The 60,948-nt window shown below is 32.1% G+C and overlaps 4 protein-coding genes across 8 annotated transcripts in view; 3 read left to right on the top strand and 1 right to left on the bottom strand.

Moving 5' to 3' along the window:
- Positions 1 to 523: 523 nt before the first annotated feature.
- On the top strand, positions 524 to 18,598 carry LOC113864996 (peptidyl-prolyl cis-trans isomerase CYP59). Its single transcript, XM_027499289.1, has 14 exons — positions 524 to 797; positions 1,467 to 1,571; positions 1,704 to 1,821; positions 3,108 to 3,158; positions 6,915 to 7,006; positions 7,111 to 7,210; positions 9,321 to 9,443; positions 9,523 to 9,600; positions 9,722 to 9,768; positions 9,864 to 9,919; positions 16,573 to 16,613; positions 17,297 to 17,399; positions 17,532 to 17,664; positions 17,752 to 18,598. Exons 1-14 carry the CDS (start codon positions 700 to 702, stop codon positions 18,377 to 18,379), a joined length of 1,773 nt encoding a protein of 590 aa, XP_027355090.1. The 5' UTR covers positions 524 to 699; the 3' UTR covers positions 18,380 to 18,598.
- Positions 18,599 to 27,711: 9,113 nt separating this feature from the next.
- LOC113865216 (tRNA(His) guanylyltransferase 1-like) lies at positions 27,712 to 32,254 on the top strand. Its single transcript, XM_027499625.1, has 3 exons — positions 27,712 to 27,977; positions 28,071 to 28,145; positions 28,254 to 32,254. The coding sequence occupies exon 3, from the start codon at positions 28,451 to 28,453 to the stop codon at positions 30,005 to 30,007; it is 1,557 nt and encodes a 518-aa protein (XP_027355426.1). The 5' UTR covers positions 27,712 to 27,977; positions 28,071 to 28,145; positions 28,254 to 28,450; the 3' UTR covers positions 30,008 to 32,254.
- Positions 32,255 to 37,255: 5,001 nt separating this feature from the next.
- LOC113864488 (peroxisomal 2,4-dienoyl-CoA reductase) lies at positions 37,256 to 41,491 on the top strand. 3 transcript variants are annotated; one of them, XR_003504855.1, is made up of 6 exons: positions 37,331 to 37,603; positions 37,679 to 37,838; positions 38,776 to 38,945; positions 39,019 to 39,241; positions 40,124 to 40,207; positions 41,032 to 41,447. XR_003504855.1 is itself a non-coding variant. In XM_027498253.1 (5 exons), the coding sequence occupies exons 1-5, from the start codon at positions 37,412 to 37,414 to the stop codon at positions 41,184 to 41,186; spliced, it is 900 nt and encodes a 299-aa protein (XP_027354054.1). In that variant the 5' UTR covers positions 37,256 to 37,411; the 3' UTR covers positions 41,187 to 41,491. The 3 variants fall into 3 exon arrangements, 2 of the variants coding, with proteins under 2 accessions (XP_027354054.1, XP_027354053.1); XM_027498253.1 differs by lacking the exon at positions 40,124 to 40,207 and having other exon boundaries at positions 37,256 to 37,603; positions 41,032 to 41,491; XM_027498252.1 differs by having other exon boundaries at positions 37,322 to 37,603; positions 39,657 to 41,472.
- Positions 41,492 to 44,869: 3,378 nt separating this feature from the next.
- The window catches only part of LOC113864487 (ATP-dependent zinc metalloprotease FTSH 12, chloroplastic), a 25,764-nt gene continuing 9,685 nt past the window's right edge, over positions 44,870 to 60,948 (bottom strand). For 2 of the 3 annotated variants that reach the window (XM_027498250.1, XM_027498251.1), the window contains exons 9-19: positions 59,877 to 59,989; positions 58,684 to 58,900; positions 51,489 to 51,560; positions 50,869 to 50,988; positions 50,673 to 50,789; positions 50,404 to 50,580; positions 48,062 to 48,181; positions 47,895 to 47,969; positions 47,136 to 47,243; positions 46,523 to 46,603; positions 44,931 to 45,477 (exon numbers count right to left, since the gene is read on the bottom strand). In XM_027498250.1, coding sequence (XP_027354051.1) covers positions 45,400 to 45,477; positions 46,523 to 46,603; positions 47,136 to 47,243; positions 47,895 to 47,969; positions 48,062 to 48,181; positions 50,404 to 50,580; positions 50,673 to 50,789; positions 50,869 to 50,988; positions 51,489 to 51,560; positions 58,684 to 58,900; positions 59,877 to 59,989 — 1,278 coding nt within the window. In that variant the 3' untranslated portion in view covers positions 44,931 to 45,399. Of the gene's footprint in view, positions 45,478 to 46,522; positions 46,604 to 47,135; positions 47,244 to 47,894; positions 47,970 to 48,061; positions 48,182 to 50,403; positions 50,581 to 50,672; positions 50,790 to 50,868; positions 50,989 to 51,488; positions 51,561 to 58,683; positions 58,901 to 59,876; positions 59,990 to 60,948 lie in introns of all 3 variants that reach the window. The other variant, XM_027498249.1, reaches the window with a different exon arrangement.

Genomic DNA, 60,948 nt, shown 5'->3' with positions numbered 1-60,948 from the left:
AAGTTTCACTTCTCAATTTCATAACTATTAATATATATATATATATATATATATATATATATATATAAAACTTATTTTAAAATAATTAAATTTTAATAATTAATATATATATATATATATATATATATTAATTTTATTAAATTTTTATCAGCATAATATTAGTTTAAAAGTTAAGTTTTAAAAATATTATCTATTAAAATAATTTTACTATATATAATTATTACTAAATATAAAATTTATACTTTAATAATTAAACAATATATATTTGTTTTAAAATAAAATATTAGTTCATTACACATACTACTAAACTAGTTGTTATCATTTATCTTTAAATATCTCTTAATATTTTTATATTAGATATAAATAATCCAACGATTTTTTTTATCAAAAGTTTAATAAAATATAAATAAAAATTACAAATTTTAAATAAATAGCTATCAAAAAATTATTAAAAAGCGAATGCTTACAATGTAAAAAAAAACCATGTGTATGTATTTATATATATTTTACCAAAAAAATATACATAGTCGGAAATTTGAATGTACATAAACCTCGCTCTTCTGCTGGCTGTCTCTCATCTCCCAACAAGAGCATAAACTGCCTCTTCAGACAACAGAGGAGAGAAAGGGTTCTGGTTTCAGCTGGTTGATTCGGAGCCCGAACTCGTGAGTGCGTTGTTCTTCAGTTGTTCGCAACAAGATGTCGGTGTTGATCGTAACGAGCTTAGGGGACCTTGTCATTGATTTGCACACCGACAAATGCCCTTTGACCTGCAAAAATTTCTTGAAGCTTTGCAAGTTAGTCCCCAATTCCCAAACCCTCTACGATTAACCTCTTTCGTTACAACTTTTCAATTTTGTTATCACTCGGCATTTCACAGTGTTCTTGATACTTCTAAAAGGAAAACGCAATTTAATGTTGTGAATGTTTGTTCATCGTCGTAACTTGTTATCTCTTGCTCTGAACTTGCTTTTTGATTTTGTTCTGTTAATTTTTTAATGCACTGTCATGCTATCTGCATATGTGGATGCTTGTTCAAAATTACAATATACTCTCTGTTGCTCTGAACTTCTTTTGAATAAATAACCCATAGTTTTAATCTAGAGAAATGCAAACTCTCCCTCTGTGTTTTAGTCTAGAGAAATGCTAGGAATAATCCCATAATTTTTTCAATGCACTAGACATTAGGGGTGTGTGTTAAGATGTCCCTCGTTGGCTAGGTCTATGGCCAGTATGCTCTTTATAAAAGCTTGGGCAACCTCCTCCCATGAGCTAGCTTTTGGGGTTGAGTTTTGCCCAAACTCAAATTTCAGAATGATTATTATGTATTGTTTTGCCCAAAAGCTTGGGCAACCTCCTCCCATGGCTAGGTCTATGGGTGTTTTGTTCAAATCATAATATGCCCTTATTTACCAAATCATTATATCTTAACATGTCCCTTTTTTGTTTTGGTATTGTGGAGCCAGGATTAAGTACTATAACGGATGTCTATTTCACACTGTTCAAAAGGATTTTACTGCCCAGACTGGTGATCCAACTGGAACTGGAACTGGTGGTGATTCTGTTTACAAGTATGTAACTGAAACTGCTTGTGCATTTAGTTACTGTCTAACATTCATTGGTTCCACTTTTGTTTAGTCTTTTTAACCATGTAGTTTCTGATGCTGTGTTCTCATTTCTTGCAATGACTTCCTCTTTTTCAGGTTTCTTTATGGTGATCAAGCTCGGTTTTTCAGTGATGAAATTCATATTGATCTGAAGCATTCTATGACTGGAACAGTTGCCATGGCAAGTGCTGGAGAGAATCTGAATGCTTCACAGGTATGACATGTTTTGGGGCAAGTTCATCATTGCTTTCCTGTTATTTCAGAGTAGTTGACAGATTACATGAAATAAGTTTTCAATTACTATTGGCTCGCTATAGTGGAGTAGTGGAGCAGTTTCCAATAGCAGCTATTGAAGCCTCAATGGCAGTTTTTTGTGCACTATACTGGTACCATAATATAAGCTTCAAAATCCCATTTTACCACTGAAAAAATGTTGTTTAGGACTTCTTTTGGTAAAATTGTGATTTCTCACCCATTTTCTAATGCATTTTTTGCTTTAGAAATATATTAGGGTTTGAAACCCTTCTTCATTGACCATTCACACAAGTTATCTCTGTTTTGACCTCTGTTCCTCACACTTTACAGGACTATTTTTTTTTTTGTGTTTTGTTTTTTCTTCTTTCTTTAGAGTTCCCTGTTCACATTCTGCTAATTTTCATATGGTGTGTTATGTTCCTGGCTTAAATAAGGTTTTGGTCTTTAAAATCTTTCTAATTTTTCCTTCTGGTCTCTCCTTTTATATTTTTTTCAATCTACTCCCTTGAAAATTGTTTTTCATTCCCATTTGGTCCCTCTATTAGTAATTTGTTAAGTTGTTTCATTATTTGTTTATATAACATTTAAGTTGGCTCATATAATTTGACTCAAACATAAATAAACGAGATGTGTTATTCATAACATCACATCTTTCATATTTTTTTAATGAAATTTTAAGTTATAAAGTTAGGACTTTTGGAATTGAGATTTGGAAATATGAAGGGCATGAAAGTATAGATGCCACATCAACAATTGCATCAACTCTGTCATATTATATGTCAAGTTGGATGTTACATCACTACATACTAGAAAAAAGTAACAATTAGTAATAGTGACTGTGTGGAAAAGAAAAACAATTTCTGGGAGACTTATTTGTAAAAAATTAATAGTGGAGGATCAAATGGGAAAATTGTTAAGTTTTGGGGAACAACAGGTCCATGATAAATAATAAGTCACAGCTGACACACACTATCACCATCAATCTGTTCTTATTGCTCCTGGATTGATGGTGATTGTGTGTTCTTATTGCTTCTGGATTGATGGTGATAGTTGTGTGTCAACTGTGACTTATTATTTATCATGGAGTTATTTTTTTTTAGTATTATGTGTAGTATAAATTACTTTGTATTATAATATTTAAAATAGTGGCCATCCCACTATCCCACTCTAGTGTTTTTAGAGCTGTTCACTATGCATCACTATCTGGGATTGATAATTATGTTACTATTTTGTTTCTGTTTTCAGTTTTATATCTCTCTGCGTGATGACCTTGATTACCTTGATGGGAAGCACACTGTAAGTATTCTATGCATCCTTGCTTTAATTGTTTCATTGGGTCTGTGTGCATCATTATGTTGATTACACTGATATATTTACTTTTTCTGGATTTGGATATAAATATAATTGACCTTTGCTAATTTCACTTCTTCTGCCCATTATAGATTTAATTTTTTATGTAGTCATTACAAAGGAATAAATTACAGAGCATTCAATTTTAAAATTTAATAATGACAATATTTGAGGAATACTTTTAAGCATTTTGTGTTTTACAAAGTTAACATGCTTATCATTTATAAGAACCTTAGGATCAAGGTAGTTAAATCGGGATTTAAATTGTGAATCGTATGACCTATTTTTTGAATCGTGAATCAAGTTGTATTTTGAATCGTAAGATTCAAGATCAATAATTTAAAACATAAAAAACATAAATATAAGAGCATTGTAACATAAAAAATCTATATATTAATATTTTAAAGTAAATAATATATCACTAACAATGTGATATACACTTGTAAGCAAATTAAGATTCACACTAATGACAACAATGCAAACAGCAAATAGTAAGTAGAAAAGAGAGGAGAAGCCAAATAAAAAAAAAAAAAAAGGAACCATGGCAGAGGGAGAGGGGACCACCAGAAATATTGAATAGGAAGTGGGAAGTTGTGAGAAAAATCACAATAATGAGAAAAATCACAATAATGTGTACGTGGAGGAAAGAGAAAAGGAAAGAGTGGGAATGAGAAAACAGGGTTTTCTTTTAAAATTACATAGTGGGTTTACCAACATAAACAATTTAAGGTAAAAATTGCAATAGGAATAGCATGCACATTGAACTGTGTACGTGGGGAAAAGAGAAAAGGAAAGAGTGGGAATGAGAAAACAGGGTTTTCTTTTAATATTACATAGTGGGTTTACCAACATAAACAATCTAAGGTAAAAATTGACTTTTTTGTAAAAAAAAAGAAGAAGATTTTTTAGGGTTTTTACTGTACCGGGTCACGCTGACCTGACCCACTTTTTGCGTGACCTGGTTTGCAAGATGAATTGTGCGCCACCCACGGAATCACATCTCAGCACCAAATCGATCAATTCATGCGATTTGTAAAATTGATTTTGGATTCAAAACGATACATATCTTGATTTGTATCGTTGCCGCAAGGATTCGTATCGAATTGGTAGATTTGTATCGCATTTTGTGCGATACTAACTACTGTGCTTAGGATAATCATACTACAAAAGCTAACCATTGTAGTTGAAAAGTTCAAGGCCTTATAAACTCATTAAAAGCACATACTTTCGATGTGAATCTCAAGTCCCATTTCTTAGCATGTCAGCAAAGTTAAAAATCTAATAATTGAACCAGCATTCATTCCTAATGTGTTATTGATTATATTCTTTTTGAATGAGATTCTTTATTTTAATGTTTAGTTTCATTACAAAATTAATTTATAATTATATTCACTCTTTTTGTCTTTGTTGATCTTATTATATGAAATTTTAGATGGGTTCTAACAACCTTGAGGAACCAATTTCCTACTACATTCCTTTGAGTTTCTGGGAGAAGGGTGTGTTAGGGCTATGGGTGAGGATATGGGCTCAAATGGGGCCAAACCCACACTATGGAAGGTTTACACTAGAAGAAAGAAGAAATGTATAGGCAAGGAGGGTGACGTGGCAAAAAGAGGCGTAAGTGGTTAACTAAGGAAGGAGTCTGTTATAGTAGCGGGGTGTGTGTGTGAGAGAGGGTATCTTTAGGAAATAAAGAAGTTAGTTATGGAGGGAGGGCACTAGCTCTCTGTAGGAGCCTAGTTTGGACAGTAGTACTCATTCTACTGTTTTTTCCTTATATCAAGTAATATCTGCTTCTTTTCCTCTTTTCTTTTTAAATTCCTTGTTATCTTTACCGGTTTGTATCGGGGTGGAATTACAATTGTACCACCCAGATGATCTTTTACCAAAGGTTTAACTCATTCTGTGTCACTAATTTGCAACTTCTGTATGATATGCCTACAATGACTGTTGGGTTTTTCATTGTAGAGATGCTGTTCCCCTTGAATGTTGCTCTCCATTACGTCAATGGAATATAAACTATAATAGGTTAGAAAAAGAAAAAATAGTTACTAATATAAATTAGTAGGGTTGGGTGTAAGAAATTATCAACAATCACTGTTGAAATTTTGAAAAGTCTAGATGTACATAAACTAATTGTTTAAATGATGTTGACAAGTAGTAGTTCTAGTTTTCTTAAAAATGTGACTTCTAGTGTTGTTCATTAGAGAACATTGGATTAGCACCTATAGTGGATAAGATGGTTGAAAATCGTTTAAAGTAGTTTGGTCATGTGCAGAGAAAACCTTTGGAGGTGCTAGTAAGGATAGTAGATTGCATGACTCTTAATCCAATAAAAAGGAGTTGAGGGAGGCCTAAAAGCAAGGTAGTTAAAATCCCGATTTGAATCATAAAATCTTACGATTTTATGATTTTGGAAGTCTCATCGATTTAAATCGTGGATAAAATCCTGGTTGAGTAAAATCGTTGTAAAATGATTTGAATCGTATAATCCCTCAAATCGTGGGATTTCACAATTTCACTTCGATTTTGAAAATTCTCGCAAAGCCTCTTTTGTTGAACCCTATCATAGTTAATGCCTCTTTCATATACCTCCTTTTTATAGAATCCAATTTGCCTCTAGCTGCTTTGAACCCTAACATTGTTGTCAAAATTCAACAGTTCTCCTAGTCCGTGCAGCCTTGTCTGCAATTAAACTCAGCAGTGTGCTACTGCTCTGAGTTCAAGTCTAATGCTGCTATTCTTGCATCTTTTCTGTTCTGGTCTATTTTTTACTCACGTTAATGCATTACATTCTTATGGAATAAATTATGATTTGTGAGTGTTACTTTGTCTAAGTGCTTTTACTGACTTGAATGTTTTTTTCCTTAATTTATGATATTTTATATGAATAATATAAATTTATATCATATATATGAATTTTATAAAATCTTACGAGTCGATTTACGATTTTATGATTTATGATTTTCACTCTCCTTTACGATTTAAAGTAAAATTCCGATTTTAACTACCTTACCCAAAAGAACCGTTGACGAAGTTATTAAAAGAGACCTTTTGATTAATTCGATTTATGAAAATTTGATTTTTAGTCAAGTTCAATGGCGTTGTGTGATTCATGTAGCTGATCTCAGTTAGTGAGATAAAACTTGATTCTTGTTGTAGTATTGTTCATTACTGTGAAAAGTCCTAATTTAAATAAACAGAAAGACAAAACTGAGTGTCTCAATATATATATTAAATATTGAATACTTTTGAGTTATGAGCATTTATATGTGTGCATTATGTATATTATTTGCATCATATCTGCTATCCTTTCTATAGCAGGGGCTGTCTGTTATTTGCTATACCATTACAGCAGTTTTGGAAGCAGTTGTTGTGCACCATTATTTAGGATTGACTACTATGATCCTTACTGCTTTTTGAAAAGACCTGACAGATTGTTTGTTTTTCTTGAGGCGTCAGTGAGGGACTAATGTGTGAGATGATGAAAAGCATTCTAATTTTGTGCTTTTCCTAGTGAATGATTATTTAAAAAAAGGCATGTTCTAGGCCAACAGAAGTGAAGGAAGAGCAATTGTTGGGGTCTGAGAATGTATTGAGCTTGAGCGATTACTGAATTCTATTGAAGTATTTACTCTCATTTGACACTATTGTTCCATGGAAGTTATTTCTTTGCGTTCTGACATTTGTTCATTATTACAGGTTTTTGGTGAGGTGGCTGAAGGATTTGAGACATTAACTAGAATAAATGAGGCTTATGTGGATGAGAAGGGCAGACCATATAAAAATATCCGGTTTATACTCATTGTTCTCTACTGTAAAATGAGGATTGAAAAATGTCGAATTTGTCTTCTTGAGACAAATGTAATGTGTTGATCTTCTTGAATTACTTGAACAGAATCAAGCACACATATGTCCTAGAGGATCCTTATGATGATCCTCCTCAGCTAGCTGAGTTCATTCCTGAAGCTTCTCCTGAAGGAAAACCTAAAAATGAGGTAATGGTTGATTACAACATTGTATATCATTGCTTGAAACTGTGTCAAATTTTCTCATGGGTTACTTGTTATTATTGCATGGTCTTTTAGTGAAGATGCATGAATATTCTCATTTTATATATTTTAACATGCACCCTTTGGTCTTGAAGTGTGGATAATGTGCAAGAATCTAACACTAGACCACTTTGAGGTTGGTCAAGGTTTATTAGAAGAATTAGCTACTAAGAATCTAACACTAGAGACCACTTTGGTCATATCAAGGGGAGTTCAAATGGAGGGACATTTCATCAATGGCTATTAAAGTCAAATTGAAGGACCATAATAATGGTCTTGACACACCACCTCATTTTAATCCAAAACCATAAGGCATTAGGTGTACAAGCCCTTGCCACTTACATTTTCTTGAACTTGTTTATTTCTATTCAATATGGGACTCTCACTCACACTACTTATAGTGCTGTTGGCTATTCTCTATCATCAACCGGATACACCAACTGATCTTCACGTTGCCTGAGACTTATGATATATGGATCCTTACATTGACCTATCATTACTACTTGCTGCTTTAGAGTTTGTATGATAGTAAAGTACTTGGCATGACATTTGTCCTATGGTGCTGTTTATGGTGTAATTTGTACTTGGTAATTCTTGTAATTTTCAATTAATAGTCATTGTCAATAGATATTTTATAGGATAATATTGTATTTTTGGCCTCACTTTAGCATTCTTTTCATCTTTCTCAGTTTGTTTCCTCCATAGATATGCATAGAAATTGGAGATTTTGTAAGCATAAAGGGTAGGATAAGAAATGATTATATACTAGGAGAGATTGAAGTAACACCGATTGAGGAGATGACAAAAACTCGGTTAAGATGATTTGGATATGTGCAAAGCAGAAAATCATTAAAAGGGATGTCATGGTAAATAGTACATTTGAAAATTTGTTTTTTGACCAAGTCTAATGGTGTCATGTGATTTATGTAGCCAACCTCATCTAGTGAGATAAAACTTTGTGGTTGTTGGTTAGAGGGGTAAGAAAAGAGAAATAGAATAATCGATATAAGAAAATTTAGAGAGTAATATCTGGATAAAAGTTTTTTCATTCCATTCAAATGCAGTGTGTAAAACATCTATATGTAGACTCTTAATAGACTAAATGTGGATTGTTTTCCAGACTAAGGAGTAAATGGGTGCAACTTCATGAACACTAATTCCTGAGAATATTGAATGTATTCTATCGTGATACATAAGCCACACACTATTCTAACAATTTTGCATTGATGTATTTGTTTAATTTCAGTGTTATTATTTCTTAGTTCAGGACAATATCTCATCCTCCCCCAATTTTTTGTGATTCATCTTCCATCGTAAATAAATTTTATTTTTCTATAAAAAAAAGCTTGGCATAAAGACCAAGCTTTATTACCTAATGACTGGATTCTTGTGATTGCAACTTAAAGTTTTTCTACTTGTCACTGTATGGCTATAGATGAGTATATATTGGGTTTTAATTGTTATGCCTTTAGAGCTCATTTGGTAGACATGAGCAGATAGGTAATGATATGATATGAAAGTTCGATAAGAATATGATGATTATTATCTTATGTTTGATGATGCACATTAGGATAATAAAGCAGATAATATATATAATCTTATCCAATGTTTAAAATGAACAAAAAATAATACAAGAAGATATAAATTATATTGAAATGAAAAAATTACCTTTTTTTTCACAATATAATTTTTAAAATGAACTTTTGAATATCTCATAGAAATATATATATACAATTACATTTTATTAAATGAGTAAATATTTTTTGATTAAAAATAACATTCATATAATATTAATTCCTAGCCCTCCACCTTCCTCAAGATAAGAGTTTGAACTATTAGGATAGGATAGGATAACTCAAAAGGATAAATTATCAATTCTATTAATTCAACAAACATTAGGAATATAATAGAATATGATAAGTTATCCCATCATTTTCTCCCAATGGGCCCTTGGTATATTTATCCATTCAAGCATTATAATAAATAATTCAACTTTACAGTTCAGTAATCATACCTTTTCAAACTTCAAAGTCATGACTTAATTCAACTTTACTAGGTTGATGATGAAGTGCGACTTGAAGATGATTGGGTGCCCATGGATGAACAATTAAACCCAGCAGAACTTCAGGAGGTTATTAGAGCAAAGGAAGCACATTCTAGGGCAGTTGTACTTGAGAGTGTAAGTATGATATCTAAAAATTTTAGTACTTCACGTGTAACTGTGATCCCATCCATAATCCTTTTCTCGCTTATTTTAGATTGGGGATATTCCTGATGCTGAGATTAAGCCTCCAGACAATGTATTATTTGTGTGTAAATTAAACCCAGTTACTGAGGTAAGTGATCTTTTTTGCTATGTTGTCAATCTGTGGTTATCATGTCCTCTTTTCCCCCTGATTTCTACCATGGTAGCAATCCGTACTTTTTTAGCTGCTAACCATTTTTCTTAAACTTTAGGACGATGACTTGCATACAATATTTTCACGCTTTGGAACTGTATCATCGTGAGTAATATTACAGTTGACTTGTCAAGACATCAACTCATCTACTATTAGTATTATCATATTGTTCATTTCTTACCCAAAATTTTTAATGATAGGGCTGAAATCATCCGTGATCATAAGACTGGTGACAGTTTATGCTATGCTTTCATAGGTTAGTATGCATCTCTTTTTTGTCATTTATGTTAGATTTGTACAACTTTAATTGTGTTCAAATGGTTCTTATTTTTTCATTGAAAAATCTAGCTTTTATTCCCTCTGATGTCATTCCTGGTTGAAAGTGCTACAATACAATGATCCTGATTTCTTTTTCTATTTCTAAATTGTGGATATACTGAACACATGTAACCACTAATTAGATTTTTGTTTGAGTCAAGTTTCGTTTTGTTTGTATATCTTTTTCCTCATCCCTTTTAGTGTGTATGCATACAGCCATACACACACTAACATACCAGCACAGGCTCACACATGTATTATATACCAAATCTAATTGTGTAACACTTTGGTAGTATGGTGCATTTGGTTGGAGCGTGACCTGTATTGTTAAGGTTGTTCCCATGCTACATGCTCAGCTTGGGATAAGATTAGGTGTTTGGCTTTTACTTGTTATGAAGAATTGCTAGGTTACTCTGCTAATTTTCTTTTTCCTTTCTTTTTGTTCTGCTATATTCTTTTATTATTCCTTGTCCTTCTTTCTCTTTGTAAATTAATTTGTTCTTAATGAATTTCATCTTTTATCAATATATTAATGAAAAACTCTATTTTTTTTTCTCTTTTGTGAAATGATCTCCAGATTACAGATTTCAGTTCCATCATGAATTTAAAAAGTAATAGCATAATTATTGATCATTTATCTTATTAAGACATCTTCGGAGTAGTTCTGAAATATATATCATGATCTTCCAGTCTACTTAAGTCCTATTTAACAAAGATTATTCAATTTCTGTTGGTGTTTGGTTAATATTTGGTATCATAAATTCTGACATTTTGCCCCTTCTACCTAGTTGTTGACATGGGACCTCTGAATAATTTTTTTTCAAGGAAAACTATCATCTGCAAGATTTTTACCTAAATGTATACTCACCTGATATAGTTTCATGCATATTTAGGAAGAAATGGTGGTTATTATTATATTATTCACAATAATTATTCCATGATAAATAATTGTTAATAGAAGTTATTAGAAAATTAAACTTAATTCACTTTCAAAAGCTAACTCATAGGAGGAGGGTTATTCAAACCTTATAAGATGTATTTTAGTCATATTCTTAACCAATGTGAGACATCTTAATACACACACCTTATGCCTAAGAATGCACATGCAGTCTGCGACTAGAAATTTATGGGTGTTCAACGTTCAAACTGGATGGGCTTTGACACCAACACAAAAGACTAGGGGCCTGTTTGGTTTTTGGAAACATTTCTTGTTTTCATTTCCTATTTTCACTTTTAATTACCCATCTGTCACCTTGTTTTTATTTTGTTTCTTGTTTTCTAAGATTTGTACAGGAAACAGTGAAACTAGAAAATGAAAACAAAAATCATTTCCTGAAACCAAACAACTCCTACCTTAACACTCCAAAAATTTAGCTCTACAGGGGAGGGTTGCTTAAGCTTTATAAGAAGTATTTTAACCGTATTACTAGCTAATATGACTACAAGTAGTGTCCTTAAACTCGGCTCAAATCGGTCGGTTGAACTGGTTGGTTTGGAAACTGGTCATGTAAGCGGTACAAGTTCTTAATCGGATCGGCCATGCTATCAAACAAGTAACTTGACCGATTTAAACTGAACCAGTGGGTGATAAATTTTAAACTTTTTTTGTTAGTATAGGTGCATAGTGCCCAACTTCAAGAAATAATTTACTTAAGCTTCAAGGACTGCCTTGTTGACCATGGCATGTAGAAGAACTAACGCATAACCACTGTGATAGGAACTCAATTAACTGAATCAAATTCAAATCCAAATAAAGAGCCAAAACTGAACTCAAAGATCAAGCAACAGTATTTTGCAAATTCACCAGACCAAAAGCTCCGAAACAACCTGCAATCACAGCAAGGTCCCTTACTGTGCCAATAACCCACTAACAGAAAAGTCTGCTCTATCATGCTATTCCCCCACCCTATATACCTCCAAATATTCTAACAAATTCTCCTAACTAACTTTTGCCACGTTGACATTCTCATCCTCCTGTGCCTTTCTTCTAGTATACACCTTCTAGACCTTGGGCCTGGCCAATACACAAACTCATCCATAGACTGATTGGACCTATCAATAGCCAGTGCTGAATCAACAACGTTGTCCTCACTTGCCCATACTCAGAAATCAGGCAATTGACTCTTATGAAGAAATTCATCTTCTCACGTGGCATCCTCTGCTGACATATCTTACCAATGCACCAAGTATTGGAGTTTCTGCTGGCCTTTGTTAGAAATGACTCTACTGGCCAAAATAGAATAAGGCTCAATTGTATCCTCAACCCCAAGGTCATGAAGAAGAGTAGCATCAACCTCTTAATTTCCCACAGCCTTTTTCAATTGTGAAACATGAAAAACAGGATGCACCTTCAAATCCATAGGAAGTTTCAACTGATAAGACACTTCTCCCAAGAGCTCAATGACCTGATAGGGCCCAAAATAGTGAGCAGCCAACTTTTTATGAATGTGTTGAGCAATTGAGTGCTGCCTATGAGGACAGAGCTTCAAGAATACCCACTCTCCAATAGAAAAATTCTGCATTTGCCATTTCTTGTCAGCAAAATGTTTCATTTGCACTTGTGTCACTGCTTGTACTCGTGATCCTCCGTCACCATACCTGACAACAGTAGGAGGCTTATGACCATAGAGCGTTTCAAATGGAGGAGTGATAAGTGGTACCTTAACTCTGCCCAAGACACCCAAAGGGACCAATTTCTGAGTTTCTCACAACCAAAGCAACGAAGATATGATTCCAAACATTGATTTACCACCTTTGGTTGCCCATCCAACTGTGGATGATAAGGAAGAAATCATCCGCAACTTAGTGCCTTGCAGAGAAAATAATTCCTGCCAAAAAACACTGATAAAGATGGGATCATGATCACTCAAAATAGACAAGGGTATGCCATGTAACGGAATCTCCTTTGCAAAAACCTTAGCTATCTTCTTAGCAGTATAAGGATGCATTAACAAGATAGTGTCCATACTTGGACAGTCTATCCACCACAACTAATACTGCATCATAACCTTTGGACTTTGGAAATCCAGTGATAAAATCCATAGAGATATCTTCCCAAACTGAGTGGGAATAGAGAGCGGCTGCAGTAAACCCTTGGGAGAAGAGGCTTCATATTTCTGACATTGACAAGTGTCACAAGAGTGAACAAATTGCTGAATTCATTTCTTCATTCTGATCCAATACAAATTGTTAGCCAGTCTCCTGTATGTTCTTAAGAATCCTGAATGACTAACAGTAGGAGAAGAATGAAATTCATGTAATAGAAGAGGAATATAAATGGAATTTGCAGGTAAAACCAATCTTCCATGATAATAAAACGCCATGTTGCATTGAATAACTTGGTCTAGAATCAGGACAATGCTGAATATCAGAAATAAGTTTTTGTAGGACAGGATCCCTTTGCACGACCTCTTGAATCTCCTTGCTTTGCTCCCAAATAGAGGACACCAACGCATTATATTGTCCCTCATCATGCAGTCGAGACAGGGCATCAGTGGCCTTGTTCTCTCTACCTGGTTGTATACTTCTTCAAAATGAAATCCTAATAATTGATCAGCAGAAACCACATGTTGATGTGCTTGAGACTTCTTTGATCAGTATAAACAACAAAATCCCTCCCCAATAAGAAGTGGCACCAATGTTGAATAGCAAGCACTAATGCAATCAATTCTTTCTCATAAATCAACTTCAAAAGATGACTTGAAGGCAAGGCTTTGCTAATATGTATACGATGTATAATATTTAACTAATGACCTACTGATTGAACCATTAACCAAGTAATTAGACCAAGTCAATAATCGGTCTGAGTTTATAACATTGACTACAGGTACAAAGTTGTTGTCAAGTAGTATAAGAATATCATATTCACAAGGATTGCTCTATTAAATATCAATTAACTGCAACCTTATTATCTAAATGCAACCAATTGACAAACTTAAATAGAAAGAAGGTAGAAAAAGACAAAAAGGATTAAAAACACAATTACTTTAAATTAAAAAATTCAAATTTTAACAAACTTTTAGGGATTAGTTTCACTGCTAATTAAGATTAACAAACTTAACTAAATTAGATCTTTTGTTATGGTCTTGAAGGCGAATAAAGTGATTATTATTTTCTCTTAAAATGCAACAATGTATTTAATTAAATTATAGTAGTCAATAGTGGGCATAGCAGCCGCTATCATAGTGGAACGGAGTGGTGTGGGCGCTTCTATGGATACCCAATAGCATTGAAGTTCAGAGGAGCGGCTGTTGCGCCGTGAATAGCAGTAAAAAATGGCAGAAATTGCGGCTGTCTCGACTGCTATTCTATCCTCTTTGAAACTCTGAACTTGCACTATGTTTTTTAATGTTGTGCAACTTTTAAGGGGGGAAACCTTGAGATTTTGCCCCCTTATTTTCTAATCTTCTCCCTCCCTCTTTTGCGAGCCCTAGCTTCTCATTTCATCTCTCAGCTTTTCCTCTCATTTCATCTATTTTCTCTATGTTTCCATTGCTTCTGGTGGCCTTCATCTTTGGCAAGGCTTTTGACGTGACAGGGATGTTCTCCGGTCATTTTCCTCATCTCCGATGAAGCCTTCAATGTGATCCAGATTGTTTTGAGTCATCTTCTTCAAGTTCAGCAAAGTTTCCGACGTCATCCAAACACTTTCTGGTCATCTTTTACATCTTTGGAGAACTTTTCAGAAAACCTGCACATTTTCCGGTGATTGAACATTTTTTTTTCTATTTTTTGATTTCCTTCTCTGATTTGAGTTTTCATTTTTTGTTTTACTCCAAATATGTATGTTAATTTTATATTTTTCAGCATGTATATGTGTGTATTAAAACTTCAGAATCACAGTCATCCTTCTACTGCTATTCCCACTATAGCATTTTTGAGGTTGGCTGCTCCATGCCACTATCCGAGATTGACTACTATGAATTAGATTAACTCTTACTTTCGTAATTAAATCCAATTGCACCCATTAAGTTCTTTGGCGATACAGTAATTCCTCAAGAAACCTAGCCTACTTTTATAGTCTTGAATCTTAGGTTCAATTTTGGGAGTTCCAATAGTAAGGTTCACCTTTTGGTCCTTTCTTTAACATCTAAATTCATGTAAATAAGGGGCCTAACAAATTTACAAGCATTAAGAATACCAAGAACTGAATCAAGACATCAAAATTAACAATAGATCATTAAGAATTCATTACAATGTCCATCATTCGTAATTTGGGCCACTCCCAAACCCTAGAGTAGGATTACTATTCATTTATCATTGCAAACCAATAGAATAAACCTAGACATGACTAAAGAAAACAAGAACAACAGAAGATGAGAGTAGAAACAAGAAAGCAATCAAATCTCTACCCTTTTAGGTATGTTTCTCTTGCAATCTTGTAGTAATCCTTTCAGAATCCTACCCCAAAAAGCCTTCACTGTCACTTCAATCTTTCTGGGTTGCTCTTTGGATTTTTTTCCAGCTTTTAACTCCAGGAATGTCTGAAATGGAGCCCTTATTTTGCCTCCTAACTTTTCTATTTATACTTCGGCATTAAAAACCCTTTTTATAACACTTTAAAAGCTGATAAAAACATGGAAATCATGTTGCTGTCACCTGATCCTTGGCCATGGGAATTTCCATGGCCTGACTTCTCTAGACCTTATTTCTGATTTTATTTCACGGACTTTGACCATAACTATGGGCAACTTCACTAGCTTCCATGGCCTGACTTCTCTAGACCTTATTTCTGATTTTATTTCATGTACTTTGACCATAACTATGGGCAACTTCACTAGCACCCCCTGACTCTTTTGGAGGTCCAAATTCCTATCTTTTCAACCTCAAATTGCTTCCCAAATCTCTTTAACTCTTCATTTACACATGAAACACAATGCAGTAGTTATCTGAATTAATTAAAGAAAATGAAGGCTAAATCTAAATGAAATGCATGATTAGCAAGCTTTTGGGTATTGATTTATGCTTGAATATTATGTTAAATACACACCTGTTACTAGTTGATGTGAGACATCTGAATACAACTAAAATAAAGGAATAAGTATATATATATATATATATATATATATATATATAGGGAGCATTTCAAGTGAGAGGAGTTTGTTATTATGAGAGGCGAGAGACTTTAATAATGGCCATTGAATCAAAATAAAGAGCTTAGATTTGATGTTGCTACCCCACTATCCACTTTCTTCTCTCTCTTGCCAATGACTATTATTAATGTCTCTCACTTCTCACTTTTAACTTGAAATGTCCCCTATATATATATATATAGTATTCCACTCCATCCAAATGGCCTAAAGAACTACAGAAGCATCCACCATATATCATTCTTCTGAAGCTGTTTCTATTAAATATTAATGCACATTTGTACGATTAAAATTGAGCTTCACACCAATTGAGCAACCATTATCAATATTTCATACTGGTTTCCTTCAAGTAATTATTGTTTTCATTTGGAAGTTGTAACTACTAATATTAGTGACCGTTTGTTTAGTTTATATTATAAAACCTACTCTGCAATTGGAAAATGGATGGTCTCTTTTTTTATCAATGCCATCAACAATATCTAATGTTTACTCATTATGACAGAGTTTGAGGACCAACAAGCATGTGAGCAGGCTTATTTTAAGGTATGCTGGAGGTTTTGAAGCATCTTTTTACTAAATGACTTGTCTTTCTATTTCTGGATAGTAAAGGTTTATGTTTTGCTTCATTCATATTGGATACTTAGTAGTTTTGTGTCTTCTTTTTCTCCATATCCTTGGTTGGCTTAAATATACTATGTTTACACTTGGTGAAGTTGCTGAAGGGTGTCTGTTCCATTAGGGAATCTTTCATTTTATATCCACAAATAATGATAATTTTGTTAATGTTTCGGCTGCTTTCTTACCTATTTTATTTGCTTTTTGGGTTATCCTCTATTTCCATTTGGATTGGGTTTTTAGATGTTCCATGTTGCAGAGTTGTTATTCATGAGTTTAAACAAGCATTTTTAATTATATATATATATATATATAGGAGCAGGATCTTCTCACACTAATATAAGTCTAAAAATTCTTACACTTGATTTGAGCCTTTCATTTAACTTATATCTAACAGATTATAATTTATTATTTTACTGACTAAGTTAAATGAAAGATTCAGATCGAGTGTAAGAGTTTTTAGACTTACACTAGTGTGAAAAGATTCTTCTCTCTCTCTCTCTATATATATATATATATATATATATATATATATATATTTTTTTTTTTTTTTTTTGCTTTGGTATGAAAAGAAAAAAACATTGTTCTCTTTTATTGCCCTTGAACTGCAGATGGATAACGCTTTGATTGATGACCGAAGGATACATGTGGATTTTAGTCAAAGTGTGGCAAAACTTTGGTCACAATACAGGCGGAAAGATCAAAAGGATAAAGGTAAGAGCAAAGATATTAACCAATTGTTTTTATGCTTGATTTATTTTGTGGCATTGTGCTAAATGCCAATGTTTGGTTGAAAAGAATAGCACCTTTCTCTCTCTAATTTAATGCAATAATTTATGACTGCAGGTGGTGGTTGCTTCAAGTGTGGTTCTACAGATCATATTGCCAAGGATTGCACTGCAGATGCTCCAATGAGACAGCAACCTGCAAAATACATCTTGAAGGATGATAACTCCCAACGTGGTGAAGATAATGCGAGGTATGCACTTCTGAATGCATGTGCCTGTCTCTTACTATCTCTCTGATTATGTCTATCCAAACAAGTGACAACAATTTCATGGCGTAGATATGAAATGGTTTATGATGGAGATAACTCAGAAAGTCCAAGGCGAGATGTAATCAACAGAAGGCATGACAAGGATGACCTGGTTGAGAGAAAAGGTAAGAAGGAAAATTTTGAGCATAGGAGTCATAGAGATCGGGAGACGGGAGGCTCAAACAACAGAGATAGGTATGGTGATAGAGGCAAAGGGCATGGGGGAAATGTAGATGACAAAGCACGATCTGGAAGAGGTGCAAGAGATTTGGATTCCCATTCTGACAAGAAAGACAGGGATAGCCATATGGGAAGACATAGAGATGATGATTACAAGTGGAAAGATGAGCGTGACTCAAGAAGCGACCGTGATAGCTACATAGAAAGGCTAGCTAGTCGTGATGATAGGACAAGAACAGATTCTAGCCGTATGGAGAGAAGGAATGACAGAGATTACAGGAAGAGACCTGAAGATAGTGGACGAAGGAAAAGAAGCCCTGATGATGGGGATTACAAATATAGAAGGGATGATGACGATTACAAACGTAGAAGGGAGGATGAGGATTACAGACATAGAAAGAAAGAGCGTGGACATAGAAGACGAGATGTTGAATCTGATGATTATCCTCATAGGAGGCATCATGGTGAGAGGAGATGATTATTGTGTCACTATATCGTAATGGTAAGCACAGAACATTTTGTCAATGCAAGTATAGGCCATTAAAGGACGGCTCTTCTTTGAATGGCTTTCATGGATGCCCTTTTTACTTTTTTTTCTTTTTTTTTTTTCTGGTGGAGCAAGATTATGATATGTTTTGGTTTTTGAAATATTCTATGTTGATTATTAGGCAATGAAGTCAATGATTTTAAATTTTTCTCAAATTACAACTTTTGGTGGAAGGGAGTGTTAAAACATGTTACATCACTTTAGAAAATCTATTATCAACGCTTGGTGCACAACATTACAATTTATTCCAGCGCTTAATTCGACAGGCTTTTTTTAATCAGAGTGTACTACAGTATATTGTGCGCTGAACGTTAAAATAAACAAAAAATGAAAGGAGGAAGATGGTAAAAGTGCAGTGCAGTCAAGACAGGTGTAATGAAGGAAGATCGGGCACTGTTGGTCTTTTTTTTTCCTTCATGGTTGAAATGTACGTAGGGAGTTGAGATGATTATAGTGCAGGCTACGGTGCACTTGTGTACTGATGCACAAGTAAAAGACTTTTTTGCCTAATTATTCAGAATAAATATACATTAATTTAATTATTAATATTGATTTTTTTTTTACACTAAACATATTAATATTGGGTCATAATAATTTATTTAAGAAATGATTGCATTATTAAATTTACAAAATAAATTAATTTTTTAGTTAATTTATCTTATTGTTAAATAATTATCTTCATTAATTTCAAAATTTTAATTCAGATATTCAATACGAAGGTTTTTCATGCGAGTTAAATTAACTTTAAACTTAAACAAATGAAAAAAGAAGAAGCAAGTATTCAGAAAGGGTGAGGACAATTTATAAGCAATTCTAGAGAGGTTATACTTTACGTTGATGATTGCTTAACATAGATTATGATCTTTTAGACTGGAGCCAGCAGTGCTACCCGACCCATTCGAGCCAGCTCATTGTAGGTAAGTTCTTCAAATATGCTTCAATTTATTTGTGCTAATCCTGTTAAGTACTTCCATCTAAACAAAAGATCTGACTTAAGAAGGTGCTTTGGATTTCCAAACGGGTTTGCTAAGGATAAAATAATGTAAGGCCAGCAATGTAAGGACTGAAGGAAATATTTGCAGAAGAAAAGACTAGAAAATCCATGGTCCAAACTCTTCTATTTAAATTGATTTAGACTTCAGAGTAGAGTAAAATTAAAAGGGGTTTGAGTTTACTTGTTTCTCTATTGTTCAAATCTCTAGAAATGTTTAAGGAATGATCTTAAATTCTTGCCGAAACTTTGTGACTCAGGACCAACCTTTTAACATAGTTATAATATTTTTTCCAGTTCAAAATAAGGTTAATTTTTGCACATCTTTCCAACATAAGAGTTAAGCTAGCTAAACAAGAATAAAAATCTAAACCAAAAACAGATAAGTCATCTATAAATATTTTAATTAAATTAAAAAAAATAAAAAAATATATATCATTAAAAGATTACAGGAATGTCACATAATTTAAGAGAGTATTTTTCTATAAGCAAAAATTTCAAATGGAAGTAAAAAAAGTATTTTCTTGATCGATTTACAACAATATAATTATATCTTAAATAATCATATATAAAACAATATTAAAATTATTCGACAAACTATTTTAACATTTTGTCCATAAATGATAAAGGAAAATAATCTTTTTTTATTACTTGATTTAATTTTCTATAATCAATATACTTTTTGACCTTAAAAAGTTTTAATGAGTATTATTTTCTTATTTTTATTTTTTTTAATTATTGTCATACCATCTTTTTTAAGTACTACCTAAATTGAACTTATCCAAACACTACTACAAAATAGATAAATCATACTTTCCTTGAACAATTTGATTACTTATTTTCTTATAACCTCTTTCACATGCTGAGAAACAGAATGATGTATAATACACCTGCACAAAAGAGTGGGAGATGATAACAAACATAACCTAAGTATAATAGCTAGCTAGCAAACATGATCATCTAACAATATAATTCTAGCTATACCATGCTGAGGCATCTAGTCATTGACCATTGCATATACATGAACGGTACAAATATCTATTACACCATACAAAATGTTGAATTCTTTGAAGCCACCCGAGAAAGTATTATTAATTTCCATTGTAAGTAAAGCAATTGGGTAATACCCAGATCACTTTTTCTCTAATAAGCAAAAACCAACTAGTATTGACAAGCAAGAAGCATAATGTGTACAATTCTACCCTATAATCCAAGTATTTATGCTTCATTCTTGCTCTCAGGTTTGATTCTTTTTTGTCTATTCAACTTCTGAGATGAAAACGAACCCTACAAAAACTGCCTCACATTAACTCTTCTTATATTTCACTGAACTAGTAATAGGCCTCATGTCACAAAATCGAGGCAAACTTCAAATTACCAACAAAACAACTACATAATCACAAACCACAGTATCTTTAAAGTACTTCTCTACTAGGATGGAAAGGAATTCATGTCCACCGCCAGTGATCTCAATGGCAACAGCACTAGCCAACTACTTTACAACATGATAACATTAACTAAATAATCATCAAACAACAAAGAAAAACAATTTCTTAGGTTTATTAAAATAAAATTCAAAGAAGAAATCCTTACCTTGTAGAAATCAGAGCGTAAGAAATGGATCCAACTACTGAAGAGCAATATCAAGCCCATTGTTAGCCGCTTAAGAAGTGATTGATTAGGAATCGTAGAAATGTTTATATTATTAAACAACAAACCTAACAAATGATTAGGGATTTAGAATTTGAGTGTTAGGAAAAAAAAAAAAAAGCGAGCCTAAGTATTTGATTGAAGCTAGAAGGTCTGGATTGAGATAAGCCATCTAGTCACATTAGTTGACACAGATGAGAAGAGACTAGTATCAAATTTTGTAAACCAAATCCAGTTAAAAAATAAAGTGGCCTATGTGAATGATTTTATTAAAAATATTAATTTTAAAACATAATCATACTTCCCAAAGTGCCTATAAAAGATCAATTTCACCTTTATAAAACAATGTAAAAAAAAGACAAAAAATATTTCATATTCTTTAATGCTATGTAATACTACAATTATAGTAAAAGAGAATTTTACTTGAATAATTATGAGAATTGTTTTTTGTAATTCTTCATACTATTTTGGATACATGCTTATATTCATTTATAATTATTATATATGAGACAAATAATTTTTTAAGAAAATTTTCTATTTTATTTTCAATTTATCGCACTTTTTCTCATAAATTTGGAATGATTTTGAATAAATTATTCTTCTTATTCTTGTAATTTTGTTCTGAGATGTATAATTCTTGAATTTGGAAAATATTGAATATTGTGAGCTTCAAACTTTGTACAAGATGCTTTGTTATGAGTGCTTTAGATGGAGTAGACATTCCTTGGACCAAATGATCTTTTCAAATGCTTAGTCTAAGGATGCTTCATATGATACAAATAAGTTTCAAATAAGTGTGCAGTATCTGTTCAAACGTCTGCTTAAGCATATATTCAACTTCCAATCTCGCAAACTTAAATAATCTTATTCATTATATATTTCATTGTTTGGTTCATTTACACAATCATAACTTGTAATATAGTTTTATTTATATCTGAATGTGTGGTCATCATTCAAATTTTTGGGTACCAATAGATTTCATACCTTTTTAGTTCTAACAAACCAAACTTACATCAAACACCATAATATCTTCTAAGTTAGCAAAAACCGGAAGATGAAGTGAAGTTAATGAAAATCATTGATACAAACTGGTAGACTATACTTTGATTCAAACTTTCAAACAAACATGTTAAAAGACTGAATAGAAAATTTAAATTAAACTTAGAGAACTAAATTTAATAAAAATAAATTAGAGAATTAAATCAAAATATAAAATAAACTTTGGGAAAGAAAATTAGAATTTAACCTATATTATGAAATCTGAAACGGATCAATGACTACAACTATAGTACTCATTACGGTACAACAAATGCCCTTCACCCAACTTCATGAATGAATGAATGAATGAATAATAATAATAATAATAATAATAATAATAATATTTTTAAATATTAATTATTAGTTAAATAATCATATAAAATATTAATATAATAATACTATGTAAAACATAAATAAAATATAAAATGACCAATTGAAAACTATTAAAATTCATAATAATTTACTCAAATACAGTAAAATACACACAATAAAAAAATTTAAAATTATAAATAATTATAAAAATATATCAGAAAAATATTTAAATTTTAAGCTTAAATGAAATTTTGGTTCCCAAAACATTTATAATTTTTTTTTATTTCCTATTTTTATTTTTTTTTCAATTTAGTCTCTTAAATTATTTTTCATTTTCAGTAAGTCCCTGTATTAATAATTTGTTAATTTTTCATTATTTGTTAAAATAAAATTCAAGTTGTCTGTCTTGTATAATTTTGAGTGAGATGTAACATGAACAAGATGTATCATTAATAACATTACTTTTTAATATTTCTTGAATAAAGTTTTAGTTTACAAAGTTAGGTCTTTTGAAAATTGAGATTAAAAAATATAAAAAGAATGCAAGTGTAGATATCATAGCATTTTAACTCTATGTTAAATTTCATGAATTAAATTTGATGTTACATAAATACTTATTAAAAAAAAGTAATAAAATATTAATAGAGAGATCATATAGAAAAAAAAATGATTTAATGAAATTGTTTATAAATAAAATAAAATTTAGGAGACAAAATTTCATTTATATCTAAATTTTATTATTACTAAAAATTTAAAATTAATAGCCTCAATATATCATTAAAAAAATTTAAAATGATAAATACTATTAGTCCTATCGATTTAAATACATTTTGAGAGAGAAAAAAAATTGTAGATATTGGGAAAAAAAAAAGTTCTAAAAGGTAAAACAGGATTTTTTTTAAAATATTATAATTTAAAAATAAATTACTAAAATAGAGTTTTTTAAAATATTATTCTTTTAAGTAATTTTTACCACATCACTATTAGTGTAAGTATTATAAGAGCTAATATTTATTATTTTAATAATAAAAAATAAGTTTTGGTATATAAAAGTCGACACTTATCGTCTAAAAAAAGACTGATACTTATTTTTATATTATTAAAAAAATAATAAAAATAATTTTAATGTTTCAATTATCATTTGCTGAAAATTGTTTATAAACTTTTTAGTTATGGATTTATGTCTCTCTTCAGCCCCATTTCATGCCTTTCTCAAATTCCAAAAATTATATTCTATCTTTTTTGTTACTATTTTTATCCATTAAAAAGAAAATCAATATATATCTGATGAGTCTACATCGTATATAGAGCGCTCAAGCTTTAAGCTGACACAGTTTTTTTATCCATCGGTCCAATATATATTGGCTCATCTCATGGATGGAGGACGAAGCCAATTGTGTTGTTATTATTTGAGGCCTCTACGCATTCCCTCATCGCATTCTCTTCTCCCCTCCGCATCCTCCCACACAGAAAGAAATAGCACAATACTTTGCCTAACCTATAGTATATTTGATTATCTTTTTAATAATATAAAAATAAGTATCGATCTTTATTTGAACAATACTTATTATTAACTTTTATATATTGATCCTTATTTTTTTATTATTAAAAAATATAAATATTAGCTCTTATAATGTGGACACCTATAGTAACGTGGCAAAAAAATCTTAAACAGGTAAAATATTTTGAAAATTTTTATTTTAATAATTTACTTTTAAATTTATAATATTAAAAAAAATTGGTAGAATATAAGAGTATTTTATAGTAATATTATAAAATAAAAAAAACCCAAATAGAATGGAGCTCATTTTAATTACCTAACTAGACTCAAATTTTAGACAACAATTTTGGCACCCAGAATTCGGTTCTCTAGAAATTGAATTCTGAGTTGCTCTTTTTTTTTTAATTTATTTTATGTTTTTATATAATAAAATAAATATTATAATTTAAATTATATTTATATATTTATATTTTATTAAAATAAATATTTTCTTAGTTATATATAATAAAATAAGTTTTATTATTTGAATTATGTTTATATTTTTATATTATTTAAAAATGAATAATAATAACAATAATATTAATTTTAAATGTTTATTAAAATATATTTGAAATATTTAAGAAAATAAATAATATTTTTAGAAAAAAATAAATAATTTTTTAAAAACTGATTAAAATAATTAAATAATAAGTAAATTATTTTAGATAATTTTGAAAAATTAACTAAAATATTTAAATAATAAATATATTATTTTAGGTAATAATGTTAATGTTTAGATTATTTATACTTAAAGAATAATAAATATATTTTTAAAAATTAAATAAATATATTAAATATTATTCTATTTATTTATTTATTTAAATATGTAATTTTGATTTAATATTTTTAAATATTAGTATGATAAAATGGTATTTTGAATAAAAAAATTTATTTTAATTAAATTAGTTTTTTTTAAATGACATTATTTAATATTATAATTTTTAATACCCTAAACCCTAAAACTTTACTATTATAATTTTGAATAAATTTTATTTGAGAATAAAAATTTATTTTTTAAAAGTAAATAAAATATTAAATTATAAGTTAATTATTTATAGGTGAGACAAATATTTTGAAATTAACATTTTCATATTACTAAGGTAACATTGATGAAGACAAAATGCATTAATAAAGATAATAACAAATTCATATCAACATTAATGATTAACTAGTGACAAGTTACACAACGAGGACGACGTCTGTGACATGGTGAGTTTCGTCGTTGTGGTTGTTGCTCTAAAATTTCAGGATGAACTTGTGGAAGATTTGGATCATCATAAAGGTCTAGTTGTTGGAATGCATTTAATGAATTACTAGGTTCATTAACAAAATCCAGTTGGTAAAGAGACTGCATATAAGTTTGTGTTGAAAATCGAGTTATAAAATCAACTCCAAATAAGTTTGTAAAAAAAAATTCTCTGATGTTATCGCAAACAAATGTCTTGTCTTAATTATGTTTGCTTCTAGCGTAATGTTCGGAGGAATTGATGTAGTCTCGTGATACGACAGTGTAGAAGTCGTACCGATTTCAAATGTGTTGGTGGTCTTTAATTGTTGGTCACTCCTCGTTGGATCTTGTAGTAGTGGTGGCACGGATAAGAAATAGATAGAATTGACATTGTACCATTCCATGTATTCTTGTGTGTGACACAATGGACCTTGCATTAGATGACCCGTTATTGTCAGTTCACGTCTGTTATTCTATATCTCGATCCATTGAGCATGTCTTGTAACCCAATTTTCATCATGTCTTCCTCTCATGTCAATTTTGTGGAGGTCATTCAAATTATTCGGTGGAGAAGGGACTTCTTGGAAGAGACGAAACTGTAATTTGACTCTATTTATTTGGTGTCATTCAAAAATTGCAAAACAAATGATGGCAGTACATGAAGTCCACAGTTAGACATCTCTATATGCTTCCATGGGTATTGATGTTTGCAAGTCTTGATATGGCGCCTATAAAAACTACAAAAATATTTAACTTTGTTACTTAAAATGATGTGTAAAAGATAAGAAAATAAATATGAAGAGTTACCTGATTAACTTGAATGTGATCAAACATTGATCTGTACCCCACAACATTATTGTGAGGTTTATTTTGAAAGTTTAGTACTCTACCTCTGCTCCATCTGCACATGAGAGGGTATATTGGTGGATTACTATAAATTGACGCAATATATGACATGCGATACCATGCCCAGGACATTAATAGTGATGAGCAACCACCCATTGTTTTGCTACCAACTTCTGTGGCTCTACACATTTCTCTGTACAACATAACAAAACAAGCAGAACCACAACTATATCGTATTGTTCTTCTAAGATTAGTTAATAAAACTAAATACATAAGATGTACTTTGTTGCCTGTTTTGTCAAGTATCAAAACACTTCCAATTAAACTTAGTATATAAGCCCTACAATGGGCGTGAACTTCTTTTTCAAATGTTGTTGGACCAATGACTGGTAAACCATCAACTCTTAGCCCAAGTTGAAGTGCAACATCCTCCAAGGTTATGGTACACTCCCCTATTAGAAAATGGAATGTGTGAGTTTCAGGTCTCCACCTCTCGACCAAAGCTGTTATCAATGCATGATCTACCTTAAGATGCCTTAGCTTTACTACTCTAGCAAAACCAAGTTATTCAAGTATAGGAACAATTAGAAGACTGAGTTCTGACATTAAATGACAGAAAGATGAAATCATGTTTTCAGTTTCCTGCAGTTATTAATAAATTAGTAACATTATATATAGAATATTGATTTACATATTCAGTTAATAATGGTAATGTGTAAAACTTATCGTTCTTCCAATGAAGGCAGACCTGTGTTCATTTTACTTTCAGAACAACATTTTTAGTAATGAGAGTAAAAATAAAAAGAAATGAATAACAAAGATGGATACAAGTTTGAATGAAAATATGTGACATTATATGAACATATTTATAGATAAACTTTGGTACGAGAGAGTAACCTTAGAATTTTGAGAAATCACTATCCCTTAGTCTGTGTGACTGAGAAGTCACTATCCCTTGGTCTGCGTGGGAAGTCACTATCCCTTGGTTGCAATAAGTTCTTCATTGACAAAAGTAGGAAAGTAGATACAATGATTAATGTTGGACATATATACTTAGAGGTTGCAACTAAAGCAATTCAAGATGCACAGTCAAAGATAAACATTCGTAGACTCTATCACTTTTGACAGAACAAACACTAGATTATTAAATAATATAATATTAATATCATTTTCAAAAAAGCAAAATTATATTAAATAATATAATAAGAAAAATAAAAATATTATTTATTATTTTAAATATATCAAATAAATTTTAATAAACATTTAAAATTAATATTATTAGTATTTTTATTCATTTTTAAATAATATAAAAATATAAACATAATTTAAATAAAAAAACTTATTTTATTATATATAACTAACAAAATATTTATAGATATTTATTTTAATAAAATATAAATATAATTTAAATAATAATATTTAATTTATTATATAAAAACATAAAATAATAATAGAGAACCGAATTTTGAGTGCCAAAATTATCGTCCAAAATTTGAGTCTAGTTGGATAATTAAAATGACATGAATTTTTTGTTTTTTTAATATTGCTGTAAAAATCTCTTGAACATAACACTTTTTTATTTTTTATAAACACAAATTTGAAACTTCTTAGAGACGCACCACATTGATATTTCAATAAAATTTTCGCTTTTTTTCTACGTCTCTTTTATTTGTTTTTGCTCTGCTTTTTAGGCTTTTCTTGACATTCTTCCTTTACTCGGTTTTGATTTGAGATTCTGAGCCGAAAACAAGTTTTTCTATCTCATCTTCTTTCAGTTTTATTCTTTAGTTATAAACACTGATATCTCAGTGTAACCTAACTTAAGCTTCTTTGTTGGCCTCCTTTCGCCGGTGGTTGTTGCTTGTCGCGTGAGCACAACGCGCTGCCTTGTTCCTCAGTCTCTTGATTTTGGGTTCTCTTTTCAGTGAGGCTCTGATACCCTTTTCTCTTATAAGTGAATGTCTTTGCAAATACGTTGATGTCAATGGGTCATTTTACAGCTTATCATATTTTGCAGTATTTCTTGAATCCCAAAGTTGCAAAGGACCCAATACCACACTAACAAATTGCTGTGCCTCAAATTTTTGAAAAGGTATTGCATTTTTCTTCTTTATTTAAATGTTTATTACTCCCTCCTTTCGTTTGTACAAGAATCAACGTCTCGAATAATACATTATTGTTGTTGTTATTGTTATTACAGGCACAACCGTCACGCGCAGCTCCTGTTACTATAGTTCCAGCGGTTCTGTCTCTTGTAAGTGATATTTGAAGTCAACGGAAGTGTATGATTGAAGTTGTTGTATAAATGAGTTGACGTGTATGAATGAACAAAGACAAAGCCTCCAAGTGTATGATCGTGTTCTTGTGAGAAGAAAGTGCATATATATGTAAAATTTTATGTGCGATATGGCAAACAGCAAATATGAGTATGTCAAGTGTTTTGAACTTGAGGATGAGGTCATGTTTCCCAATATAATCCTTGTTTGGATCGGTGGCTGTAACCTGCACAAACCTTACGATGTAAATGCCTTGAAACTGATGAACTCTTGTGCTGTTGCGGTTCTTGAGGAGTGTGCAGATGTAGTCCTTGCATATGGGTTTGGCAATGAGTATACTTTTGTTTTCAAGAAGACCTCTAAGTTCTATGACAGACGCGCTAGCAAAGTACTTTCCATAGTTACTTCCTTTTTCTCATCTGTCTTTGTGAGAAAGTGGGGTGAATTCTTCCAGGAAAAGGAAATGTTGTATCCTCCGTCCTTCTATGGGCGAGTCACGGCTTGTGCATCCATAGAAGCTCTTCAAGTGTATCTTTTGTGGAGGCAGAATATTTGTCATTTGAATGATCTACATGATCAATGCTTTTGGCGTCTTGTTGAAGATGGAGAGAGTGAGAGGAAAGCATGGGATGAAATCAGGGGTTTTGACAAAGTAAAGCTAAACAATCTTTTGTTTGATCGGTTCAATGTCAATTACAATACGCTGGAGCCGATATTCCGGCAGGGGTCTTGTGTTCTAAAGACAATGGTAGAGGACATTGTGAAATACACAGATAATGGAACTCCAATTAAAAGGCACAGGAGAAAGATAATCGCAGTGCATTCCAAGAAAATTGCAAGTGCAAGGTTTTGGAACGAGCATACTGTTCTTTTGAATGAGCTTGGTGGTTTTGTTGGAGAGGTTAACAATGTGAATCCAGAGTATGTGAAGTCCTTTGAATTTGATAGCAAGTTGCTGCCATCTACATGGATTGTAGTTCGAATAGATGGATGCCACTTCCACAGATTTTCGGAGATACATGAATTTGTGAAACCAAATGATGATAGAGCTCTTAACTTGATGAATTCATGTGCAGTGGCTGTCTTAGAAGAGTTTTGGCAGGATATAGTCTTCGCCTATGGGGTTAGCGATGAGTATAGTTTTATTCTTAAGAAAACCAGTAATCTTTATCAACGGAGAGCCAATAGAATAACTTCAGCTATTGTGTCTTTCTTTACATCCAGTTATGTGATGAGATGGAAAGATTTCTTCGCACAAAATGAGTTAAAGTACGCTCCTTCTTTTGATGGACGAGCAGTGTGCTACCCATCTATTGAGATTCTGCGAGACTACCTTTCATGGAGACAAGTGGATTGCCACATCAACAATCAATATAACTCTTGTTTCTGGAAGCTTGTTTCATCTGGTAAAAGCAAAAGGGAAGCACAACATAGTTTGAAGGGTTTTCAGTTGCAAAGTAAAATTGAGGAATTGGCTATTGACTACAATAAATTACCAATAATGTTCCGACAAGGATCCTCAGTTTTTTGGGACAAGTTAGACAGTGGTCTCATTCATTTGGAAAATGGAGAGTCTTCTGCAAGTTATGGAAAGGTTGTTGTAGAACATGTTGACATTATTGGATCAGCCTTTTGGTTGGAACACCCTCACATCCTTGAAGAAAAGCTGTACTTGTAGTATAGTATTGAATCAAATAATTAAAATTTCATAACTATATTTTTTGCTGCTGGAAATTTTTATTAGTTTGATTTAATATTCTGGATTTTATATTTGTATTTCCTTATTTAATTTACATGAATTCAGGAAGTACTACTCTGACGAGTTTGGTTGCTGAATTACAAGATTCAACCATGGCAACCAAATTGCACTGAACTCTAACCTGCAATTTATTATGAATAAGAATTGAACGATTCTCATCTGCACTCTTTGCTTCTTCTTGAGGACTAATCCTTTTGTTTCTGACTTTCTGAACTTGTTTTATGGCGATTCTTTGTTGAAGCTCTTGCTACACACTGGTGTTGGGATTTTGGTTCTGTTTTGGGTCGTTTTTTCGTTGTGTCTATTTGTGTGTGTATCCAATACTTCTGAGAACAATCAGTGTTAGTAATTTCCAGAAAAAATTGCAATCCGCATGATGTAGATATGCATGCTGATATTAATGGAAATGCGTTTACTATAAAATGATTTTGAGATTTAGTACACTTAGATGTTGTAATTTTTAATTATCTCAAAATTTATAATGCCAATCCTAAAACAGTTACTTTTAGGTTTTAGATATCATCAGAATACCTTACTTTAAGTTCAAAAATCTCAGCAATTATCTCTGCCTGATATTTGTAAACTGTGTTATGACCCATAGTTTTTTAGAACTTAACGCTAAGTGGCTTAGTTCCTGATGTATTGATCCAATAAGAGAAATCTCTCCTCTGCTTGATTTTGTGAGCAGTATCTTGCTTGATTTTGTGAGCAGTTGTCAAAATTTACTTAGTTGGTCACTGAACACATCAACCAGAGAATACCTGAACAATGAATAGCTTCAAAAAAGAAAGCAAATAGATGAATGGTGGGGCCAAGCAAACAAATGTTGATTAAAACATGATCATTTCATAGTTTAGCATATCACAATGTCAAATCACTACATAATTGTTTGTCACTTTGTTGTTTATTGATAAGGTTCATTTTAAAATATGAATGTGAAGAAACATATGCTGATTACTTGGCAGTTTCTTTTCTTTTTCCTAAAAGTTGATATGCCTTCTTATGAACATGGAAGGACTACAATTAATTTGTATTGCGGATTACCTGGTGTGTTAACATATAAAATTTTCATGCTTCCAATACATGGAGAAGATTTGATGGAAGGTCACGTTAGAATTAAGCGCATGCTTCTTGTCCTTCTCATCTACATTGAATATCCTTATTTTTCTTAGTTAGCAGATATTGTAATCTGTAGTGTATAGGAAATAGTGCTTGTAATTAGCGTTACAATTACTGCACTCATGGACTAATCGTGTATGAAAATCACATTAGTGGTGCGCTAACTGTAATACATAATTCCTTAACCTCTTCTTCCTTTATCAGTTAACATATGGTGTTAAAGATGCTTCCTTCCTCCTCTTTGCATTTTCTTTATCGTTTTTATTTATCATTATTGTTCTAATGGTGTTATTATTTGTTCAAATAATTATATAAAGAACAGCAGGTAAACCTTCATTGACTGACTTTGCAACATTATTATTGACTTATTACTTCCATAGAACATTTTATAAAAAAATAATTGATCTTTACATTGGTTTAAATGAACATAATTTCTTGACTTCTGGGAGATTTCTGTAATTAATTTTTCTTTAGCTAATGTTTTATTTTTCTCTTTTTTTTTTTTTTTCTGTCTTGGTTAATTTTGGAGGAATGAATATCCTCCTCATGTGCACTCTTCTTATATGTTGGATGTCATGGTAAACCTGAAATAGTTACTGTGGTTAACTCTAATTGTTACTTAGCTGCAGGTTATACTGTTTCTTGGTAATTAACTTACGTATAGGCACGGTCTTGTAGTTCTTCTCCTGATTTCTCTTTCTTTATCTTGGTCTATCGCTTGTTTTCTCTCTAATATAATTTTTCTTAATCTTTTAATTATGAAATTCCTCTTTAGCAACACTCTATACAGATAGATACATTAATGCTATACTCTGCTCTATAATTTTTGACAGTTTCTTGAGTGAAATGTTTACACCGTAGTTAAATGACCATTTTAGTGTTTGCTCAATTCTGTCATTCTAATACACAATTGAATTGTCAGGGGATAGAATGATGGATTATATGAATATGGATGAACGCTCAATAAGGATGTTTTGGTTGGTGACCGACATAATCAATGATTAATTTCTTATACAGGACAACAAACAAAATTCTTAAATATTCTTGTTACACTTAAAAAAAAATAAAATGATTCTCTAGGTTTCCTCTTAATTGGTGTCAAACACCACAAAATTCTTACTTTATGCATAACTCACTACTCAAATGCAAATCACTGGCATCAAATATTACCAAACTAAGAGGTATAACCTATCAATTATCGCCCTATTCAAGAATAAGTAGTCCCATTTTTCTGTTATAAGCATTAGTTATTCCAGTCTTCTTTTTCAAAACTTGAAGTACTAAGGTGTTTATTATGCCATTGATGTCTTATTTACCAATTTTAGAATTAAAGTAATTAATATTTTTTTTGCTATTAAGTAATTAATATTTTACATACATATAACATTGACTTTGAAACTTAATTTAAAACCTTTTCATATTATAAGTTAAAATTATTAAAATTAATAATATGAGTTCAAACTTAGACATTGAGAATAAAAACAAAAAGAAAAATAACTATAAAATAAGTTTTAATCTAAAGTTTATTATCATTTGATTTTTATTTACACAATTTCTTATTTTTAAGGCAACATTTAATGCAAGGAAGACTTTTATTTTAAACTGATTTAATTTTCACACTATTTGCAGATTGGTAAAATTAATTTTATTTATAATAGTTAATAATGAAATAATTATTAATTGGTTGTAGAAAGATTTATAGAAATATAAATTATAATTTTTTATGCTCTCTATAATATAATAATATAATAACTAATATTTATAATTAAATGTTCTTTTATATTATAGTAAAAACATATTATATCATAAATAAATATTTGGTTATGTATGATTATTGAATAATAGTTATATTTGAAGAGAGTGAAAAGTATGAAAAAGTGGATAAAATAGTAATAAAAATTGAATAAAAATTGAGATTCAATTTTGAAATCAATGATTAATTTCTTCTACAAGACAAAAGGCAGGAATCTTAAATTTTCCTGTAGTACTTCAAATTTATTTATTTTTTTCGTTTCTCTAGGTTTCCTCTTTATTGTGATAAAACACCACAAAATTCTTAGTTTATCGGCATAATTCACTACTCAAATGTAAATTATTAGCATCAAATATAATCAAATGCAAATTTATATTCTTGCAATCATTTACTACCACAGGAAGTATGCAATTGAAGTTTTGGTTTGAAAAATAAGAGAAATGGTCAAATACTAAAATAATTTTTGCAAACTTTAGTATATCTTGAATTTAAAAAAATAAAAGTAGAAATGAGAGAGATGAGAATATACAAAAATTTATACTGGTTCATCACAAACATCAAGGTACGCTTAATCCTTGATATGAGATCAATAATTTTACTATTCCTCACAACAACTTAATAAATTTAAAACTCAAGTATTTTTTAACAAGACTCTTTAAACTTAAATAAACTTCAAGAATTCTAATATTTCTTTTCAAGAGATAACTCACTTGCTATGAAGCCACCACTTTTGGGCTTGTCAAGCCAAGAAATAGAAATATCAATATAGTGTTTCAACCATATGTAGTTGTCACACTCTTAAACAAAGTCCACAAATGCTGAGAAACCTACTAACAATGCCTCTACTTACTCAAGGAATTTCAAGAGAAAGCTCACGCTAAAGACAAGAAATATTAATAATATTTATGTCCATACTAAGCTTCATGTTGAATTGTCCAACTAACTAAAGTTTATAAAAAAAGTATACAGTTATTGTATTGAAGTTATAAAAATACAATAAATACTTCTCTTTCTTATAAAATTTTTCTATTATTACCAATGGAAGTTGGTCCGAGTGGCAAGTGACTTGGTATATGCAAAAAATCTCTAATGGTAGACTCATCCACCACATTACGCGACCTGGATTGAATCTAGATTAAATCGGATGAGAAACAAAAAAAAATACTATTATTAGCTACTTATCATCAATTCTAAGGGTTGAGATTAACAAAACTTTTTTATTTTATATGAATTATTTTCTGTACAGGAATGTATTTTGGAGGACAAGGACTTAATCCTTGTACTTATATCATCTTTTGTTTGAAAAGAACTTGATGAAATATTGTGTAAGATTTTATTTTGCAATAAAATTTGTCTCCATTATACATATATTGTAATATCAATATATAAAAAACCTGATTCCTTGATTAGGATCATGCATTATTGACTAAGTGACATGGTAAATGGGTGATCACTTGGCTTAGAGCCTCATGCTATTGGAGGTCGACTTGTACTTTGTAGTCTTGGAGGTACAGTTGAGTGTGAGGCCCTAAGGGACTTGTGTTGGGGTACTCCACGTGCATGCTCAATACCTTGACTTAGTCTTGAGAAGTTATCAGTTAGTTGAGCAATTTCATTGTTATAGTTAGTTAAACTCGGTACTTGTGTGTGAGAATAGTGAAATTTCTAACAATCCACATATTGATGTGATTTATGAGCTCTAATGCATGAATTGCATTCTAACAAAGAGTTGTGTATTTTAGACGCATGCATGTACATGTTTATCATAATCATATCCAATGTGTATAATTGTTGCATTGTTGTTTATTCTTAATTATTACTTAATTGTTTATTATAATTGTATGATTGGTGTTGACTCTTTTTATTATGTTTGAGTAAATATAGTTGTCTTACTTCTTCTTCTTTTTCATGTGACATGACATTCCCTTAGTAGATTTGACATAGGATGACGAGACCACTCTTCCATCTCAACATAATGGTTAGCTTTGACCTACACAAATAGTGAATGAATGATTGGGAGTGGCATATAGCAACGTATACCAAGACTATGACCTTTTTGTTGGATAGAAATGGATCTAGACCTGCTGCACTGCTCATCCCTATCCTCATTTCCGTGGTTTATTGTTCCCTTTTTCCTTTGGGAATCCTTTTGCGTCTAGTAGGACCTCCACCTAAAGACCCTAATCCTTCCTCCTCTGAGGTGTCTAAGGAGATAAATCCAAAATCTTTCTCCCTTATCTTTTATCCTTTTCATTTGAGCCAACATCGACTGCCTCTTCTAGGAAGAAGAGGATGAACGCCTACGAGTATCGAGCTATGTTTCAAACTACGAAATATTTCAATCCTTTTTCTTTTGACTCCACTAGGTCAGTTAGGCAAAGGACAAATCCAGGCCCTAGTTGAGGATCTTTGTCCCCTCTTGCTAATGCACCTCATTGGAGAGACAATGAACTTAGGAAAAATCATCTTTTTGGATGAGTTTTTGGACATGATTGAATCATGGAAAATGAACTATTTTGTATACTACTCTGTATCATGCCCTTAGTCATTTTATATACGTATTGACTTGGCCATTTCTTTTGACAAACTCATAGAGGCATCACTTACATGTTATATGGATGAAATGATATATTAGACTTGTATTTAAAAAAAAAATTGAAAATTTATCCTTCTTAAATATGAGGTTATTTATTCTTCTTTGATTGGTATAGATGGTGTGAATGTTCCTGTATAGTACTAAGAGATGTCACATGAAAAAAAAAATAAGGAGAGGAAGACTAGTAGAAGAAATAAAGATGCTACCATTGCAATCTTCGTTAGACAATAAAAAGTCTTACATTAGTGGGTTACCAACAAATCAAAGAGTATATAAGTAAAAAGACGAGTATTAAAGTGTGGGACATCTTTAACACATTCAATTTGAGGATTTTTATATTTAAGGATTTGAGGGACTAAATTGACACATTTCATAAATAATTTTCCCAATTTAAACCACGTCATCCAACAACAATAATACTTGTACAAGCTCATATAACACCTAACATGTCATGTAAATTGTTTTGTCAATCCAACTAATGGTTAACCATTTTAAGGACCAATTTGTGACTACAATTATATAAAGTTGGAGATTAATATGACTATTTTTTTTTTTACTTAGAAATTAATTTAGTTACTCCTTACTGATATGACCATGGAGACTAATATGATTATTATTTTTTAGTTTAAGAATTAATTTGGTGACTTGATAAAATGATGAAGATTAGTACGATGATTTTCTCTTATTTTTTAGGTGTTTTGTTAATCTTAATCCTAACTATGTTTAAATATATAAAAATAATAAGTTTTAATTGGTAAAATATAAATTTATTGTATTAAAGTTTTTAAAAATACAGCTGAAAATAGTATTTAGTTAGACAATCCATTAATTTTAACTTTTTTTATTATTAAATTTATGAGTAAACAATGATCTAGTTTGGTTGAATTTGAGTTTTCAAATTCAAAACTGGATAAAACTTAAGCTCAACATGATACAAAAAATAGAGATAGATAAAAATATGATATAATAAAAAAATAATAAACTATTATCATATCCTCTATTTGATATATATATATATATATATATATATATATATATATATATAAAAGAATTATTAAGCAAATATCGATCATTATACTATTTTTTTAAATGTTTGAGGTAAACAAAAAATATTGAAATAAAATATAAATTATATTTAAATGAAAGAAATACTCTTTTATCAAAATTAATATAATTTTTAAAAATAATTAAATTTTTAATTTTCAATATATATATATATAATTAAAATTTTATTATGTACATATAATATTATAATTTTATTGCTTAAGATTTATTTTTAAATAAGAAATTATAATTAGAACAAAAAATTAAAATATTTTTTTTTAAATTTAGAATGTATTTTTTTAAATGTTTGTTTAATTTTTATAAAAAATATTAAATATATTTTTGTAAAATAATAAAAAGAACATAAAATAAAAATAAGGCTATCCTATTTTGTAGTTCTTAACTTATCAATTTTTCGAAATAAAAATTTGATCTATAATAATAAAATAGAAAATCGTATTAGGATAAACTATAATATTCTTTTAAACAACAAATAAGAAAAAAAGATAGCATGGGGTCGTAGATTCCTAGTGACTAAACGGGCCTTAAAGTAGTAAGGCTCCGCATTGAGTGAAGCGGGTTTGGAGTTGAACGGGTTATTGGGGTGGATTCGAACCAATTTATTTTCCAATAATTCTATTAGATTCGTATTTTCAGGGATTTTTGGGTAGGTGGGGGACAAAAGACTTGGTTGTATGAGAACAACGCAACACTTGACATTAAATAAATTGGCATTCATTGAATCAGAGAACTCAGAACACCAAGTGAGAAACAAATCGAAAGTGGTTTTCAGATTATTATTCTTATTATTATGGGCATCGAATCGCCGTTTAAGCGAGACATATTGAAGGGAAAGGTTGCGCTTATAACAGGTGGAGCTTCTGGAATCGGCTTCGAAATATCGACGCAATTGGGCAAACATGGAGCCTCCGTCGCTCTTATGGGTCGCCGCAAACAAGTCCTTCATTCCGCTGTCTCCGTTCTTCAATCACTCGCCATCCCTGTATGCAGCTTTTCTCTTATGGTTTCTCAATAATTGAACTTCAAATTGATTCATTTTGTTGTGTGTTGATACTAGGCGATAGGGTTTGAGGGGGATGTGAGGAAGCAAGAGGATGCGGCCAGAGTGGTGGAATCGACATTCAAGCATTTTGGCAGAATCGACATTCTCATCAATGCCGCTGCAGGCAACTTTCTCGCTTCCGCAGAGGATCTCTCCCCAAACGGCTTTCGAACTGGTTCTCATTTTCCTTATTATTACTATTATTATTACTAACTGAATCTCTTTTATAAACATTTTGTCGAAAGGAAAATGAATATCATACACTCACTAGGCATTTGAAGTTAATATGCACTGTGGTAACTGCTGACAAGAAAATCACCTGAGGGATCCTCACATTTTTACGATCTGTTATTCAATTGCATGTATTAATTTATTAAAAATATTTGGCTTTTACATATGCTGGTTGGTTATTAAATAAACTATTTTTTTGGGTCTAATATGAATGTGTCGAATATTTTAGCCATTTCATTTCATCAAAGAAAATGGAGAAAATAATACGGAAATTTTAGTTTTGGGCAGAAATTAGACAATAAAATGCATTTTGTGTAATCTAACTGGGCAGTGACAATAAATAAACTAATGGACCAACACCCATGGTGATGGCAGTCGCCACCTCGGAGTACAGTACATCAAAGCAACTATGACATGTGGTGGGTGTGATAGTATTGATGGTGGAAATATGTTGTGATGCTTGTGGTGGGGAAAAAGGGATGCATATTCTCTTGGAGTACTTTGATATAATGATAAAGTATCCATGTAAACTTGTTGCTGTCTTTCAATTTCTGTTGCTACAGTAAGAAACACTTGAATAAGATCGAGAACATTGGCGAATCTTTAACTGACTCATTCTGCATTAGAACCCTTAAGATTGAAACTTATGACTACATTATAATCTATTTTAAACTGCTGTTAGACACAACAATATTCTCATATCAAAATCTTTGTTGCTTAAAGAAAGTGGCATACATAAAAGGTGCAGCTAGGGTAGATTCGTTCATATGTCTCAGTTGAGTAGTTATTCCAATAAACTTTCCTACTTAACAAGTTTTCTTCAGGTTTACAACATGATTCAACTTCATTCTAATTATGCTAATTGTAATCCTTCTTTACAGTTTTGGACATTGATTCTGTTGGCACATTCACAATGTGCCGTGAAGCACTTAAATATCTCAAGAAAGGGGGAGAAGGAAGAAGCTCTTCTGGTGGGGGAACAATAATAAACATTAGTGCTACCTTACATTATACAGCTTCTTGGTATCAGATTCACGTGTCCGCAGCAAAGGTTTATAGCACATTACTTAGATGTTAAAATCATCCTGTATGCTTTCAAACTACATATTTCTATTATTGAACAGGCAGCTGTTGATGCCACTACTAGAAGCTTGGCACTAGAATGGGGAACGGACTATGACATTAGAGTCAATGGGATTGCACCAGGTCCAATAAGTGACACTCCTGGCATGAGTAAATTGGCTCCGGATGAAATAAGTAGCAAAGACAGAGATCATATGCCTCTATATAAACTTGGGGAGAAATGGGATATTGCCATGGCAGCTGTTTACCTAGTATCAGATGCAGGTTGGTCACTGTCTATTCACTATAATATTTAAAATTATTGTTTCAATCTTGTATGCATTTTTTTTTATTAGGCAATAAAATATTGTTTCTCTGTATACTTGAATGGCCATCGCAGTTTGTACATCCATTCCACTTTATTTTGAACAACTCCCTGTAACCAGGAAAATTATATGAAAATTACAAAAATAATTTTTTCTAAATAAAATTATTTTATTTTTATTCTCCCAACCCAATTCCCAGCCAACAAGTACTATATTAGAACTGTTTCACCGTATGACATAATAGGTGTTTACTGTCATGTTGAACATGTGCATGTACAATACAATAAATATATAGACATATGGAGTGAATTTGCGAGGTTGTTTGACCTTGGTAAATGACGTTTTATTTTTCATGTTTATATGTGCTTATGCAGTGCCTGCCATTCAAATGTCGTATTTTGTGAGGTCTGGAAGTGAAATCCCAAGATGTTTAGGTGCAAAATCATTATGTAATTGGGAAGTCGGGTTTTTCTGTGCATTATTTCTTATTCTTCATACTCCTATATGCTCCACCACAAGTATAAACCGTTCATCTTTATACAAACAGTATCCATTTGTTTGCATTATTTAAGGAGAATGCTAACCAAGGAATGCTGAGTGGAAACCTTTTATAACTGTAACACTTATTGTTACCAATGCACATCTGCCGTAATTTTTAATAAAAGATTAATTGATTCTCTGATAAATGTTCTTGGGATATTCATTAGTACAACCCTTTTAGTAATATCTGTTTATACTTTGTTGCATTTTTATTCTATTTCTTTTATGATTTGCATACATACAATTTATGATAAGGAATATCTGTGCTGTTCTTATTGAAAATTTCTTTTATGTTATGTAGTCTTTGCTGCTAGCAGACTCTTCCTATGGTAGATTTGATGGAAACTAGTTTTTCTAGCTTACACTCGCTGCACTTTGTTTCTATGTAATTTATGCTTTTCCAGAATAAAATGCTCTTCTTTTGTGATCTCTAAGATTTACTAATCTATTCTTTAACCTTCTACCTGAGCTCAGTAGGGGGCCTATTGCTTGAAGATATATCCATGCACACTTTCTGTGCCCATCCCAACCCTTATTGCACGAATATGTGACCCTTGATATCTTGGCTCTATTGTTGCCACCCTTTGGCTAGATAAATTGTCCAGCAGAACTCAAGCGTGCATTACTTTTCTTTTACATCAAATTTTTATGGAATATGCTATAATTATTTTGTAAAAAATGACCGCACTTAATTTTAGGAAAAAAAAATCTTTTGGTATGAAAAACACCATGAAATATTGATTATTCTTGACTCAGTAAGATTTTTCATTCAGAATGCATTATTTATTTTCTGAATTTCCATCATAGATTATGGTTAAATCAACTATAGAGACACTCGATAGTCATGTAATCATATTTTCATCTGTTTATAGAACTTAATTCGTTTTTAAGGTTGTTTATAAATGTTCCTTCCCATATACTCGTTACTTCTATGCCATCATATTATTATATCATATTAATAACCTTTGTTAAAATATTTCGAATAAGTACCCTTTCCTTTCACTTTTTTTTTTTTTAAAAAAATTATATTTTTACTCATAATTTGTTACCATCTCATTACACTGGAAAAAATATTTATTTAGAGACTGTTAAATTGTTGGAATGGGGACAACGTTAACTCTAGATACTTGTATCAGTCATCATCTTGTTCGTTTCTTTTTTTCTTCTTTTGTCTTCGGAACCTTAAAGCATTTCTGCAAATTTGTGAAGGAAAATACATTAATGGTGACACTATCAAAGTTGACGGAGGACTTTGGCTGAGCCGGCCTCGACATTTACCCAAAGAGGCAGTAAAGCAGGTATCGCGGGCAGTAGAAAAGAGATCCAGGAATGAACCAGTTGGTGTTCCAAAAAGCAAGCTGTGAGCAGCAGTTGGTGCTTGGAACTTAAGCAAATTCCGCAGTAGCTTTGAACTTGATATGTGGGTTGGTGAATAAACAAATCCATCTCAATGAAAGGTGAGTGCATGCGATGCACATTGCTCAATGGGTATTGTAAAAGAACCATCCATCGCCATGGTACGAACTTGAATTGGGTCGTCAGATATTTATGACGAGGACAAAAACACGTTTTGTATATCTCGTTGTGATTTCTTTGAAACCTGTTGTGTAGAAAATTATTATTGGCCAATTCCATGATATAATTGGTACTTAAAAGGTTTCATTTTTTTTATTTACCAGGCGATAGATAAGACAGTACGGTCACCGGTTAAAACGAAGACCTTTTTTCAAACTAAAGAGATTACATACTTTTTGGATATGATCGGGAGGAATTATTTGAAGCGAAGGTAGGAAATATTTTTAATTTTAAATTAAAATAATTATAAATTATTTATGATGATAAATATATTATTAATATATTAAGTTTATGTTAATATATTAATTTATATTTTTTATTTTAAAAATGATTAATTTTAAATATATTTACTTAAAATATAAATTGTCTTCTTTTTTAAAACTTTCTTTTTCAAACACCTTCTTAGGATTTAAGTTTTTTTCATTCAAATCAAACATAAGCCAAACGTAAAAACTAAATAAGCCAATACGCAAAAACGTTTTGATGTTGCCTTTTACCTCAATTTGATTTAACTTTTGAATTAAGAAATTGGGTATGTTTATTGTTGTTACACTTGTATGTTTATTATCACTTCTTTTTAAGTGATTTTTGTTTAAATTATCTTTCCCTTTCTTTTATAAATTAAATTAATAGTAAAGGTATAGTACATCTCTTAAAAAATATAAATAGCTGCATGAAATTTTAGTATCAATTTTAAAAGTTATTATTAATTTTAATTATGTCAAATTGATTCACATTTGATTAGGGTACTTTTATTTTTATGTGTAAAAAAAATGACAATTAATTTTTGTTTCTTAATTTAAGAGTAAAATTCGTTTTAGTCTTTTAATTTTAATTTTAATTTTGTTAAATTCAATCCTTAAAGTTGAGGATAAGCAGCTATTAATAATAAAATTTTATTAGAAAGATAATTATTTATTATGTTTTTATAATTTCAATACAATAATTATATATTTTTTCATAAAAAATTTCTATTTGTGGATGTTTAAACTCAACTTTAAGGATTGAAGTTAACAAATTTTTATTATTATTATTTAATTTTATTTTTGAAGTTTTATTTTATTTTTTTAAGTTAGTTTTTTCTATTAATTATGTTACATAACCTAACAGAAATATTTTATGTAGTGTTGATGTGGCCTTAATCTCAACATCTCTCTCTATCTTTGATGACAATTCTTACCTAGATCTAGTGACATCAACCTAGTAAAAGGGGCAGAGTGCTCATCCATGACAAGTTTGTGATGGTTATGAATAACATGAAGCTAGTGGAAGGGATCAAAGAAAGTGGTTGTGAAGTCAAATTGAGATTGGATGAGGTGAGAAATGAAGAGACATACATTTATTCTATTTAATATTATAAGTTATGATATTGTTGCAAGCTTTAATCTTAATAAATCCATCTCTTTGCTAAAACAAAAAACTTCTTTTAGCTCATAAATGAAATTTTTTTAGATAGATGTTCTCTTGTCTCTAACTTCCTTACTGTTGACACTGTTCATGGTGAGAATGTCTCAATAAAGAAATCCCTACATCATAAACAAGCTTGCTAGTGTTCTAGTTTCTTTATTGGCATTGCACAACTGTCTTAAATGAAGGAATCTCTACATCATAATATGCAATTTTGTTAAGTTTCTTAGTTGTTATTTCACTTGGAAAAAACACTTAGATTCAACCTCCTAGTTGTCATTTTGGATATAGAAAAAAGTTAACCATCATGTTGGAAAGCATGTTCATCTTACACTTACAATTCTATCTCTCCTTTTCCTCCAACTCAACAGAAAATTATTTTCAAAATTTTATTTCATAAATTAGCAAGAGTACCAACACATGTCGAATTATCAATCATTTAATTCAAGTTTACAATGTCTAGTCTAAAATATAAGATTTAGGATAATAATATATGTGTGTTTTGTTCCGCAAAATAAAGAGTTTCATTATAATGAAATATATATTCTATAATGATATATGTATATACTTTAATTAAAAATTATATACATATACGAAAGATTGTTTTATTACATGTTATGTTCCTTGGTTAGAAAGGTAACGCGTAAGCGATCAATTTTCTCTATTTCTTGATTTTTGGGTGAATCGTGTGTTTGCAACAAGGACAAGATTTTCTCAATTCCAATCGACTAGGCGTATTATGTCGATTCTTTTGGGATATCAAAACCTGTGAAAGAAAAAGAATGAGAAGAGAAGAGGAGGGTTTGGAATAGTTGAAGGGGAACAAGAAGAGGAGAGGAGAGGGAGATAAGGTTGGTGAATTGAGAGGGTGGAGGATGGTGGGTTGGGGGAAAAGAGGCGGCAAAGCTACTGAAGGAGGAAGGGGAGGAAAAGTAGAGGAGTTGCACCTTTACTATTTTTTATTAATTTTTAAATAAAAAGGTTCAAGTTGTATTAAATAAACACGTTAAAGCTATCTTAGCGCCACCTATGATATCTTAGGTCATGTAATATAGCTATTAGAAAATATTAATATGAAAAAAAGAAGTTTGAAGATGAAAATAAATTTAAAAAAAAAGTGATAAGACAAAAATGAATTCTATCATGAAATTAAGAGGCAAAAATATTAATTTTGTCAAAAAAATTATGACGTATTACTTTTAAAACAATCATTAAAAAATATTTTTTGTAGTTTGAAAAAAGTACTAAAATTTGCTCTCTTTTATATTTGATTGAAACAGTTATTTCATTGGCAAAATTTTTTTTATAAATGTAATTAAAAACTCGTTTTTATATGAAAAGTTTAAACAACCTATCTTTTACATTAACAAAATACTGTTCAATTTTAAAATAAAATAATTACATAAATAGACTTTCAAAAGTCATTAAAATTAAGAAAATAGAAAACCATTGCAAAATCTTCAATTTCTCGTTATGGAAGTAAATCTTAGTACTGTTCAATTTTAAAATAAAATAATTACATAAATGGACTTTCAAAAGTCATTAAAATTAAGAAAATAGAAAACTATTGCAAAATCTTCAATTTAAGTTATTGATTGTCTTAATTACTTTAATTAAAGTTTTCTAATTTATTTACATTAATTTCTGCACTTAAATTATAAAATCATTTAAGTAACTATTGACAACATAAAATTGGTAATAACAACATAATTTTTCAGAAAACAAAATTAAATACTACTTAATTACCTGTGCACTTATTATATACGACATTCATCATCCAAAAAATGAGTTATCATCTACTTCATTCCGTCAATTAAAATAAAACAAATGTAATTTCAGGTTTTATTTGTCATTTCTACTATTTTCTCTCTCAAATTCTATTAAACTTGTCATGTTGCTAAATTAGTGACCGAATATATCAATATTTCATAATATTATAAATCTACTCATTTTTTATTAAAATATTATTTAAAAGCATTTTTATCCTTGTTATGTCGAAGGGCTTCTTTTACATTAAATATTTTTTTTATCATCAAATCCAATACTATATGCTTAAACTCAAATGAAAATCATAAGAACCAAAATCTTATTGAAACTAAAAGCAAAATATTGCAAAATATGAGAGAATTTAAACTTAAATATCACGGTGAATCATTAGAATATTTAAATTTTGATGTGTAGCAGTATGCTTATCCCTACAATACTAGCTACAAACCATTGCCGTAGACAGCTGCAAACTTGGAAGCGTACAAAAATGGAAATACAAATTTTGGGGGCTAAAAATTTCATTCTCAACTATATATGAAATTTTATACAACCGCGAAAATTGAATACAGAATTTCAACATGGTGTGACATACAAGCTCATTTCTGTTGACAAGATAATGTCTGAAGATTGTTGACATGTCTCCAAGTAGCAGCATCAAGAGTTTCATCAACTGAGGCATATAACTAGCCCATTGACGAGGAAAATGGGCAACTTGCACAACAGCTCCACTATGTTCTCCCTGATTCTCCCAGGAATGTGTATCATCAAACTATTTCCATCCCAAATAAGAACTGTTGTAAGTGAGGTTGCGACAAAGATCTGAATGTGTCAACATCTATGGAGAGGAGCAGGATACAAGTCGGGTAACTGATATCGTAGTTGATCATTATGCGGTAACGGTCCCTCCTACATTGATAAAAATAATTACTGCATTGTTTGGAGGAAAATGAAAAGCAGCATAGTTCCAAACGAGTTACTGTGAAGGTAAACAGTTACAACAAAGGCATAATTATAAGAACTGGTTCAGGAAATTGAAACAACATTGTAGAAACTGCCTCTGATATGGTATCAACGTGATAACGAACAGACCGCATACGATGCGATTCTCAAGATCACTCTCTAAACCCATTTCCACTTTAAAACCAAAGAAGACCATCTCTTCTTTCCCTCCTATTATTTGTATCCTGTTATTCCTCTCTAACTATAATTAACTAGATCTAATCTAACTATTGGTAGGATAATCATATCCCAAACATTAATATTTATGACATTGATTTTTTCATAATAATAATAATAATAAATGGTTGTATTGTAGTCCTTAACTACGATGTTTCATCACATGCATGCTAAGGGATGCAATGGGTCCTGTACCCATAATTATCCAGAATGGGAAAGGTAAATTCCTGCTAAATGGTTTGGATTTAGGTAGGGGTAAATATCTGCAAAATTTGATGGGTACGGATATGAGTACGAGTATCATAGTACCCATTGCACTAATATATGTATATATATATATATATATATATATAGCATAAGCAGGTATGTAATTAAAATTAGTTTTAGATAAATGATTTTGTTATAATTTTGTAAGATTATCATACTTTAATTTGATATTTTATTTGATTTTATTTGACATTAAATGAATGATTTATTTGTAATTTTGAATATTATTTGAAGTATTATTACAATATGTTCTTTCTTGCATAATACTTTTTATGTTTTATTAGCTCGTAAAAGAATATTAGGAGAAATTTTATTTTTGTTAACAAACTGTAGGTAACAAAACAAGAACAAATATGAGAATTTAGGTACCTAGGGTATGGGGATCAAAGTTGTTACTTGGTGGGGTGGACTGGTAATATAGTATCCTAATTAGACCCTAACCATTGCCATCCCCACATGCTATTGTGCCAATAAATTACAGTGCATTAATCAGTAGGGAAGAAAGTACCTCTTCAGGGTTTATCTGGAATGGCTTCACAAAGTCCTCAAACATTACTGGAGACAGACCCTTCAATCTTTCTTCAACCTCCTATGAATGCATGAAATAGAATACTTGACATTGACAAGAGAAACATAACATAATTTTACATAAGAGAGGAAAGGAAAACAAAACCATATAATCAGGCCAAAAGCACCAATCTAGAGCAGAAGGCAAAAATACATTTTGGAATCAGAAACTAAGAACAAGCAATCTAGTGTTTGATTCTGGCCACTCCCATTACAACAACAGCCAATCCACTTCCACTCTTCATAACTAAATTCGATTACCCCCAAAGTAGAGTAGGTGCATTATCCACACTTTTTAAGCCTAAAGGGCTCTCTTGCATGAGAGGAAGTGTTGCAGACATAAAACCACTCCCAGGCCTTCATGGAACAACTGAAAGCTTTTTGGTAGGTAACGTCTTTGACATGAAGGAAACTTAAGTATTTTTAATACAAAAATGCATTACCCAGTACCACGGAGGATCAAACATTAAAAACTTTACTATACTTCAGTCACTTCCACCACCTCCAATGAAAGAAAGGAAAGAAAAACTGACAGCACAAGGAGCATAGCATACCAATCCAGTTATTCTAGACTTCTCCAGTAGTTCCCTCGCAACCAAGTCCAAAATGTGCCTATTCTGCCTTAAAGCATTCATTGCAAGTTCTTCAGTTTCTTCAATGTACTGTCATGAAATATCAATTTAAACATCTTAAAATCATTGTACATTTACTGAGAAAATAATTACAGTAAGCATAAGAAAATCAACTCCTTTAATAGATGGCAATTTTCAACAATTTCACCAAATGTGTTACTATTAGGAACCGAAACAGTAAAAGAAAAACAACTGAAGTTTTTATTGGTTGTGTGAATTTCACAGGTTATTTGAGAGAACTTGGGACTCTTCATACTCTCAAAGAGTACAATCCCTTCTACTATTGACCAGCTCGTCATTCTCTCTGCCTCCCTCTTATTTAAATAAGTGCAATGTGCCATATTTCTTCTACAACCTCAAAATGAGTCCCTAACTAACATATCATAACTAACTATGAATGGAGGATACTTAACAATTACATTTTTTTATAATATTTATTTCCCTCTTAATTATTTAGCACCAAAAACAAAATCCCATTTTGCATAGTTCTCTCTTTCTTTGCCTTGTGTACAAAATGTCATTTTCATGTTACATCATCATTTGTGTCAAATTCTGTTCAACAGTAAACACCAGTTACATATAGCATGAGACTATATTAGATTCAATGATGAATTTAATTAAGCATAGAGCTCCTTTCAAATGCCATACAATAAAAGTAGAAAGAAAGCAAATTGGAATTACCCTTGTCAACTCCCTTGTAAAAAGCTCAGACACCTCTAGTGTCATATTAGCTGGAATTACTTGAGGGTCGTCCCACTAAACACAAACGGAGAAAAAAATGAATCTTTCAAATTGCAAAGAGGGGTAAACATTGTATATATATTTGCTGCTTTAGGGAAGGAATATACTCTATATCTTATCAACTCGCCATCTGAACTGTCTGGTCGATCAACTAAGCCAACCCTTTTTGTTAAAGCTATTAACCCCAACCTTTTATTTTGAGGGCTGATTACCATCTCCCTAGCAATCTGAAAACAAATTTCAGTGATAAGTGAATTAATTAAAATCAAAATAAGTATATTACAATACACACAATTAAAATAATCGAAATCACTTAAAAACTTGTAGATTTATACATGCAAAAAGAAAAACCAAGCAAATGTATGTAAAGAGAAAGATAAAGATGAACGCCATGCATGATATATATTTAAGAAGCAAGCCTTCACAAACACCACCACCACCCCTCCAAAAAAATAAAAAAAGTAAAGTATGAAGGAAAAGATATTGTTCCATTATATGGTGATCTTAATAAATTCGAAATAAACTAATTTTATCACTAACTAATTTAATATGAGCATGAATATGAATTTTGTAGGAATGAGCTGGTTCGTTTGATGAGAATAATTTTTTTCTATTTATCGAAAAAGAAAACTAATAAGAAAAGGATACTAAACTGATAGAGGATACCACATCCTCACAAACAGCAAAAAAATAGTAAAAGTATGAACTGTGTAACAGCAGCCAATCTCTCCCCATGTCTGACAAAGAAACACTGCAAAAAACCTCATGAACAGAACACCAAAAGATAGCCAATAAAATAAGCCTATATCAATTGAAATCTATAGATTATTTTCTTTGAGAAACTTCTAGCATCAACCATAAACACCACAGAACCACAAAGACTTCATATTGCCACAAAGAGACTTGTTACTAGTGACATGATCAATTGCCACAGAATCAAAGACCCATGAGGCAAGAGAGGGAGAATAAGAGATACCGATGAAGGGATTACCAATGTGCGAAACAGAGGAGTGGAACTAGAGGCCTCTTGCTCCTTGTACCATAGAAGGAAATCATTGTAGGTGGGAGGAGGCGAAAAATTTGAGGGCATAATTAGAGCCATAAGCTAAGAAGGGGGAAATGGAGCTGCCTGGGCCATGAGAGCATAGAAGCAAGAGAAACTGGTGTCAACAATGTCAAAAATGTCAAATTGCGGCTATAGGTAGCAAAAACAAGCAAACCAACCATAGATTTGGAAGGAGAAGGGCATGGCAACTATGTCGATGCCGATGGTGGCCGAAGAAGTGGCATCACGCACTTCCATGCACAGCGGCAGCAACAGGTGGATAGATTTGACAAGCTGTGGTTTTGCAGCATGTGGGGGGGTGTCAGTGCCCAATCAACAGGGGTCCAGCTGTGTTGGGTTGTGCACAATGGGGTGGTTCAGATCGCGTCGCTGGCAGAAAGGTCTCTGGAACAGCACCAATAGTGAATAGTAACACCCTTGATGAACAGTGATTTTGGCAATGAACAGTGGCATGGCATATGGAAGACCAGAAACCAGATTTGAAGCGTGGTTTCTGGGAAAACAAATTCACCAACAGTGAGCAGTCTGCCCACTGAGTACACATGGATTTAAAATTTACCCTTTCGTTAGGCTTTGCATACCATGTTGAGAGAAGGAAAAATGAAAAAGTATTGAATCTACGTGTTTCAACTAAGAAATGGATCATATATTTATACTGACAATGGCAATAATTACAGAATATTTACAAAATATTCAGTTACTTAATTGACATAATTAAAAAAAAAAACTTTCCTTATTACTATAATTGCATATATTTAACAATATAGTTAGTGTCAATCCTGTTAGGGAAAGCAGTCCAGACAAAAGATTTGACCTTGGAGTTTTGGATTTCCAAATGGGTCTATCCAAAAGAAACGAATATCTATTAGGAGAGTAAGGAACAGAAAATGCAGAAAAAAAAGAAATAAGATAACAACGGAGTTCTTGCTCTTACCGAGTGACTAGGCAATTACAAGAAATGTCCCATGCATTATCCCTTCCATCTCACCTATCTTGCTCATTTGAGACATTAACACACAGCTTTTCCCTATATTTTTCCATAAAGAAGACTATCCTAACTCTTATAAAGAGGATTCTGACTCTATTCCTAGCCAATGTAAGACATCTCAGCACCCCCTCCCCCCACCCCAACACGCTCAGGACTGGATTGGATATCTAGTGCGTAAAGTTTGTAGAACTAGACATCTGCGGGTGGCCCAATAGGACTAATATTTGTGGGCAACCCAACATTCAAAATAGACATGCTCTAATACCATATTAAGAAAATTGGGCTAAACTCACTCTCAAAAGCTAACTCATAAGAGGAGGACTACACTAGCCCTTATAGAGTATTTTGCCTCTATTCCTAATCAATGTAGAACATCTTAAAATGACATTAATTACCTTTGTTATCTTTTCAAGATCATCTCTTCCTCCATCAGTGATATCATCACCAAATACAATACGTTCAGCACATCGACCACCATGAGCCACAACCATTTGCATCATCATGTAACCAAATGTTGTATAACCTTGGTCTACCATATCTTCTCGAGGATAGAATACAGATATTGCAGTTTCCTGCTTAATTGGAACAGAAATTCCATGTAAATCCAAAATAATAATAGTATAATTATCATCATTTTGCGTATTCCAGTAACCTAACATCATACCTTACCACCAGGCAGGAGCTGTGAAAATGCATGCCAGTCAAACCGAGGAAACAAGTGAGCTAGCACAACATGACCAGCTTCATGGACAGCAAGCAGTCTCTTCTTTTCCAAAGATACCTACAGTCCACTTAAAAAATTGAATACAAATTCATTTTGTTGTGTCAGATCTGGTAAGAACTTCCAAAGATAGACATACGCTTTGTTCACATTTCTGTTGCTCTTCTTCTGTGAGGAGGACACCCATACCCTCAAGCAGTTGTTTATCTAGCACATCAATAATATCTTGCTGGAAAATTTTGGAACGCCCTTTTCTCACCTGCAATCAACAACTTTATATGATTAAAACAAAGGAAAAAATAAAGGTTATAGCGTCAAATATTCTCATATCTTCCTACCAGATCCACCAGAGAAAATGTTACAATTGCCAAAATGCATACAAGATATTGGAAATGAGATATCTACCAGTAAATCATGAAATATCTAGATTAGCAACAAACACGACACTAAGATTTTCAACTGCATTTTAAAGTTATCCACAAAAGTCAATCACTTTTTTTTTAAATTACCATGAAATAGAAACCCAGTATGCCAAGAAACATCTGAGTAATATGACATATAAAAAAGAATGCAACATGGGCAGCTACAAGTCATGAAGTAGAGAACCTAAGTAATTAGATCTTACTTTCCTCTTCCATTTCTGTTAAAAAATTATATTGAAAAGGCACCAAGAGAAACTAGTGTATGCAAGGCTATACACAGCCATGGCTGATAATTTTATGTTTAGTACCTAAAACCATATATGCAGCATATACCTACCGACATTATTGCTGATTCGTTGACAAGATTTCTTATATCTGCTCCAGAGAATCCAACAGTACGGAAGACAAGCTGTTGAGAGGCACAGAAAGAGCAGGTCTAGTCAGTACAAAACAGATCAAGTCTCACATACTACTAACTCATACAATGAACAAAACAAATAGCTAGTCATGAATATGATAAAAATACAGTCAAACTCATGTTCTTACGAAGATACTCTTTGAAACAGATTCTGTTTTGACCATTAGGAAATTCAATTGAATACAAATACCAAGATGTGAATCAATTTCAACACTGAATTATCCTGAAATTCTTATGAAAATAAACTGTCTACAGTGTATTTTATTGCACAATTGTTCAACCCAAACAATTTTTAGTAGTCATTATTATTTTCCTTTTATTTTGGCTGGAGATAGCTGAAGCACGTTTCAATATATTCAATGCAGACTGCTTCACAGAATGGCACACTCTTATCTTTCTCATACTGCAAGTACGAACTCTAATTTATACTCAAGGACCTTTTGAACTCATCAACCTACGTTTATTGTAATTGGTGCATTTATGTCCTAAAATATTTCCTCCAAGAATATGTCTGCATTTAGTGAATGTAAGAAATCAATTGAAGAGAATTAAATATTATTAAGAAAGAGAGAAACGAGAAGGCATAGGATGAACCCGTGTATTTTGAATACACAGTGGAGCTATCTATTTATAATAATAAGTCATAATAAATACATGATTTTCAGTTATTTAGAAAAACCCAAATTACTTAGTCACCCTATTTACAATATTACCCAGTTATTTTCCATTAATCTTAACACTCTCTCAAGCTGAAACATAAATTATATGCACAAAGCTTGTTACATATATAACTAATATGATGCCCCCTCAAGGATTTAGTGACGATATCTGCTAATTGATCATTAGAATTGACAAATCAAGTAACAATATCTCTAGATAAATCATTTTCCTTCAACGAAGTGACAATTTCTTTCAATGTGTTTGGTGCTTTTATGAAAACCGGGTTTGAGGCAATATATAGAGCAGTCTGATTGTCATAAACTAGGGTACAGTCATCTATGTAATCTCTCCAAACTTCAATTCTTTCAATAGCTATTTGAATCATATGAATTCACAAGGGGCTGAAGTCATGTCTCAATACTCTGCTTCAGCACTTGATCATGCAACAACACTTTGTTTTTTATTTTTCCAGGAGATCAAGTTATCATCAATGAAAATGTAGTACCCAGAGGTTGACCTCTTATTTTTGAGAGAGCCTGCCCAATCTGCATCTAAATATTCCATAATTTGAATGTGTCCTTTGTCTTCATACAAAATACCTTTCCCTGTAGCTCTCTTGATATATTTTATGATGCAAATAGTTGCATCCCAATCTTCTTTAAGGGAGAGTTGAGAAATTGACTCACCACACCCACAGTGATAGAACACTATTAATTAATTGACAGGAATTGTACAGCAGTTAATGCTGCTGTCCCAAAGTTTCAAAAACTCCGACAGAGCATGATCTCTATCCAAACAGAAGAAAATATTATCATAACTGTCATTTACATAGGAATTACACATATTCTGAATATGTAACTGTCTACTCCAATAACTTCATACCCATTACATTCTGAATACATAATGGCCTACACCAGTAAATTTTATTTTAATACCTACGCCTCCTAGAATAAACTTGTACTACAAGTGGTTTGCTTGAGCCTAGGCTTTTAAAAAATATCAAAATGAAATCCAAACAATTTAGTCATCCAACATTGTTGGTCAACTGTAGTAATGCATTGTTCCAACAAATGTTGTTTAAGCCTTTTCTGGTAAATGTAAACCAAAAATTTATGACCTAACAAATAGTATCTCCAATAATGAATTTCCATCACAAAAGCCATCAGCTCCTTTTCATAAACTGATTTACTGAGACAAAGCCTTGCTAAAGAAAGCAATAGGTCTCTTTTGTTGCACAACACCTCCTACCCCATTGCCACACCCATCACATTCTATTTCCAAGGGAATGTTAAAATTAGGATAAGCAAGAACCAGTGAACAAGTAAAATAGACCTTTTTAATGTGGAAAAAGCTTGTTCAGCTGCTAGCCCCCAGTGGAAATTCTTTTTCTTTGTTAATTCAGTCAATGGCCTCGCAATCTTACCATAAGTAAAAATGAATTTTCTATAATAACCAGTTAGACCCTAGTTTGTTTTAGCAATTGGTTATGTTTAGATATTTAAATTGTTATTATTCTGTACTTAATAGAACAATCCTTGTAGATACAATAACTTTTTATATTAGTTAACAATAATCGTGCAGCTGTGGCTCTATCAAAGGGGTAAAGAATGAAAAAAAGAATAAGTATAGAAAAAAGATTTATTACAACTAATGTGATTGGCAGTGCCAAAATCAATAATCAAGAACCAAAAGGAGAATAGATGTCAGCAACGGAATTACCAATTTGTACAACCAACACAATGGAACTGAAAGTTTGATGGGTTTCACCTTGTTAAATATATGTAAATGTTATTTAGGAAAATAGTATCCATGTAATTATAGTAATTAAATAACCGTATATTTGTCCTTAATTTTGTAGCTATATTAATATATATATACATCCCGTGGTGTAGTTGAACCACACAAAATTTCTTTCATGCCTTCTCGTTTTCTCTCATCTTAACATGGTATCAAGAGCTTAACAAGGAGGAAACTCTAATCCATCCTTTCCCTGTGGGCCCACTGCTCATAAGCAGTGTTGTCAAATGGCCGTTATGGCGGCGCCATGGCGGTATGACGTGGCGGAAATGACGGACGCCATTACGAAGATGGCGTGGCGTGGCGGAATGACGTGGCGGCGCCATGGCGGCCGTTACGAGCATGGCGGTAACGGCCGGCCATGGCGGAAATCGTGATAAATGGCGTTTTTTTTTAAAAAAATTGGATTTTCTGCACTTTTGGGCCAGATTCGACCCGACCCGACCCGACCCGACCCAGCTCAGAATCCAACTGCCTAAATCCAGGTTTTTTCTCTCTCTTCTCCTTACGATCTCACTCTCCCTCTCTTTGCAATCGCACTCTCTGCGATCTCACTCTCCACTCTGCTCATCTCTTTGAGCTCCTGCCATCTCTCTCTCTCTCTCTCTCTCTACGACCACTTCTCTCTCTCTCTCTGCGACTGCTTTCTTTGAGATCTCGTTGCTGAGATCTCATTTTCTTGGGCTCTCTTTGTGTTTCTGTTTGGGTGCATTTCAGTCTGTATTTTCGGCGACTGCAGCTGCATCTCCGGTGACTCCAACCTCAATTTCCGGCGACTGCACTTCCATATCCGGCGACTCCATTTTTCTGGTAGCTATTTTTTTTCATTTTTCCTCTCAGTTTTTTCTTTATTTCCCCCATTTAAATTTTACCCTTTCCATCTTTCAATTTTTACCTCTCCCACATTTCTATTTTTCTCTGTTTTTTCTCTGATTTTCCTAAAAAAAAAATTCTATTTATTTCAGCTACTCTTAACATGGCTCAACATGAGTCTTCATCAAATTGTTCAAGAACTTCTAATCATTCTGACCCGGGATGGAAATATGCTCATTCGGTGAAAGATGGAGATACAAACAACATTGTATGTAATTTTTGTGGAAAAGTTATGAGTGCGGGAATCACTAGAGTGAAACAACATTTAATTGGAAAGAAGAGTAACGTGAAAGCTTGTCCCAAGTGTCCGGAAGAAGTTAGAAAAGAGATTGAGACATATCAAAAGGAAAAAAAAAATCAAAATAATTTTGAGATGCCAAATGTGAGAAGCTTTGAAGGTATAAGCTATGATGTAAGTGAGGATGAAGAGGATACCCAAACCCGTAGCGTTGCCATTGGAAATCAGAAAGGGCCAATGGACTTGTTTTGTAGAAAGCCTGAAAGTGCAATTGAGAAAAGAAAAAAGGAAAAATTGAGACAAACAAATATAAGAGAACGATGTGACAAAGAAGCCAAGGCAAGGGTCCATCATTACATAGCTCGATTTTGGTATCAAACTGGCCTTTCCTTTAACCTCATTAAAATGAAGAGCTTTCAAGAAATGCTTACAGCTGTTGGTGCTTTCGGTCCAAATTTACCAGCTCCAAGTTATCATGATATTCGAGTTCCACTTCTAAAGAAAGAGTTAGAATATACCGATTCCCTCATGAAAGATCATAAAGAGCAATGGAGCAAACATGGCTGTTCCATAATGTCAGATGCATGGACCGATCGAAAGCAAAGATGCTTGATTAATTTTTTGGTCAACTCTCCTGCTGGTACTATGTTTGTGAGGTCTATTGGTGGATCTAATTTTGTGAAGACCGGTGAAAAATTATTTGAGATGCTTGATGCTCTTGTGGAAGAGATTGGAGAAGATAAAATTGTGCAAGTGATAACGGATAATGGAACCAATTATGTCTTGGCTGGTAAGATGTTAGAAGCGAAAAGACCACATCTTTATTGGACTCCTTGTGCAGCTCATTGCATAAATCTTATGCTTGAAGATATTGGAAAGCTTCCTTTGATAAAGAAGACAATTCAAAGGGGAATATCGGTTGTTGGCTTTATCTACAGTCATTCAAGTACCTTGAGTTTGTTGAGAAATTTTACAAACAAGAGGGAATTGGTAAGACATGCAGTTACTCGATTTGCAACTTCTTTTCTATCATTAAAAAGACTTCACCAAGAAAAAGTAAATCTTAGAAAGATGTTTACTTCTGAGGAATGGTGTAAAAACAAGTTATCAAAGGAAGCTAAAGGGAAGCAAGCAACAAAAATTCTATTAAATCCTGTATTTTGGAATAATGTGGTGTATACTTTGAAAATCATGGCTCCTCTTGTCCGGGTGTTACGTTTGGTTGATGGAGAAAGAAGACCAGCTATGGGGTATATTTATGAAGCAATGGAGAAAAGTAAAGAAGCTATCATGAAGTCATTCAAAAATAATGAAAGTAAATACAAAGATGTGTTTGCAATCATTGATAACAGATGGACTTGTCAGCTTCACCGTCCATTACATGCAGCTGGTCACATTTTAAACCCGGAATTTTACTATGACAACCCTCAAATTGAATTTGATTTGTAAGTTACAAATGGGTTGTATGATTGTATCAAGAGGTTGGTGCCAAGTCGGGATGTGCAACAAAGTATACTACTTGAATTACCAATTTACAAGAGCGGTGGTGGTCTCTTTGAGTCCGACTTTGCAAAATCACAAAGAAAAAGCATTGCTCCCGGTAATTCATCAAATTCTTCAATATTTTAATTTTAAGGTTATACTTCATCTTCAGAGTTATAATTTGTCTTTCATTTTATAGCTCAATAGTGGAGAATGTATGGACATTCAGCTCCACATTTGCAGCAACTAGCTATCAAAATTTTGAGCTTGACATGTAGTACATCCGGATGTGAACGCAACTGGAGTGTTTTTGAGCAAGTAATTTTTTATCTCTTGAGCCTACTATTTTCTTTTATAAATTAGAGAGAAACTGATTAATATTCTTATAATTAAACTCACGTTGCAAATTCATTCAAAGAAGAGAAATAGGATTGATCACAAAAAATTACATGACTTGGTTTATGTGAAATACAACCAACAACTCAAAGAACGTTACAATCTTAAAGATGTAATTGATCCAATTACACTCAATGATATTGATGAGTGTAATGAGTGGTTGGTTGGAGAAATGGATGATGATGCTCTAGATGAGGATGCTGGAAATGACTTAGTTTTTTATGGTGACAACACTTTAAATTGGGCAACTGTTTATGAAGCTTCTGGAATTGGAGAGCCTACAACATATACTAGGCATCATTCTAAGAAAAGAGAATCCATCAAGTGGTATCACTATCAAAGCTGCAAAAGTTTCCAAGATTAAGGCATGTTCAACAACAAAAGGAAAAGAGAAAATGGTTCTTGAAGATGATGATGAAGAATTAGAAGATGAAGAAATGTCGGAAGAAACAAAAGATGAATTAGAATTTAATCTTCCACAATCTGAAGGAGAAGAAGAGGAGGGATATGCCTTGGTGGATGAGAAAGAGGATGATTATGTTGAAGTTGAAGAAGAAGACTAAATTGATAATCTTTATTTTTATTGTTAACTTGACATTTGATAATTACATATTTTGTATTTAATTATACTTTAGATTGAAGGTTATGTTACATATATTTTTAGTTAATTATTTTCTATTATTTTCTGTGACCTATAGTATTTTTTTATATATTTTATTACATCCGCCATAAATCTGCCATAACCCGCCATGGCGGCCGCCATAACTTTATGGCAGTTTTTTGAGTTTCCGCCATGAACCGCCATCCGCCATTAATAACATTGCTCATAAGTGTAATTTCTTTCCAAAAACCGTGTGTATCTCCAATTTTTTATTTTTTTCAGCTGTCAACGTTCACACTACCAGCAACTTTTCTAGTGTGCTTTTTTGACCGGCTTCTCACCACCACCAATATCACCCCGTTGTGTGCAACACAACACTGGTCACCACATCAAGTACAGAGCTCCCACGCACCCACATGTGCCTCTCCTTCTCTGGAGACGTTCTCTATTCAACACCACCTCCGCCGTGCGTGGTGGTGCGTCTAGCGATTTTCCAGCCTCCTTCTTTGCCGACTAGACTCACCTTTCTAAGCCAGTTCTAGATCTATGGTCACTTTCTCCATTTGAGTTTCAACCGCTGCTGTTTACCTTGTTTTACAACTGTTTGGCTGCGTTTCTCTCTCTTCTAAGCCGACCTATGGCAACTCCAGCTCCTCCCAAACTTAAAACTTCGATATTCACTAATTTTGTCACTGCTCAACTATCTAATAACAAGTTGGATGACAGTAACTATGATTTTTGGGCCTCTAACATCAAACTGACTCAAAGGTCAAGATTATCTCGACCATCTCACTACCAAAGAAAAAATTGTGAATGCAACTAAACATAATAAATGGAGTAAGATTGCCTCCCGCTATAACTGCTGCCATGGAATTGAACCGTCAAACACTTTTTATGTTACTAACTTTGTATGGTTTACCTACAGAGTACTCCCAAGTTCGCGATCAAATTTTAGGCTCTACTTCTACATGAACTATGGCTACGCATTACAATATTACCATATTTATTTCCATTAATCTCAACAAATACAAAAAGAAATCAACCAAAAAGATTGATAAATCATATACCTTTTCAAAATCCACATCCTCTGCAAGTTGCTTTTCAGAACTATGCACACCAAAGATTTGGACTCTTTGTTTTGCATCAGGCAAACCAATGTAAAGACGACGATCAATACGTCCAGGACGAACAAATTCAAGATCTAATTCATCTGGCCTATTGGTAGCACAAATGAATATGACAGCTTGTCTAAGGGAATGACGGTCAACACCAGTTTTTTCCTTCCTAATTTCATAAATAGATAAAAACAAAAGTCACTAACAAGAAAAGAATTAAGATGAAAAATTTCAAATGGATAGGAGGTAAATACAAAAATACTCTGATAAGTGCAAGAAAATAAAATAAGGTCACATGTACATGGGAGAATTAACAGTTGCCAAAATGGATAACAAATCCAACAGGGACATAATGACATATATAAGGGATAGACCCTCATAATATTAGAAAATACCAAGTCCTATCTTTCAGATTTAGCAAAGCAAAACCAAACAGACTTAAGAACACAAGAAAATGAATTAGAAAACCAACAGAAGACAAGATACTCTTAATCATAGGGCACTAACCCAAGCTGTCAAAGCAGGCACATCAGACATCGATTTTCCATACAAACATGATCATTACTTCATCTTGCTGATAATCAGTCAATCACCCTCTATAAATCCTTATATATGTAAACATACTTCTGCCAATGTTAATTATCTGCATCTAAAATCAACTAGGATAAAGAAAGAAAACTAACACATGCACACTTATGTGCTAGTTTTAGACCATCCTACTTCCTAACCATTGGGTGATATAGGCTATGATACCAAGTCAAGGAAAGAATAGGACCAACTCTCCTGAAAGCTTAAGCCCAGTATATAGAGACTCGTGAATGGTTATATTTATGATGTACATTCGACACTCCACTCTACACCTTACCCCAAAATAAAATACAGACATGACCTCGCTATAGAAGCCAACATCTCTTCAAGAACAGGAAGTTTCAGACACTAGTTCAGAAGGACCTGTCTCACACCAGAAATTTATTCAGCCTGAATTTGGTGTATCAACATAATTTACCTTATACAACTGTTCAATAACACAAGATAACGCTTAATTGACTCTTTGAAAGATCCCAAACCAACAAACAACAAATAGATTCTGATAATGTAAGACTTCAAATACAACATAACCTCCCCTTTTCAAAATGATAACTTACTCCCCATCAAGCTGTGCAATAAGAGCCTCAAAAGTTGCCCTTCTTCGTGGATCCTTCCTAGCATGTCTTCCAGCAATAGCATCTATTTCATCGACAAATACAAAACAAGGTGCCTGCAAAAAAAAGAAATAATATTTATAACCTGAAAACAGCATTCACTGGAGAAGATGAAGCAGAGGAAAAGCTATGGAGCTTGTATATTAAGGGCAAGTAAAATAATTTTCATTGGGTAAAACCATGTAAAATTTATCTCATTCTAAATGTGCTTTCCTAAGGTATTTATTATAAATGGACTAGGCTTAACCTTAAAAGCTAGCTCACAAGGGAAAGATTGTATGAGCCTTACAAGAACTACTTTGGCAATATTTCCAGTGGATGTATGACACCTAAACACACCATTACACGTAAGTCTGGACATCTAGAACATGAAATTTATAAGATAGGCCATCCATCCATAGGAGGTGTTGAAATTATGTAATAATAGTGATACTATAAAGAGGGAAATTAGTATTTTTGTAGTTACCGAACTACGTAACTGTATATTCTGTATTAGATCCCTATTATAAATATATGTTCAACTATGTAGTCAAAACACACGGATTCATCCTATGGCTCAACATCTAGACTAGACTGGATAGACTCTAACACCACAATAGAAATGGACTAAGCCTAACTCAACCCTAAATGCTAGCTCAAGTGGGAAGGATTTCCCAAGCCTTATAAAGATTACTTTGGCCGCATTTCTAGCCACTATGGCACATTATAACAGTTAATAGAAAGAGAATATTTCTTATGTATTTCTTAGTGATTTGTACAGCATATCTATCTATGTACAATAGTGGCTGGAGTGTATATATCACACTAAATCAGGGTAATATCTACGCATCCCCCCTCAAGCTTGAAAGAGAATATTTTCTTATGTATTCCTGGTCAGTCTCATCTTGTTTGTCATCTTTGTTGTTCCCTCTATGGTTTGAAGCAGTCTCTTGTGCCTAGACAGCCTAGTTCGGACATTTTAGCTCTGCCTTAATAAAATTTGATATGAGTAGATGTGAAGTTGATCATTATGTCT

The sequence above is a fragment of the Abrus precatorius genome, unplaced genomic scaffold, assembly GCF_003935025.1.
Source record: "Abrus precatorius isolate BTA unplaced genomic scaffold, Abrus_2018 Scaffold4, whole genome shotgun sequence".
Taxonomy (NCBI): Eukaryota; Viridiplantae; Streptophyta; class Magnoliopsida; order Fabales; family Fabaceae; genus Abrus; species Abrus precatorius.
This window is presented reverse-complemented; position numbering and strand designations above follow the sequence as displayed.

What these genes read in the sequence shown, in the direction of transcription:
- LOC113864996 (XM_027499289.1), top strand. Translation starts at nt 700, where the DNA reads ATGTCGGTGTTGATCGTAACGAGCTTAGGGGACCTTGTCATTGATTTG. An exon ending in AGAATCTGAATGCTTCACAG is followed by an intron (nt 1,822 to 3,107) that starts GTATGACATGTT and finishes TTCTGTTTTCAG; the next exon opens with TTTTATATCTCTCTGCGTGA. An exon ending in GTGAGCAGGCTTATTTTAAG is followed by an intron (nt 16,614 to 17,296) that starts GTATGCTGGAGG and finishes CTTGAACTGCAG; the next exon opens with ATGGATAACGCTTTGATTGA.
- LOC113865216 (XM_027499625.1), top strand. Translation starts at nt 28,451, where the DNA reads ATGTGCGATATGGCAAACAGCAAATATGAGTATGTCAAGTGTTTTGAA.
- LOC113864488 (XM_027498252.1), top strand. Translation starts at nt 37,412, where the DNA reads ATGGGCATCGAATCGCCGTTTAAGCGAGACATATTGAAGGGAAAGGTT. An exon ending in TTCAATCACTCGCCATCCCT is followed by an intron (nt 37,604 to 37,678) that starts GTATGCAGCTTT and finishes TGTTGATACTAG; the next exon opens with GCGATAGGGTTTGAGGGGGA. An exon ending in CCCAAACGGCTTTCGAACTG is followed by an intron (nt 37,839 to 38,775) that starts GTTCTCATTTTC and finishes CCTTCTTTACAG; the next exon opens with TTTTGGACATTGATTCTGTT.